Source organism: Tripterygium wilfordii, chromosome 12, assembly GCF_013401445.1.
Source record: "Tripterygium wilfordii isolate XIE 37 chromosome 12, ASM1340144v1, whole genome shotgun sequence".
Taxonomy (NCBI): Eukaryota; Viridiplantae; Streptophyta; class Magnoliopsida; order Celastrales; family Celastraceae; genus Tripterygium; species Tripterygium wilfordii.
The window spans coordinates 9,589,187-9,660,930 of record NC_052243.1 but is presented as its reverse complement, the minus strand read 5'-3'; the positions used below and the strand labels follow the sequence as shown (position 1 = coordinate 9,660,930).

At 38.3% G+C, this 71,744-nt stretch overlaps 6 protein-coding genes and 1 long non-coding RNA gene across 9 annotated transcripts; 4 read left to right on the top strand and 3 right to left on the bottom strand.

The window, feature by feature from the left end:
* Positions 1 to 1,917: 1,917 nt before the first annotated feature.
* LOC120010540 lies at positions 1,918 to 2,928 on the top strand. Its single transcript, XM_038861326.1, has 2 exons — positions 1,918 to 2,659; positions 2,738 to 2,928. Exons 1-2 carry the CDS (start codon positions 1,918 to 1,920, stop codon positions 2,926 to 2,928), a joined length of 933 nt encoding a protein of 310 aa, XP_038717254.1.
* A 12,243-nt stretch (positions 2,929 to 15,171) lies between these two features.
* LOC120011598 lies at positions 15,172 to 16,402 on the top strand. The gene is made up of 2 exons (XM_038862756.1): positions 15,172 to 16,013; positions 16,085 to 16,402. Exons 1-2 carry the CDS (start codon positions 15,471 to 15,473, stop codon positions 16,400 to 16,402), a joined length of 861 nt encoding a protein of 286 aa, XP_038718684.1. The 5' UTR covers positions 15,172 to 15,470.
* LOC120011597 lies at positions 16,250 to 21,015 on the bottom strand. Of its 3 annotated transcripts, XR_005471052.1 has the most exons (8): positions 20,780 to 21,015; positions 19,637 to 19,965; positions 18,752 to 18,946; positions 17,861 to 17,950; positions 17,641 to 17,699; positions 17,066 to 17,216; positions 16,815 to 16,985; positions 16,250 to 16,388 (listed from the first exon to the last, which is right to left on the bottom strand). XR_005471052.1 is itself a non-coding variant. In XM_038862753.1 (7 exons), exons 2-7 carry the CDS (start codon positions 19,943 to 19,945, stop codon positions 16,884 to 16,886), a joined length of 906 nt encoding a protein of 301 aa, XP_038718681.1. In that variant the 5' UTR covers positions 19,946 to 19,965; positions 20,780 to 21,015; the 3' UTR covers positions 16,507 to 16,883. The 3 variants fall into 3 exon arrangements, 2 of the variants coding, with proteins under 2 accessions (XP_038718681.1, XP_038718683.1); XM_038862753.1 differs by lacking the exon at positions 16,250 to 16,388 and having other exon boundaries at positions 16,507 to 16,985; XM_038862755.1 differs by lacking the exons at positions 16,250 to 16,388; positions 16,815 to 16,985 and having other exon boundaries at positions 17,074 to 17,695.
* Positions 21,016 to 39,747: 18,732 nt separating this feature from the next.
* On the top strand, positions 39,748 to 42,717 carry LOC120010635 (protein SIEVE ELEMENT OCCLUSION B). The gene is made up of 7 exons (XM_038861427.1): positions 39,748 to 40,007; positions 40,107 to 40,211; positions 40,317 to 40,765; positions 40,870 to 40,979; positions 41,054 to 41,196; positions 41,349 to 41,840; positions 41,916 to 42,717. Exons 1-7 carry the CDS (start codon positions 39,801 to 39,803, stop codon positions 42,546 to 42,548), a joined length of 2,139 nt encoding a protein of 712 aa, XP_038717355.1. The 5' UTR covers positions 39,748 to 39,800; the 3' UTR covers positions 42,549 to 42,717.
* Positions 42,718 to 44,997: 2,280 nt separating this feature from the next.
* On the top strand, positions 44,998 to 50,058 carry LOC120011426. Its single transcript, XR_005471022.1, has 2 exons — positions 44,998 to 45,572; positions 49,840 to 50,058. It is a non-coding gene; the product is annotated as an uncharacterized LOC120011426 (long non-coding RNA).
* Positions 50,059 to 53,817: 3,759 nt separating this feature from the next.
* On the bottom strand, positions 53,818 to 55,561 carry LOC120010539. Its single transcript, XM_038861325.1, has 2 exons — positions 54,442 to 55,561; positions 53,818 to 54,146 (listed from the first exon to the last, which is right to left on the bottom strand). Exons 1-2 carry the CDS (start codon positions 55,559 to 55,561, stop codon positions 54,109 to 54,111), a joined length of 1,158 nt encoding a protein of 385 aa, XP_038717253.1. The 3' UTR covers positions 53,818 to 54,108.
* Positions 55,562 to 55,813: 252 nt separating this feature from the next.
* Positions 55,814 to 57,515, bottom strand: LOC120010538. Its single transcript, XM_038861324.1, has 3 exons — positions 56,529 to 57,515; positions 56,331 to 56,459; positions 55,814 to 55,930 (listed from the first exon to the last, which is right to left on the bottom strand). Exons 1-3 carry the CDS (start codon positions 57,489 to 57,491, stop codon positions 55,814 to 55,816), a joined length of 1,209 nt encoding a protein of 402 aa, XP_038717252.1. The 5' UTR covers positions 57,492 to 57,515.
* Between the last annotated feature and the right edge of the window lie 14,229 nt (positions 57,516 to 71,744).

Sequence of the window (71,744 nt, the reverse complement as noted above, 5' to 3'; positions counted from 1 at the left end):
GTAATTTTGATAGTTGTTCGAGTAATTTTTAATATCTGTTCGAGTATTTTTGGAGATCTGTTCGATTATTTTTGGAGATCTGTTCGAGTATTTTCCGATATATGTTCGAGTATTTTTTACTTCATATAATAATAAAGGAAATATTTGATAAAAATTGACATGAAATGAAATAAACTCTAACGTGCCCATGTACGGATTACATCTTTTATGGCATTCATTGTAGTTCCAACATGGGCTGCAAGGTCCAAAAGGGACTCTTGTAGTCGATAAACATTTTGGCAGCGAGAGTGTCCCCATGCATTGTCACGAATGCTGATCAATGCATCCCTCGCTGAATGGAGCACGTCCATGTAGGACTGGTTACGTTCATATTCGTTTTGAAGGTTCCTTTCGGCTTCCTTCAGTAGTTCTTTCAACCCTTCAATGGAGTTATGAGCGTTTTCTCTATATAACTCCTCAGATACAGTGAATATCTCGACGATAGAGTCTTCAGGCTCCTCGTTGTTTGTTGACTCCTGGATCCTTGTCTTCTTTGAAGAAGACGGGTCTTCAGTCTTTGCTCTCTTCGGAGGAATGGGGTTTTCCTCCTCATTTATTGCTCTCTTTGTAGGAGTTGGATGAGAAGAACTCATTTTAGTTCGAGATGGGTGATCTTTGATCTTTGAAGAGGATAAAGGATGACCTTAATGTTTCTTCCTATCTCCTATTTAAAGATGAACTCATTTGAATGTTTCTTCGAGTATTATGTGATATATGTTCGAGTTTTTATTGAAATCTGTTCGAGTTTTTAATGATATCTGTTCGAGTATTATGTGATATATGTTCGAGTTTTTACTGATATCAGTTCGAGTATTATGTGATATATGTTCGAGTTGGTACTGATATATGTTCGAGTATTTGTTTATATATATTCTAGTATTCGTGTAATTGTAAATATTACAACAGATATTAACTGAATCAATGGAGCTGGGACAATGAGTTGTATACAAGATTACGGGAATTGATCGAACTTTGAATGAGTTGGTCATGAAATTTGTATATAACACACATTTCCATATGGAACAGTTGGTTGTTAGCAATGATGAGGACTTGCAATTCTTCATACGGCAGAACGATGATGCACGACGACCTGACGCTTCACAGAAATCGGGCACCTCACTATGTATAAAATTCAGACCAAAAGAGTATCAACAATTTCATTCACAAGATGCAAGTTATGTTCCTGAAACTCAAACTTTTGTTGGACGTGCCAAAAATCGGATTGATGATTTTCCTAGTTTAAGCCAATTCGAAGAAGATTTTGATGATGTTATAGATGGCCAGGGTCGAGAAGATAATATTAATGATGAGTACGATAATGACATTCCATTATATGGTGTCGATGCAGGTGATGAAATACACCCACACACTTCTAATTATGTTGTTGATGATGTTGATACAGTTAATCATCCCAATGCGCAGACGGGTGAGAATATTCAAGTTGGGCAATATAGTGGAAGCAATACTATTGACCTCAACAGCGAATCATCTGATACATTTGACGTGGGGGTGATTTTTACAAACAAGAAAGAGTTACATAAGCATATATCCCTCTATGCTATTAAGAAGAACTTTCAATTCAGGGTGGCGAGGTCGACGAAGTCATTGGTTGTGGTCATGTGTGTTGCAAGTGGATGCCAGTGGCATATGAGAGGGATAAAGTTAAAAGAAACTGAACTTTTTCTTGTGAAAAAAATTCAATGATACTCACACATATTCATTGGAATTTGTGAATAATGGGCATAAGCAAGCATTAGCAAGGGTGATTGGTGATTGCATCAGGGCCATATATGAAGGTGTTAGGCGTGTTTACAGACCGAAGGACATAATGTAGGATATTAGAAGAGAATATGGAGTTAATATTACCTATGATAAGGCATGGGGGCTAGAGAATGTGCTCTTGATTCTCTTCGTGGTTCACCGGAGGAATCATTTGCTTACTTACCTCATTATTGTGCTGTATTGGAGATTAATAACCATGGTACAATTACTCATATTGAGTCTGATGATGAAAATCGATTCAAGTATTTTTTCATGGCTATTGGTGCAAGTTTACGTGGATTTCAGAGTTCAATGCGCCTTGTTATCGTCGTTGATGGCACCCATTTGAAGGGTAAGTATTTGGGTACACTTTTTGTCGCAACTGCTTTGGACGAAAATGAGCAAATTTATCCGGTTGCTTTTGGGATTGGTGATTATGAGAATAATGCATCTTGGCAATGGTTTTTTAAAAAATTACGGGATGCCATTGCAGTCGAAGACTTCTTACGGTTATGTATACTTTCAAACAGAAATCCTAGCATTGATAGGGCAGTTTCACTTGTATTGTCTGGTTCATTTCATGGTGCATGTATCATCCATATCCAACGGAACATGAAGGTGAAAGGGTTCAATGAATCTATCATCCCTATATATCTTAAAGCTGCTAAGGTATATCGAACATCTGAGTTCAAGCATTTGATGAATCAGTTACGTAATGTCGACGGAGGTAGACCTTATGCTTATTTAGTTGAAACTGGTTTCCATAGGTGGTCTAGAGCACTGTCTTCTGGTAAGAGATATAGTATCATGACAACGAACATTGCAGAGTGCTTGAATGCTATACTACGAGATGCTCGAAGTTTGTCGATTACAATGCTAGTTGAGCAATTGCGTGCCAAACTGCAGGAATGATTCAGTGATCGTCGTAATAACGCAGCATCTGTCACGTCTTACCTATGTTGCGAGTGTGACAAGGAAGTTCGAAAGAGAAGCTATAGGTCACAGCGACTAAATGTTCAACCGATAAGCCATAGTGAGTACTATGTACGAGATGGTGATCAAGATGGACAGGTCGATCTACAAAACAAGACCGGTTCATGTCGGGTGTCTAACATAATCCTGCTCTAGCTCAGCCTTTGTTGGCATTAGAGCATCATGAACCTCAATCTGTTGGCATTAAAAACAAAGTGATGAGTGAAATTGGAACACCAAAATACCAATACTCGAACATAAAATCAAGAATGCGAACATAAAATTCCAAATAATCGAACTATATTAGTACAAATACCCGAACACTAAAATACAAATACTCGAACATTAAACTGTAAATACTCGAACATTTTACTACAAATACTCGAACCGATTTACTACAAATACTCGAACATGTTACTACAAATACTCGAACCCTAAATACAAATACTCGAACATAAAACTTAAACTACTCGAACTAATTAAATACAAATACTCGAACATCAGAATATAAACACTCGAACATAAAACTACAAATACTCGTATAGACATGAACATAAATCAACAACAATTTACTGGAACAACAAAAAATATTAAACGTTTAAACTTCACTAACCTTTATCAGTTCAAATACGTCTGACACAATGTCATCTGAATTAGGGGTTTGATTCCCTGAGTACTTGAGTATTCTGGGCTGTGTTTCACCACATTTGGTGGCATACCTCTGGGTTATAATGGGTACAATTTCATACGCCCAAATCTGCAAATAATCAAACAAAATGCTAAACTATTATTACAATAAATAATAAAGGGAACACAAATAGAATGATATATTTTTTTTACCTGGAGTACTATTGGCATTCCATAAAGGTTGTATGTCTCCTTTGCCTTACCCTTACTCAAGTATTTTTCAACCCTTCCAACCATGGCAGATACAAGAGAGCTAGCAGTACGTTGGTAGCAAATGCTGCCCCATGGATATTGGTTGAAGGCATCCAAATCAACCACAAGTTGGAGTCACTGAAGATTAATGGCATTTCTTCTTGATCGATACTTTTTATTGCAAGAAATACTTGCAACTCAATACCGACAGGTTTATCCGACTCGCAAGTGTACGTGCCGTCTGACAGTAAAATAGTGAATGGGGTCGAATCCACGAGGACTGTATTAATTACTAACTATAACTACTAACAATAGTGTAGAATAAATATCAGGTGCTTCTAATATTAACTAACTAAATAAAGTTGAACTAAATACCAATAGATGAAAACTAGCTTGGGTTTGGCTTGCCAACTACCTCCACCTGTGCACACAAACTAATACGCAATCACAATTTAAAAGTTTAACAATGTCAATTGAAAGGCCTTGGTCCAGCTGTAGTCAATTAAATTTCCCTAAACAATGATCCTGACTTTGGTCCAGTTGCAAGATCTTTTCTTATCAAAGGAGTCTTGGTTGGTCTATCCTAAGAGTTTCCTAAGACAAGCATAACCACTAGGAAATCGACAGTTGCACAATCTAGGATAATGGTTTATTACCCAATCAATTATGTTCTATGTTCCCAAAACTTGGATCTTACGCAAGTTCTTGTTACTTCGTCAAACACCGGGTCATGGTTAGCCGAATATGTTTAACTAACAATTCCTAGAATTATGATGTTGATTAGGCATGCATAACAATAGGAAATAAGCAATCAATCCAGAGAACAAAGAATTAAACTTAGTCTGATTGTCAATCAAATCTGTGCACAAGGTTTATGGTAGAAGAATTACCAAACCCTAGCTAGAAAAGAGTTTAGCTACACATAATCATAATAAAAACCATAAAAATACTCATTAACAATGTTCAAATCAATGGGAGAATTGAGATTTGCCGAAGCTTGATGTGCCTCCTCTCCTCCTTCTTGCCGTCACTCTTTGTCCAAATTAGGTTTCTGTTTTCACCCACTACATCGTGTATTATCCCCAGCACATGAGCCCCTTTATATAGCTTTAAAACCCTAAGTTGGCCCAGCTTTATTTGCCACATAAGCAACTTAAACGTGCAGACTAATTCCCGCGTTCTGCGGCCGTAATAGGTTGCAAAACAGGTTAGAAATTCTGTCCAATGCCAGCTTTACCCTCCAGTAGTACTTGTTCATAAAAATACCAATATGGGCAGTATTTTGCACTAAACAACATAGAAAAATAATAACTTTAAGCCTAGAAAAATAGTTGTATTTTACACCTAACAAAATCCCCCAAACTTCAACCTTGCTTGTCCTCAAGCAAGCAATCAAGAAAAAGTTTAAACTATTTAAGCATCATTTGAAAAACTTCAATCAAGAATTGGCAGTACAAGTACTTTCTCATTATTTCAATGCAACGTTGATGTCTGGTAGAGAATTGCACAACCTAAAATCTGCTCACAACTACTCCAGTTTACACACTTATTTTCACACACCCTCACAAAGGTACACACATAATATATAAAAGAAAATTTTCACTCAAGTGTATAAGGGTAGTGTTTACTCTCTTATGAACTCATAACTTGCAGCCACATGCTTGCATGTCTACCAACCTTACTTCACACTAAAATTCTCATTCAATGAATCAAAAGGACTTTATTGGGGGCAAGAAATTTGGCTAAGGAAGGCTCAAAGATGCACAAAATAAATATAAATTGGATTCAAACTAAAGTCATCATAATCCAAGCACAAGTAAGTTCAACGTAACAAGGATAAGCTTCAAGGAATAGCATAGGCTAGATAAAGGTACGGTTCAAACAAAACATGTGATGATCATGCCATATACCATAGAGCCTCAAAAATAGGCATCCATCATAAGACTAATCCTAACTCCATCTAACCAACCAACATAATAGAATAACAAGAGCTTCCACTCCTCCAAACTAACAAGTCAGAGTATCACCAAAACTAGTCAGATCATCAACATATCAACCAAATAAAATCAGGGCAAGGAGGTCTCGTCACGAATCAAATCAAATATCTCCCTCTGTTGAGCCTCAAATCTCTGCTTCTTACACGCGCGCTCCTTGTCCCTCCGTCAACCTCTGGTAACCATAGATAGATCTTGAATCACGAGCAAACCTTATTAGAATTTTTTTCTTGAGAGACTTCAGCTTCTCTCTTTCTTTTCTCTTCTCTTTTTTTTTTTTAACTGGATGCTTCAGATTTGAGTCGCCAATTTTTGTGTGAGCTTCAGGTAGCACTTAGGTCACAATCAGGTTATAAATTCCCAAGAACTCTATTATACACATCTTTTAATATTCAAAACTGTCTTCTTTCAAACACGACACTTAAACTCCTCCTCATCTTATCAATCACCTTCCAAACGATAGCCTCATGATGGAATTCTATTTTTATGACTTATGAAACATGCATAACACATCACAAAGATGAGAAAGTTTATCACAAAAGATCAATAGTCAGTCAAAGGAATGGGAACAAAGGCAAGGTTCAAGGGAGGCCAAAATTTTCAAAGAATGCCTTCATCACTTTCAAAGAATAAAAACATAGCATTTACTTCAGATGGTCTAATGCAAGTTCTAGCTATACAAAGTCATGAAATTCATAGCACACAAAATTTCTACAGGCTCCTCACAAGCTACTTGATGTTGCAAATAATATGTAAACTAAGCAGACATTCATTGCAAAAGATTATGCAAATAATCACACCATCAGTCTCAAAAGCACTTCATAACAATTAAGCACAAGTATGCCAATTCTCTTCTCAAAACAATTTCAAAAACAATTTCAAAATTTTTCAACAAAAGCAAATTCCCTCTCCCCCAAACTTGAAATCGACATTGTCCTCAATGTTTAAAAAGAAAGAACAAAATGAAAATTTGTGATGACGAAAATAAATAACAAAATTAAGTGAGGGAAAAGGAAGAGAGACTTAGCTGATTTAAGTTGTCAAAATGGTGCTCCTCCTCCACATGGGTTACCTCCCATGAAGTGCTAAATTTATTGTCTTCAGTCGGACATAGTATTGGACTCTGTCAGAGATCAATAGAGTGGAGGAATATCACTTCATCCACGGGAACTTGTACATTCTCCCAATAAGGCTTCATGATGGCCATTAACCTTGAATGTTTGATCAGAATCTTGGTGTTTTAACTCTAATGCGCCATGAGGAAACACATCTTGTATCACATATGGCCCATGCCACTTGGATTTGAGCTTGCCCGAAAAAAGTTTCAACCGAGAGTTGTACACCAGCACCTTCTGCCCAACAGAAAATTTTTTTCGCACAAGCTTCTTGTCATAGTACCTCTTGGCTCGCTCCTTATATAACTTTGCATTCTCATAGGCTTCATGCCTCAATTCTTCAAGCTTGTTTAGTTGCAAGCGACGCCTATCTCCAGCTTTGACAACTTCTTTCATATGCAGATTCAATCGCCTATGTGCCTCTCAGTGGGCTTTGCATCATTCTCCAATAAAATCTGGTGCATACACCTAGTTGGGCTAATCCCCTTTATGTCAGCGAGGGTCCACCTAAGAGCTGTCTTATGTTTCCTCAAAATTCAGATAAACTTTTCTTCCTCCCCCAAACTTAGATTGGCAGCTACTATCACCGGTACAGTGTTGTTATCACCCAAGTAAATGTACTTCAAGTGACTAGGTAACTGCTTCAGCTCCAAATTAGGTGCTTTAACTGTTGAGGGAACAAGAGATGTATTAGTAGGCATCAATTGCTCAAAAGGAGGAGTAGTCTTACCACCATATGACAGGTTCAATTGGAATGCATGGATAGCCTTATCTATTTGGTCATCATTCTCCAAAACTCCTTCAGAAATTGTGTTCTCCTTCAAACCATACACCACCACTACTGCAACTGGATCAATACTGGTAGCCTGAAACACCCCACTCGCAAAATCATGTGTAGTATCAACATTAAAACAATCACTATGATCATTATGAGATTTAAGAGCGTCAAACACACGAAATTCCAGTTCTTTGTCATTCACCTGCATAGTTACAGTCCCCTTTTTCACACTAATATTCATGTCAGCAGTAACCATAAAAGGTCGTCCAAGAATGATAGGTAAAGATGAGGATCTAGGACTATCCTCCATATCCAACACAACAAAATCGGCAGGCAAGATCAAGTCATTTACAGTCACCAAAACATCCTCTAAAATTCGCTTAGGTCTTTTGACACTACGGTCAGCTAGTTGCAGAGTTATAGAAGTCTCTTGGAGTTCTCCCAACCGAAGTTTTTCATAGACAGAGTAAGGTAACAAATTAATGCGTGCTCCTAAGTCTAATAGTGCCTTTTCAAAAAATTGATTTCCCACTTTACATGGTATGGTAAAACTACGAGGATCTTTAAGTTTTGGTGGGAGTTTATTTAACAACACAGCACTGACCTCTTCTTTCAAAGCAATTTTTTCATGAGCAGCAAATTTTCTCTTTTGAGTACAACATTCTTTAAGAAATTTAGCGTAAGATGGAATTTGTTTAATAGCATCAAGCAATGGAATATTAATTTCAACCTTACGCAAATTCTCAAAAATATCAACTACCTTAGAATCAATTTTCTTTTTGGCAAACCTTTGCAGGAAAGGTGGAGGATCTCTTTTCCATTCCTGTGTCTCCACTGGTGAAGCTTTGCGGCCTATTTGTACCCTGTTTGTAGCTTTACTACAATTTGTAGACTCTGTTTGCAGCTGCTCTGTTTTGTTGATTTGCTTGCCACTTCGGAGAGTTGTTACAGCTTTCAATTGCTCTGGTTGCCCAACTGGGTTATTCAAAGGATGTGAAGGTAATTCTCCCTTCTTCCTCTCACTCATCTCCTTAGCCATTTGTCCCACTTGAGTCTCCAATTTTTGAATGACTTGAGTTGTTTGTTGCATGAATTGCATCATTGTGGTCTCCAAGTCACTCCTCTTTGCTGATTGCTGTGCAGGAGCTGCTGTTTCAGCTGAATTTTGTTCATTCCTCCATGAGAAATTTGGATGATTACGCCATGAATAAGCTTGATTTCTCATGTTGAAATTTTCTTGCCCCAAGTAATTGGCTTGCTCTTGGTCCGTCATAGAAGTCAATGGACAGGCTTCAGTCACATGGTCATTATTTGAACAAATAATACACACAGTAACTGGCTTTGTTGGCACCGAAGCTTTCATATTCATTCCCTTCATGGCTTCAACAATCATGTCAATTTTTCGATTGATATTTCCCATCTCAGCTTGTACCATAGTGTCAGCACTTACTTCGTAAATGTCTTGCTTCCTTGTTGAGCTTCTACCCCTTGTAGAAAATTGTTGAGAATCTTCACTCAATTCTTCGAATAGCTCCATCGCTTCCTCACTACTTTTTCGCATCAACACTCCATTACAAGCTGAATCAACCTTCATCCTATTAATCTCATTCAAACCTTCGTAGAAGTGCAGCACAACATCATCCTTATGCAGATTATGAGTTGGGCAACGAGTCAAGCAGCTTTTGAAATCTTTCCAAGCCTCATAGAATAAATCGCCATCTTTTTGCTGAAAATTTTGAATTTCTCGCACCAGCTGCTTGGTTCTATGAGCTGAAAAAGCCATCTGCTCCCATGTGCCAATGGTACCTACTTCAATAGAATTATACTACATCTTGGCTCCTCCTCTAAGAGTGAATGAGAAGAGTACCAATTTCAGATTATCAGTAGATATCCCTGTCATGTGTTGAGTTCGACAAAGATCGATAAAATCCTTCAGGTGTTGATGTGGATTTTCATCAAACCGCCCCTCATAATGTGGTACAGAATTCAGCAATTGGGGTGATAGGCTGACATTAGCTGCTCCCGTAGGTTGATATGTAATACATGATGGCTGGGCAATGTTCTGCGGGATGTATCTGTTCATCATGGGTATCCATGCATTACCCTCTGCATTCCCAGCGCCACCAGTAACTTGAATCTCTCGATTAGGTGGATTTTCAGGCATGTTGTTTCTTTGTCTTAATGCTCTAGCTGTTCTCTCAATCTCTGGGTCAAATTCTTCTAATGTTTGATGTTGAGAATGAGTGTTGACCATGCAATTTAAAAGACAATTCTGGACCTGCACAAGAAAATTATTTATTATTTTTTTTAAGTAAGTTTCAGTAGGCAAAATAAACTAAATAAATACACACTATTGTCGTAAGAAACAACCGATAATAAACTTAACTGTCCCCGGTAACAGCGCCAAAAACTTGATCGACACTTTTTATTGCAAGAAATACTTGCAACTCAATACCGACAGGTTTATCCCACTCGCAAGTGTACGTGCCATCTGACAGTAAAATAGTGAATGGGGTCGAATCCACAAGGACTGTATTAATTACCAACTATAACTACTAACAATAGTGTAGAATAAATATAAGGTGCTTCTAATATTAACTAACTAAATAAAGTTGAACTAAATATTAATAGATGAAAACTAGCTTGGGTTTGGCTTGCCAACTACCTCCACCTGTGCACACAAATTAATACGCAAGCACACAATTTAAAAGTTTAACAATGTCAATTGAAAGGCCTTGGTCCAGCTGCAGTCAATTAGATTTCCCTAAACAACGATCCTGACTTTGGTCCAGTTGCAAGATCTTTTCTTATCAAAGGAGTCTTGGTTGGTCTATCCTAAGAGTTTCCTAAGACAAGCATAAGTACTAGGAAATCGACAATTGCACAATCTAGGATAATGGTCTATTACCCAATCAATTATGTTCTATGTTCCCAAAACTTGGATCTTACGCAAGTTCTTGTTACTTCGTCAAACACCGGGTCATGGTCAGCCGAATATGTTTAACTAACAATTCCTAGAATTATGATGTTGATCAGGCATACATAACAATAGGAAATAAGCAATCAATCCAGAGAACAAAGAATTAAACTTAGTCTGATTGTCAATCAAATCTGTGCACAAGGTTTATGGTAGAATAATTACCAAACCCTAGCTAGAAAAGAGCTTAGCTACACATAATCATAATAAAAACCATAATGATACTCATTAACAATGTTCAAATCAATGGGAGAATTGAGATTTGCCGAAGCTTGATGTGCCTCCTCTCCTCCTTCTTGCCGTCACTCTTTGTCCAAATTAGGTTTCTGTTTTCACCCACTGCAGCATGTATTCTCCCCAGCACATGAGCCCCTTTATATAGCTTTAAAACCCTAAGTTGGCCCAGCTTTATTTGCCACGTAAGCAACTTAAATGTTCAGACTAATTCCCACGTTCTGCGGCCGCAATAAGTTGCAAAACAAGTTACAAATTCTGTCCAATGCCAGCTTTACCCTCCAGTAGTACCTGTTCATAAAAATACCAATATGGGCAGTATTTTGCACTAAACAACATAGAAAAATAATAACTTTAAGCCTAGAAAAATAGGTGTGTTTTACACTTAACACTTCTCTCCCTAGGCATCAATACAGACTCAACAAAATACACCAATGCTAACTTTAAAGCATCATGAGCATTATCACATTCATCGAATGCCTCCTCCAGCTCAGCTCTGCTTACATTGGTTGCCTTCCCCTTACCCTTGCCCTTTCCATATTTTTCTTCAAAATACAGGGATTTTAGCCTATTAATAGATGTATCAACCAGACTTCACACATCGGGCACAGATTCTATAAATAATAGTCCGGTGATAATCGCAAAATCTTCAATACCAAATGTGCACTTCTTTCCACCAATATTGAAATGCAATCTTTCTCACAATTTGACGTAGTAGAAGCTGGTGTATCAGTTGTGAAGAACAACTGATGTCATGTACATCCCGCATCATCCCAAAGCATGATTGCCTAAAAACCTCAAGTTGCTCCTCATTCAACTCCATTTTAATTGAAATGGTAACAACTGATATGTTTGAAAATGTGGTTACCCGGGCAGGAAATGTTGCTCCTCACTTATTAGATAGTCTGCATGAGACAATTAATTAAAACAAAAAATTAATAATACTCGAACATGCAAACATATTTACTCGAGCATACAAACTCAAATACTCGAACAGGCAAACATATTTACTCGAACAGTCAAACTCAAATACTCAAACAGGCAACCATATTTATTCGAACGGGCACCCATATTGTCACAATATAGGATTATAGGTCTCTCAACTGCCAAGACTACCTCTAATTTCATAAAGAATTTCCTCAGGCAAATTGCCTCCTTTGTGGCTTCTAAAACTGCCACATATTCGACTTCCATGGTGGAGTTTGCGATGCATGTTTGCTTCATACTCCTCCAACTTATGGCTGCACCACCAAGTGTAAACACATAACCAGACATGGACCTTCTAGAGTCCTTGTCCGCTTGGAAATCCGAATCAGTACAACCCACTAGGATGATCTCATCACTATAGTATAGAAGCAAATAATATTTCGTTCTCTGAAGATACTTAATATATGTTTAACTGTTGTCTAGTGATGCATTTCAAGGTTAGGTTAATATTTACGGACCAAGCCTACTGCATAGCAAATATCAGGCCAAGTACATGAGAATGTCAACTTCCAAAGCAAATGGCACCTTATTCATTTCACGCTTCTCATATTTTGTCTTAGAACAGTCATCTTACGAAAGTGGCACTCCATGTCTGAAAGGCAAGAGGCCTTTCTTGGAGTCATGCATTGCGTACTTGATTAGAATCTTCTCTATGTAAGTAGCTTGAGAAAAAGCCAATGTTCTAGTTCCACGATCTCGCATAAGCTTGATGCCTAGAACATAGCTAGCTTCTCTTAGGTCTTTCATATTAAACTGATTAGATAGTCAGATCTTGACTTTGACAAAGTTTCTATATCGTTTTGGATGAGCAACATGTCATCCACATAGAAAATTAAGAACATAATATTCCTGCCATCCTATCTCTTGTATACACATGATTCATAAGGATTCTGATTAACCTCGTAGGATTTACTCGCCTAATTGAATTGTACGTTCCAAGATCTAGATGCCTAAAATCAGTATAATGGTGGGGATTGGGTGAAATCCAGCAAAATGTTGTCTTAGTCATTTGTTTCATTACATCATGTTTATATTCATATCTTCTAAAATGCATGCATGAGTCATGAACAACCACCTGAAATATGTTATGATGGTGAGGGTTGAAATGACTCATTCTCATATTGTCATTTTTTCATGCTTCACATCGTATTTCAAGTAGTCTTTTAAGTCAAAACATGGTACACGAGTTGCCTAATTATCATTGGAACTTATACATGAAAGTGGTGACCGTTATACTCGTGTAAATTCTCTTCTCCAATAAACACGTAGTGTTTCATGGGTAAATTTCTACTTGTGTCCCCTATTATCTCCTTACCAAATAGGCAGCGTTCACGGGTAAATTTCTACTCATGTCATATATTCTCTTTTCACCAAATAGGTGGTGTTTCATAGATAAATTCATACTTGTGTCCCCCATTCAGCTCCTCACAAGATAAACAGCGAGTAAATTCCTACTCGTGTACCATATTCTCTCCTCACTAAATAGGCAATGTTTCACAAGTAAATTCCTACACTTGTCCCCTATTCTATTCCTTACAAAATAGGTAGCATTTCATGGGTAAATTCCTCCTAGTGTCCTATTCTCTCCTCGATAGTGTTTCACGGATGAACTGCTACTCGTGTCACCTATTCGCTTCCTCACAAAATAGGAAGAAACGTGTTTCACGAGTAAATTTCTTCTCGTGTCCTATATTCTCTCCTCGTCAAATAGATAGTGTTTCACTGGGTAAATTTCTACTCATGTCCCCTATTCTTGTCCTCACCAAATAGGTAGTGTTTCATGAGGTAAAATTTTTACTCGTGTCCCCTATTGTTTTCCTCACCAAACAGGCAGTGTTTAACGGGTAGATTCCTACCCATGTGCCCTATTCTCATTGATTCAAAATAACAATCCTCTGAATAAATTCATACTCGTGTCTGTCTCATTTTATTTTTTGTACATTTATTTAGAGTTGCATTAATTCCCATTGAACGACATCATGCTCAACACTCGAAAGTGCAACACTCGAAAGGGAAAGTATATCCTTCAACATAAGATTATACAAACCTAGAGTGGAATATTCAAAGCAAGGCACATTCCAACTCTCCTTTTAATTACAGTTTTGACCTTAATAATAGTATACACACAATAATGTGTTTTTATTAACTGATAAATAGAACATTAAATCCCTTGATCTTTAGATGTCAACTGGCTTCTTTCGACAAAAGTCGTGGGTTGCCTAATGCATTTTTCACGCATAATCAAACCCCCAAACTCACATGAATCTCTGGATCACATAGACCATACCTTAACCTTAGACGTCGAATCGTTTCTATAAACTTCGATTGGTGGTGACTTCAAATATTTATGGGTGAGCTGTACGGCAGCGTGAACAGAATCAAGCAGCGTGGGGGTGTGTTAGCATGGTTAGCCAGCCTTGAGCATATTTTCCTCCACAAAACTTGGGTGGGCCAAAATCTTAAGTTCAAACCTTGGCATTAAAAACAAGTATGTGAACTCATTGCTTTCCCTTGTCTTTTGGAAGTCAAAATTAGGGCTTGCAGTATTTTATTTTCTTTGTTTCCCTATATACCCTTGATCTGCATGGCATGCACCAAGGCATACTGGTGGACCATGCATGTCAAGGGATCTATGACACCGACAAAGGACAACATAACCACTGCAGAGTCTCTCTTTTTGTCTTTTTGAGTGTGTCTTAAGAATCTCATTGCACGTTTGGACAACAAACCATGATTGTAATAAAATAAACAAAAAATAAAAATAAAAATAAAACATGATTGTTTCTTGTCTTTTTTGGGAAGAACCGATCCAAATAAAATCGACTTTTTGAGAGAGTCATCATAGGCATCCGTTATTGACTTTTGTCTTCTCCACCCCAAAATTTGACACTAATAAGAACACCAAGAATCCAAGATTATTGTCGGCAAGGATTGGGCACGTCCGGGGCACGTCCGGGGCACGTCTTACTTAAAAGTAGGAGCGGTAAAAATTCGGCTATGGGTTGGTTTTAAGTAGGACAATAACAAGTGTTTATAAAATATTTATATGTTCGGACCCTAATTTGGATTGAATTTCAGATGTATTTAATTGACCAAACTTAGTTTGATGGTTTAAATCCGAACAACTAAATCGAACAATAACCTAATCCAGGTTAGGGTCTGAAATCCGAACAAGTAAACCAGGTAAAATTTCTGTGTTTGCACCCTAACCCTGTTTTAAACTAGACAAAAATTGTATTTGGACCCAGATTTCAAACATATAACTTATGTTCAAACTTAGTTTAATTCAAGTCGACCAAATTTGATCATCCGAACTAAACATAATTTTGTCGCCCACACTTAAAAGTTCATCTCACGAGTTACATTGGTTACTATATTTTTATGAATATATTTATTTTTTTTAAAAAAATACACGATTATATCACAATGTTAAAATTCGTCTATCTCTTATTTTTTCAAGATTTTAAAAAAATATTTTGAGACCCACCTTCAATTGAAGAATAAAGAGTAGGCTTACACAACAGGCCTTTCTATTCCTCATTTGGGCTCACAAGGCAGTGACTTTTTTAAAGCCTTTCAATAGGCCCATCCAATTCCAAGACCAGTATCCCCCATGTATAACATTGTGGGTCCTCAAAGAGCTCAATACCACTGAAATTTTATCACTCAACTCTTAGTCTTCTGCATCATTTTCTTTTCTAAATGCAGAGAGCCTAACTAACTACACAGCAACTATGCATATGCTTCCCATTCATAAGCCATGGCACCCATCAGCGGCAACTCAACCAGAAGCCTCCACTTCTCTATTCTCCAGGACCAAAAACTTACCCGCAAAAGTTGTCACAAACTCTCTAAATCCTCAAAACAAGAGTGAACTATCCTCTGCAGGCAACATCAAACGTCTGGTTTTAACACAGGAAGGTAGAACCAAGCTTAACAAATACAAGGACCTCGAATTCTACGCCTACCCACGCTTTGTGACCCATGTTGATGAAAAGTTCATCTCTACTTTGACTCATCTGTATAGGGAAAGATTGAGACCTGGCTCAGAGATTCTCGATCTAATGAGCTCATGGGTTAGTCATCTACCTGCAGAAGTAGTGTACAAAAGGGTGGTAGGGCATGGTCTTAATGCACAAGAGCTTGCCAAGAATCGTAGGCTGGATTACTTTTTTGTGAAGGATCTTAACCAGGACCAAAAGCTTGAAATGGAGAGTAGCAGTTTTGATGCAGTTCTATGCACAGTTAGTGTGCAGTATCTTCAACAGCCTGAGAAGGTTGAACTCTATTACACCTCTAATCTTACATAGAACATGGTCTCGGAATTGACTAATTGTTAATGTAACAGGTATTCGCAGAGGTGCTTAGAGTGCTAAGGCCCGGAGGTGTGTTCATTGTGAGCTTCAGCAATCGTATGTTCTATGAGAAAGCAATCAGCGCATGGAGAGATGGAAGTGCTTACAGTAGGGTACAATTGGTGGTGCAGTATTTCCAGTCAGTCGAGGGTTTCACCCAACCGGAAGTCATTCGAAAGATTCCGGCTGCTGATAGTGCTGAGGACAAGTCGCCATTCAGCTGGATAAGGAGGTTGCTAGGATCGCTATCGGGATCAGACCCTTTCTATGCCATTATTGCATACAAGAACTTCAAACCTGTATATGAATGATCACACTAGTAAGATCAGTCTTACATTTCAGAAGAAGTGATTTCAGCAACATTCTAGGTCTACCTGCAGGTGAAAAATAAAGACTCAACAAGAAATTTGTCAGATGCAAAAGAATTCCGGACTCAAGAATTTATCAACATGTTGAACTAAAATTTTGGGGTAAGGATATCCACGCATATACAGTGTTCGCCTATACTTGGGGTAACATTATGGTTGGATTTGCTGGGGAATCACCAAGTGATGGGTTCAAATGGTCAGTACTTGTGCATTTATACTCAACTGCAATTATGGTCCAATCAGAAAGAATTGGGTCTTGCTAACTCTAGGAGTAGAGGCTTGAAAAGATCCTTCTGTCAACCCTCCCAAAAAATATTGATCAAGCCATAATAAAATGCACAAAGTGCTCGCTTACAGCTGCAAAACTTATAGCCATGTCTCCAGTACAGTGGAATTTGAGCATGATTTTCCTATTGACTATCTGCTAAGAATGACCCTGCAACGTTGAGATAGAGCTAGCTGAGAGCCTTTTAGCTTTCTCAACTGCTTCAACATAGTAATACAATCGCCAGAGCGTTATAATATCCTGAAAAACATTATTTAAAAAACAATTAGAAGTTATAATTCCATAATCCACAAATCATATCTTGCTGTAATTTGATTTACCTCATTTTCCAAATTGACAGAGATTTCATCACAATACTGTTTTTCTGATGGCCTACTCTGTTGAATAATCTCAGCAACACGGTTGAGATTTTGTGGCGGTAGCTTTTGGATAAGTTTGCAAAGCTGCTGCTTCTCATTTAGGGACATAGGTCTGTGTAATAGTTGTGGTGAGAAAACAACAAAGGTGCTACAACATGAAATTTCATAATTGTATACAGAAATAAGATCATTTCATACATCTATAACAAAATAAGAGTATTGATCCATATCTACAGCCTCCGTTTCCATAGAATTCTATTTATATATTTTTTAAAACAGCTAACAATTTTTTGAAATTTGAAAGCAAGAAAACAAAAGAATAATTTGAGTGTCTGATTCTTATTTACGATTTTTGAAAATGTAACTTGAAACAGAGAACTCTTAGCATATCTGGGACACAAATGTGACAGTTTCAGTGCTTTCAAAAAAAAATTTCTGATGACAGGTCTTTGCTATTGGAAAATTTGTAGATAAGTCGATCATCTTCCCCAAGTTTTTCCACTCTTTGAAAAACAAAGAAGTTAGAGAGACCAAACCTGCATTTTGATACCACTGTCTGAAGAAGTTTCTCAAGCTGCTGCTCCATGTGCCCTAGCTAAAAAGAAATGTTAAGACTTTAATTTTTGCTCCTCAAAAAGAAAACGTCAGACCTTAGTTTTACAGTAGATATTTTACTAAAATCTCTAAGTGCAGTGCAATTTTGTGATTTCAAGTAACAGGCTCATGGAGATTAAAAGGAAAATTTCAGAAAATCACCGTTGCAGATAATTCATCGGAATGCTTCTTTATTGTCTCCTCAACCAGCAAACTGTCATTCTTCAGAAGAAACTGCAAATCATCATCACCCTAGAGAGAGTGGAAAAATTAGCCTAAAAACATTGATAAGCGTATAATATTGCTGCAATCCACTCCATAAAAAGAAAAAAAACAAGAAAATAATGCATACTTTCACAACCCCAAAAAGTTACTTTGTTCAAGCTTCACACATAATGCTTATTTTTAAGCTTTCACTCATAATTATATCTTCAGCATGTCGCCTTTACTTGACAAAGTTTGACTTCCAAAAGACAAAAATAGATTGACCTTGTATTTTTTTCCAGAAAAAAGAAAAAGAAAAAAAGAAACTCCTGCTTATAAACCTCCTGTGGTACAGACAGGGTCAGCTAAAGAGCAAGATCTACACCACCTTACCCCAGCATAGTGGAGAAATTGTTTCCAGGAATCATGACCTCCAGGTTGCCAAGAAGCAACTTTAACACTTGGCTCAGGTTTCGCCCTTACCTTCCAAAATCAACATGCAAGAAAAATTATGCATTTAATGCTGTAATGCATATGTTTGTAATAGGGGGAGGAGTTTTGGTCTTCTTATCCAATTCCCTCATAGTTACCAGGATCTCGGTGCACTCTGGATCATGGTACGTCTATGGTACGGGGTACGCCACTTGATTAATTGGTACATTGGGGGTATTATTAATTGGTACAGCTATGGATCTTGGTTGCAATTTAATGTATCAATAAGAAATATCATAATGTAACATATTAAACATAAAATAATGCTCACTATTGTTTTATGTTTCCAACATGTCAAAATATGGTAGTGGGCATTCACTCCAAGAACAACGATATTGTAGAAAAGTAGTATGTTACCTCTCCAAAAGATTCACAATTGTTTGGACTATCATGAGTAAAGATCGCGGTTTCTGAGGAAGAGGACAACTTGGGTCTCTTACGAGGAACTCGGTCTTCACCACCATCAGAAACTGGACCTGCATTACTTGACATACACTTTTTGGTTCGGATCTGTGACTGTAACTGGCACATAGATATGACAGGTTCTAGTACCTACAGTAACATTAAGATCATTGGATTAGAGTAAAGACAAATATCAAAGAATCATAAAGGAGATAAGACCAACTGTAATTCTACATTTACTTATCAACGAAACAAGAAGAAAAGGCTCAACCTTTTGAGGTTTAAAAAAAGTAAATGAAGAAAGAAAAGTGGAAAATTCCTGCATGCAAAATGAAAGACTGCATGTTCTAGTTCTGTCTTGATACCCAAGAAACTGTCCTTATCCAAACACTTAACAAGGTAGTTCTCTGTAGATACAATTGTTTCTCTTATCTGTCTTGGAAACAACCATCAGGCATTACAACATAGGAAATCAGTCCATTTAGTACTTGACTCAAAATTTTTTTAAAAAAAAAAAATGAAAATTTTTCCAACCAATCAATGAATAGTCCCTAAACAAAGAAAGTAACATAACCCTTTTATCCTCCTTACAAATTTTCAATGATCTTCAATTTGAATGGCATTTACTAAAAGCCAAATAATAATTGTACTTTGTTTTAATGGAAAATTATTTATTAGAGCACAGAAAAAAGAGTAACAACGAGGCAAAACTAAAAGCCCCGAAAATATAGTAACAAAGACCAGAGCACTTGCAAATAATAATTTACTTAACTCTAAATGTGAAACCATGCGCATTGCAAGCATATCAGATACCAGATAGCACTATATTTCTATGTGTACCTGATCAACTTCTGAAGTCAGCAACTTCAAAGCCTCATTCAGCAATAGCTTCAATCTTTCATTTTTGGAATCTGAGAGCCTAGGCAGTATGCAATGACTAAAAGAAGAACCAGAGACATTAACTGTATTCTTATCTCTGATGCCCGCACATTTTTTTTCAGATAAACAAGAGCTTGGAGAAGATGAAAGCAGGGTATCCTCATCTTGCGAGATCAACTGTTCTACTTCGTGCAAAAAGTAACCGAAGTAATCTGGTCCTACTTTATTGCGTTCTTCTGAAGCCGCCAAACCCCTTAAAGCGTCCGACATAACGAGAAATGCCAGTGCCACTGCACATAACAACCATAGTTGAGAGGCAGAGAACTAACACAACATATAAGTTGGGGGAAAACTTGTCACTGGCCAGGGTAAGGCCTGTGGATTGTAACAACCGTCTGCTTCCTTAGAGAAAATGTCACATATGCTGAAAGTAACAGATTCAAAAAGCTAGAACCGTCTGCTTCCTTAGAGAAAATGTCACATATGTTGAAAGCAACAGATTAAAAAAGCTAGAAGATAGCTTCTTTAAAACTCTGCCACTTCGATATTTATACATGACAGATATTTTCCTTGCTTCATAAGGAAATGCATGCCCCATAATATTTTCAGTACTCTATGATCTTTCAAATTGAGCTAGAAACACTATAAACTTGTCTTGGCTCTCAAACTAACATAATATATGACTCATTTAAAGGCTAAATATGTAAAAATACAACAATCATTCCAGACAGAAGACGAAGTGTGTGAGATTACAACCTATCATAACATATAAAACATTCCAAACAACCGAATTCACAAACTAGATGCCATTTCAACATGACATTAAACTGGATATCTAGTACAGAAGTTGACATTCTAGACTTTACAGATGCTTTTACTAAGTTCATAATTGTATAATACAAGTGTATGTTTCTTTTTCTTCTTTCCTTCAGAATAATATCAGAGTTCTAATAATCCTTCAACAGCGACAGAAATACAAGCAAATTTCCGTATCGAGCGTATCCACGATAATCGGCAATATATGCATATCCCACTTTTGAATCTTTCAGTTGCTGAGAAATTAAGACAACGAAAGACCCGAATTGTTGAAGAAATACAACATACCTTATCTAAATCGATTAAAGGTTAACCGAAACTCAGAAAAGAAACCTAGATTTCGAGAAATCTGGAACTGTGACTTCGGGTTTTCTTGGTACTGACGGTGAGCAGGAAGAAGAGGGCATATCATGAAAAAGAAAACAGCAAGTGTTTGACTAGGGCTTGACTTGCCTTGATGAAGAACAGGAGTGAAATTGCGGGAAGAACACAGAGATGGAAGGTCGAATACGATGGACAGTCGACGTCACTTGACCTAAACATTGTCCATATAAACGACGTCACTTAATGACACATGGGGGCATGGAGTCCATCAATGACCATTCTCATCCACTCACTCATGGACACGTAACAAGGGTAAAGAGGTTTTATACTAACGACACTTGTAATGATAAATTGTTATTAGACCAACAAAGATGTTATTTTTGTTAATGTAACTGTATTGAAAAATGTGTTTTGTTGATGTGGTTGTATTGAGATACATGTTTTGCTGATGTGGCTGTATTGAGATTGGGTGTTTTGGTGTAGTTTTGTGGGGGACAACATAGAGACATGGAATGTTGTTGGCCTCTATGTTGGGTGGGAAGGGATAATGGATAGAAATTTGTGTTTTACTAATGTGATTGTATTGATAGACGTGTTTGACTTATTTTTTGTGTAATAGAGGTGGGACCTGGCCAACATTTTTGTTGGCCCAGCAAATAAGACATCATTGCAGTTGCTCTAACCATTCGTTCGTTTTGTAGGGATTTTGATTTTATGTGAGCGAATCAATTGCTGGAAATCATGATTATCTAAAGAAGCTTTGTTTGAAAGACTAAAATTTGGGGATTTATTGTTGAAGCTAGTTTATTCTATTTAAAAGCAGATTGTTAGTCAATAGTCGAGATTTTAGCTAGATAAGCTTATAAGAGACTCAAAAGATTTTGGCGTTTGTAGCCACATGCTCCTAAATTATCTAAGACACATCTTTAGCAATTGCATGATGAATAGAGTCCAAACCTGACATCCTCCTGCACTTTGAGAGTCAAGTCACATTCCCACATACATTAGCCAGAAGTAGCCAAGAATGACAATAGTCCATCTCTTTCCATTAACAACAAGCAGGAAGCCTACATTCCAGGGAAGTGAGATGAGCTACATGGGATGAGCTACATGTTCCTAGTGCTCCAACAGTCTCCATGAAAAAGACCACAATTTGGTTCCGTAACCATGATCCACACAACTTGAAGATATGTTGATTGCGGGAAAGTTTGGTCAAGTACCTCAAGCATCAAGCAAGCAGATAGTTTCCCATAATCTACCATGACATGACATGGCAAGATCATACTTGAAAACCACAAGGTGGTGACCACCATAAACACCAAGAAGACTACAAGAAGAAGAAGAAGTAAGATTTGCAAGCACCCCTACATCAAACACATACTCTGTGCCTCTAAATTTTATCATTTACATTAGCATGACTCCGGTCAACTAGTTTAGCCCAGTTATTTTCTTTTCAAGCCTCTGCAACTATCATGTTTGTTTTAGCTTGTAAAGCACTTCTTTCATATATTATAGGATGTATTCCAAATGAAAATCCTAAAGCATTCCAGCGAAGTGTTATTTTCATTTTGTTTAATAAAAGAACTCTCATTCCAGTGTTAGTCTTCTATCTCTTACTTTTCTAACTTGACACTAGGTAAATTTTAAGTTCTTTTCAAGAAGGCAACCCATGAACCAGTAGTTTTGTATTCTTAAGCTACACACAGCTTGTTTGGTGATATGTCAGATTGATGCGCAAATCCCATATCAAATTTTTTTTGGACTGACAGCAAGTACACTAGAATCGAAAGATCTCCTATCTAGCATAGAAGACGACAAACATACTGTGGAGTTACTAAAAAGACAGTAGATTTTGTCAATTGATCATCAATTTCCAAATAGACTCATGCCCATGCGGAGTTCTAGGTAACCTTGTCACAAAATCCATCATAATGTGATCGCACTTTCATTAAACTAAATGAAGTGGTTGGAGTGGCTCAATCGGTCTCTTATGCTTCACATTTATTTGTAGATAAGTAAGACACGAACTTTGCCAAATCCACCGTCATCCCACTGCACCAAAATTTTTAGCGTGAGTCTTGGTACATTTTATTCCCACCAGGAGAAAAACAAACCTAGAGTAGTAAGTCTCGATCAAAAATGTCATCGTGAAACCTATCCTCCTTGAGGACCACTAATCTACCCTTGTGCCTAACACCACCATCAGTACCCCGTATCGAACCCTTACAAGGTGTGATACATGATCATCATTCGTCTGAGCATCTAAAACCCTTTACATAAGCTGAGGTCTAGAAACTAGGCTGCACAATTGCATTTTGCATCCAACTTGTGTAAGTTGCAATTTGAATTCGTCAACAATTTTACAAGAGACAACTCTCGAACTACCATGTTTGCCACTTGGCTTTTCATGTTCAAGGCATCGGCCACAATGTTGGCCTTGCTTGATTGGTGTTGTAGCGTGAAGCCGTAATACCGAAAATACTCTACCCACTTACGTTGTCACTAGTTCAACTTTTTTTGCATAAAGATTTATTTGAGGCTCTTATGATCAGAGAACATCTCAAATATCTCTTCATACAAATTGCTTCAGTGTAATGACAATTGCGGCTAACTCTAAATTATTGTCCCCTGCATTTTTTCCCTGTAAATTGCCCTTTGGCACCTATCATTCTTTAGCCCAAAGATCTCTATTTTGTCCCCACGCTGTCTAGTACTTCACTGTCTTTTTTGCTTGGCATCACTGGCCATGAGGGTTAATTCCCTCCCAAAATTTGGAGGGAAACTTTTTTTCCTCTTCAAGAATAGAAAGTGATTGGACCTCATTTTCTATGGATTGCACCTAGATCAAGCAAGTAATGGACAGGACATAGACAATGGGCCTGACGTCGTCAAGAAGCTTGGGCTTGATGGATTAGTTCAATCAGGGGATCATCAAAGGGCATTATCATCTTTCTTAGCCTTATTCAAATATTCTCCTCTCTAGGATTGCGGAGAAGGCAAAAAGGCATCTTCTCAATTTTCCAAATGTCCAGGTTTTGATGATGACCCTTCGTTTAGCTTAATATGGATTAACGCCAATTGATCTATAAAAGGAGAAGGTTCTAGTCTGTTTACCTAAATCGCTCAAAACACCCGGACGAGAAGAGAAGTTGGGAGACGAGAGAGACCGTTTATTTTTTTGCAGAGGATTTCATCAGAGAGATTGACTTTGGCCATGTAGTGTTGTTAGAGACTTTACTCGTTCCCATATGTTAATCTAGTCCTTCTAATTCCCTACCTAAATGGCAATCCAGTACTTCTAACCTAACAGTGAAGTCTAGACCTTATGGTGGAGCCTGATGCCACTATCTCTCCCCTCAAATTTTCTCTTTCAATTCGAGGGGGAATTAGACTCCGGAGAGAGGGCCTGAAGGACCCCCCAGATGGCCATTATGTTAGGAGTCCGTGTTTGTCGATTTTTTTTAGATGCCACATTTATCCAGCCCAGAAAGGCAAAAACTTAACTTGTGTTGTCAAGGAATTTCATACAATAAATTTTGCATAAGGTACATTTGTAATCTTATTTTGAATTTTTTGTAATTTTTAATCAATGAAATTTTTCTTGTCTCTGTTCCACATTACTCATATGAGTATGAGTTTTTAAGCTGCTAGTTTTGCAATCGGGGGTAAGGGCTTACTTGTACAAGATGCCTCGTACGACTTAAAAATTTCTGAACAAACACCCTCAAGAATACCACTCCTGCTCAGATGGCTAATGCTCGGGCCGAACCAAAATGGGATTCTACAACTACGAGTACAACATTGTAGAACAATGATCGCCAATTGCACAACAATAAATACCATCCTAAGAAGGACTCAAATGGCTTAAAACTTTCGGTAATCCAACCAACATAACTAGAGTACAAAAGATCTCGTTCGTCAACATTGCAGCAGAACAACAAAAGGGCTTGAGTCTATAGCGATTGAGTCATGACATCATTCAAATAATAACATACATTTAACAATCTTAGATAAATGACAAGGAAAAGTAGATTGGTTACACTGCAATGTCACGCCTCCGATAGTTAATCATCCATATTCTCTTGACCTCGAGAGAAAAGAAGAAAGGATGAGTGAATGCTCAGTAGCGTACGAATACAAGAAGAAACAATACTAGATTCGAACCCTACAAGATAATTATAATCTATGATATTCCACAACATAATAATACATGAGATACAACAACAACATAAGTGAATTAAGTAAATGCATGTGATAACATATAAATAAATAAATATATATATATTAAACAACTAGGATCAATTGAGCCACATCGAATAATTGTATGGGTGTACACACAAGGTCCAATCACGCACAATGATTCATTTAAGGAAAGTGTACTCCCAAACAATTAGAATATCCAGACACCTAATCGGTGGTGGGTTATACACCCCACCCCGAATAACACCACACAATAATCCTCAATTGTCCCAACCTAAGTAGCACGGACACTCTTTTTTGTGCCGAGTGTCAATGTCGGACACAGATACTCTTCGACACGTGTAAAATACATTTGGGATACATGATTTAGAGTATTCGATTATTTTTTTTTTTTATATTAATGGACACATAACTAACACACTATGACACGTTTTGGACACTCTATTTTAACTCTTTCTTTTTTTAATAATATCCCTTATATTATAATAAGAGTCCAAATAGAGAACAAGTTGCAGCATCTTACTTCAACAGAGAATGACAAAGGTTTCAATAGAGACGACTTCGATTTCAGATCAACAAATTTTTTGATTATCTGATTTTTTAAACATAGCTAAATAGAGACCAAATAAACATGACCAAACAGAGACCAAAACCTACCTGCCCTTCTCGTCTATTTTAGATTGATCGATAGAGACAGATGGTTATGCCTCCAACCTCGGCAGGTGTGTAGACATGAGAGAATGAAAGCTGTTGGGGATGAAAAGTCGTTACTGTCATGTTTTCATGGAGCAACTTCTTCCAATTGCATTTAGGGCATTGTTGGAGCCCATTTGGGCTGCATTATTGAGTTGAGTCACTTTTGTAGAGATATATGTTCAACTACATTGCGCGAGGATCAATTGATCGTCATGGAGACAAATATTCCTGTGATCCTTTGTAAATTGGAGTGTATATTTCCCCCATCTTTCTTTGATTCTATGGAACATCTCCTGATACATTTACCATTTGAAGCAATGATAGCTGGGCCTATACAATACAGATGGATGTATCCTTTTGAAAGGTATTTTTATTTATATTATATGATTTGTCATGTTATTATGTATATGTCACTTGAATTAATTTTGTGTTCGATTGACTTTTGTTATAGGCTCCTTCACTTCCTCAAAAAGAAGGTTAACAATAAATCTCGTGTAGAAGGATGTATTTGTGAAGCATATATCGTCGAAGAGACATAAACATTTGCTTTGTATTATTTTGAACCACATGTGAACACTCGACGAACTAGAGTACCTCGAAATGATAACGATGGTACTTTCAACACGAAATTCCCTACCATTTCAATTTTCAATCAACCTGGTCGTCTTGTTGGTGAGGCTAGTAGGCGTTACCTCACTAATAAAGAATATGATGCAGTAACATTATACGTGTTTTTGAATTGTGATATTGTCCAGCCGTTTATAAAGTAAGCTACTACTAAATTATATTGGAATTATAAAGTGATGTTAATTTAAGCGAATGATTGATGTGAATTTTATATATGTTTTGCAGCCTGTTTATAGGTTTCGTGCGAGCATCAGCCCCTACATTATCAGACGACTAAATTGACTATGAAATTGAGAAAAGTTTTGCATCATAGTTTATACAGTATGTAAGTATCTATCATTTGTCGTTACAAGACACTATTTTATTTCGCTGGACTAATATATTATAAATTAACTTATCCCTTTTATGTTTAAGGTTTATGACCCACAAAACATGATTACCGATAAACTCATACGAGACGTGTCTAAAGGACCATTAAAGAGGGTTGAGCTATGGAATACATATTATGTCAATAGATACAAATTTGAAACTGATGCCAGAAGTGAAGGCAAGTCAACTACCAATAGCGATGTATGCATACGGGGAACTGATTATGGACAGTCAGAATATGACTACTACGGAAAACTGAAAGAGATTGTTCAATTGGATTTCCTTGGGCTACCAAAAAAAATTGTTTTCGAGGTACGCGAATACATAAGCAGTATGGGATTGTCGATGTGAAATGTAGAGGGATGTACAAAAAGTTTGATCCATTTATAATTGCACACAAGCGGAGCAAGTATACTTTGCTCCTTATCCAGAAGGGATACGTGATCGACAAGATTGGTGAGCTGTGATTAAGACGAAAGTGAGGCACACAATTACTACACAATTGAAGCAAATGGATGATGCCATTCAAGACGATGAAGTCATAATTTCTCAAGTTAGAGGAGATATTGATCAAATAGAGTCTCTTGTCGACAATGAAGCTGAACCTGATGAAGTGGATTCCGATTCTCTAATGCAAATGATTGAGGAAAAGACTGATGATGATGATGAAGAAGAAGAATCAGAATTTGATGATTCTAAGAGAGAGGAAGAGCTAGAAGATGATTAACAATGTGTTTATTTATTTGATGAATATTAGACTTTTATTAATTGTATGAACTCCCCGTCAATTTTAAGATGGTTTAAATGAATGATTGCGTATATAAGATATATTGTATATATATTATAATTATTTAATATATATCAAATAATTTTAATATTACCCGCTCAAACAATATCAGTTTTGAAATTTGAAAGTAAGAGTGTAAATACCCGCAATATTACCCACACAAATTTTCAATACCCAAATTGCAAAACCCTTATTCATTCCGTCTCTCGCACTGAAGACGATCTCGCACTCGTCTCTCGCACTCGTATCTTTGCCACTGGTATATCTCTCGTCTCTGGTATGTGCTCTCTATTTGTATGAACAACACACTCATGTTCACCACCACTGTACGTGCTCGCGTCTCTCGCACTCCTATATTGCACTGTTATTTCTTCAAGTTTTCATTAATTTACTCTTCAATTTTTCATTAATTTACCTGGGTCAATTAAAATTGTGGATGTGTGCTTGTTTTTCCTGGTTGGTATTGTATAGATTAGGTCTGATTGGTCCAACACTCGCATCATGTCCACTTTTAGGTCTGATTGTAGACGTTTGTGATGCTTTTTGTTATATGTTTGTGTACAAATGATTCTTGTTTAAACTCTTTTCTATTTTAGGGCACTTTTAGGGAGGGCTACCTCAGTTGCCCCTTACATATTTATCTCACTTGATTCAATTCCTACAGTGTTAAAGCTATAATTAATAGGTATAAGAAGGCACGATTAGATACCTCCAATAGTGGGTCTGTTTCAAAACTTATGCTCAGGTACACTTTCATTCATCATCTCATGAAACATAATTGTTTTCCTTATTGCACCTCAAATAGAATTAAGATGGTTGATCTATTCTCACATAGGCACAAAGTACAAGTCTTAATTCCTCATCCATTTCTACATTATCCAACTAATTGTTGGGGTTAATACATTATATGCCCTAATGAAAATGAATTACTAGTAACTGCTAACGTGCTTCTGCTTATTATCCTTAACTTGATTCTGCTTATATTATTCTTTTTTTCCCCACCTTCAAATCAAGTTCCTTGACCCTTCTTTTGCACTTGCCCTCTCTCTCTCTCACCTACATACGTTGATTTGCCCAAGACAATAAAGAGTTAATATTACAGAAGGATCATTTGCATAGAGCCATTCTCTCCTTCAAAGTGAGTTATACTATATTGTTTAGCGAATTTGATTAATTTGAATAGCTATTTTCAACTGTTGTTTTTTTACATTGATTTCAAGATTACTGGTTCATTGTTTTGATTTGAAATTCATTAAAGCAAAACAAAGGTATTTGTTCTTCTTTTTCTTCTCATATGAATTTTTCTTGGGAAAGCGCTAAGACATTACTGAGACTTGTTTTCTTCATCTACCTATATTTTTGATTATATATGGAAGAACTATATATATATATATGTTCCTGAAACACCTTTTGTGAATATATGATTATGCTACTTTTTCGTGAATATACTGTTGTGAATCCTAGTTGCCTTTAAGATATAGTGTAATTTGCATAACTAAACTATTGTTTAGCTTTCATTACTAGAAGATGGCTAGAGATCAGTCGACTGACCGTGATCATACTACATCTGATCGAGGTCGTGTCTCTCGCCGTGGCAGACCCATCATAAGGAATGTGGCATATTCACACCCTAGTGTCATAGCCTCCTCTCCCTCCTCAATGAATTCTATTGAACCAACCAGTCAATATCATCTTACTTTATCATCTCCTAGTCACTTCACTGCTGATATGTTGACAGGGGTTTCACCTCCACCTATCCCTCCTATCCCATATGCACCCAGCACGCTGGGCCCACCACTGGACACATAGGGTGCTAGTGGCTCTTCTTCCCAGAATATTGGGGTTGTGCCTCCTCAAAATAGCCTTATCTTGATACGACCTGCTTTGATTGCTCTGTACGTACATTTTTCATTACTCTTATTTTAGTATACATTTATTACAAAAGCATTTATGTCACTAATATGTTCTCATTTGTTAATTCATAGTTTTGATCCTTTTGATGTTACTCGGAAGATAAACGAGATCATAAAGACCAAGTATGAACAAGCCATGACACAATGGAGTGATTTTACTCCCGAGGAAAAAGAATGTTACTTAAGGAGTTCAAGGTAAGTATAAAATATAAATTGAAAGTGTTCTCCTTTAATGAATTTTTTCACCAATGCTCCACAATGTTAACTTTTACTTATCTTGCAGAGCAAATTTATATGGGACCCTTCTCCTCATGAAGTTGCAATAAAGAAACTGTGGAATAAGAAGAGTGGAGAATTATTTCGGGGCATGATGCATAGGGCATGAGAAAACCCCACCAAAGCTGTCTGGATCCCCACTACAGTCTTTTTTGAACTTCAATGTATTTGCAATGAACTAGAGTACAAGAAGAAAAGGGAAGAGGGGAAGAAAAATCGAGCATATGAGGATAGCTGTTCTCACACTGGTGGCTCTATTTCTCACACGGAGTATCGTAAGAGAATGGTAAATTTTGAGTAAATTTAACAATGTCAATTTTTATCTTGTTTAAAAATTAAATATCATATGTCTTTTGTAATTTTAATTGTAGAAGGTGGAACTTGGCCGGGATCCCAGTAAGCAGAGGTGTTTGTTAGCACTCATCGAAAAAAAGAGTACGCAACAGTTAGTCAATGGACGAGCAACAACTACAATTGTAAGTATTTAAATTTATATTTGAATTAAGGTAAAAGTTGATAACAATCAAAAATCATATAATGCATATAAGACATAATAGTTATGACTCTGTTAAATATAAGAAACTATATTCTTATATGATTACTCTGTTAAATATACTATGAAATATATTGGTTGTGGCAGGTAAAAGTTGATAAGAATTCAAGAGAAAGTTTGTTGATATATTTATGTTAGCTTAGTTCAAAAGTTTGTTGATGTATTTTTTCTCTTTTTTTCCTTCAATATATTGTGTTGTTGCTTGTTTTATTCTTACCAGTATTCATGAGCATTAGTATCTTCTTTTGCAGGAAAAATTTAACAAGCTAAAGGACGACATTCTGACACAGCGATCAGTCTCCTCCACCAATGAGTCACCTTTTGAGCCGTTGGACGAGGATCCTTTATTCCTTACGGCGACTGGTGGGAAGAATAAGAAAAATCACTTCTACGGGCTTGGATCTGAGGCAAGCTTTATGCCTAGTTCTTCATCTTGCTCTAGTGGACATTCTATATTGTATACTCAGGCGGAGTTGGAGCAAGAGTTAGAGGAGCGCATCGCTCGGATGAACTTTGAGTTATTGGACGAGGTCGGTGACTTGCGGCAATAGATGTAGGATCAAGAGCGGATGGTGTAGCAATTATTTTCTCAAATGCATATGCGATCCCCCAGAAACAACCCTGAAGATGATCATGCTTGACATAGACATATTTCTGATGAAGATTAGATGGTACTAGTGTCATTCTTGCGCTTTGCGGCGGAGAGGTGGGTAGATGCATTTTAGGGATGTTGTCGCGGGAGTTGCAATTGGGGAGGTGTTTTGGGGAATCATACATCGTAGGATGCGGGACGTATTTGATTGACGCAAGTTGCTAAATAGAGAACGGAGATACTTGAAAGACATCAACAACTCGCTTATCGAGTGTGCATGTAAAACTAATGAAGATGAATACGGATGAAAATTTTACTGGGCTGTTGTTTAACCAAGGAACCAAAGTTTTGGTGGGCCTGAACCCATTTTAATTGTTGGGGCAATGGGCCTGTGGGTTTTTTTCCCTACCAAAGAACTCGATTATGGAGGAAAAAGTTAGTGGGGTGTTGTTTTACAAAGAAAATAAAGTTTTGATTGACCTGAACTCAGTTTTAGTGTTGAGGTAATGGGCTGACATCAGTTTTTTTTTTTAATTGTGTTTTTGCTTATGTTGGCAGTTCTGTTTTTATATCCGTCTTTTTTCGACAGGTTAGGTACTGTATTAACTGATGTTCGGGGTAGAGAAGGGATTTCATTTCTTGGAAGGTTTTTTGTGGTTCTTGACTCATTGAGTATTATACTATTGTTTTGAATTGTATTTATTTACTTGTCAAAAAGCAGGTCATTCCTGTTGCAGAGTCAAAATGGGGTTGCAATGCTGCAATCCCTTGCACAACTAAGAGTTATTGCCATGTCAACATCTATCTCAAAATTTTAAGGAATTTGATAAAGGGAATAATCTATCAAAACGAAGACATTGTAAGAATAGTTTGCAGCTTAAAAAAGCATGACACTGGGTTAAAAACTTACACTTAACCCGAGTAGCTTCACTTATAAATTTGTCAAGTACTTAATAGAAACTTGGATTCTCTATGTTTTTATAAAAAAAAAGCACCATTACCAAACATCCCAGTGAAAAACCAATATCATTTTTACTACTATAATAAGAAAGCATATGAATTTGATTTCTAAGCTCAATTTATGTTCATCGTCCTCCCCGTTTAATTCATTCAAATAAAACCAACAATACATGAATTTAGTGATAGACTCGTGCATGTTTGAGGTGACCATTCCACGCACATGGACATGGAAGAAAACAAAAAAAAAAAGAAAAGAAAAAAGTACTTTTTTTTGTCTACATATGCTGAACTTGGCAAAGGCTACTTAGCTGGAAAATGAAGAGCTGAGGACACAACGACCACATTTGGCCATCCACAACATCACTTTTTGCCCAAACAACATCCATTCTCCTGGCCAAATGTAATATATGTATATATATTAGAAAAGATTTACCTAAGCACCTATATAATAACACCAAAGAATTACAAAGAAGTTACGCTTCAACACCACATAAAGTATAAGCAAACAACTTGCACCTTTGAAAATAACACAAAACGAATTAAATACATGGACCAAAAAACAGAAACTGATAACAGGAAAATATCTGCTTAAACAAAAAACACTGACAAAGTTTACAAACAATCGAACTTGTAAACTTAAAAACCCCCCATTATAAATCAATTGCTAAGAGAGAAAGAGAAAACAAAGGAAGAACCTTTAACATTTGCAGCATCATCAAACTTCCCATCATAATTTGATGGAAAACTAAAATTTGACCTTATAATTGGACCTACAGATTTGAATAGCACCATTAATAAAATGAGGGAAAGGGATGGATAAACAATAAGTCAGTCGTCACCTTGATAGATCTCCTCCAAACAACATTATTAACCTAGCCAGCGGATCTAGGAATTAATTTAGTGAATCTCCACTAACTGTCAGAGCCTAACTTAGCTTTCTTTCCCTTCTTCAACTTAGTGGAGTGATCATCCTTCTCTTTTGTTGATGCTGCATAAAAATAATTCATCTAATCATATTGCATTAAAAATATATGAAACTTCACAGAAAAATGGTGGCTTGAATCATATTAAGATGCTAAGAGAAGTATACCAAGACATTTTAAACCACTAATACCGTTTCACTTCTCCCACCCTCAATCCCACCCCTACCCCGAATATGTAGTAGAAACTGAAGTCATTTAAATCATAACACTCTTTGGTCCAGATTGCATAGTTGTATCGAATGCACCAGAGCATCCAATCACCATGTCGTGGAATCCAAAACCATCTAAAAAAATTTCAGTTCCTGTTTGGTTCCTGAGAAAATATGAGTTCATGCCATAGAGTGTAAAGTTTTGATAACATCTGTTAAATTTTTTACACAATTTTTCTTTTCCAATTAAGCGAAGTATGTTCTCATGGGCCTTCATCTTCCTAATGAGCTTTCAATAATCAACGTAAAGAGAAAAGAGTGGAAAGAAGTGATGAACAAAGCAAAAAGAAATCACTTTAAAGCTGTAAGGAGGCATGAGAGAACAAATATAAAGTGGCATAAACTGCTATAACAAAAGACACGAAACAAAACTTACTTAGAAGATATGAAACACCGCAAAATAACTTACTGAAAAGATGCGAAACAACGACAGAAGCAACGAAGTTTTCACCCATAGAAACCACCTAATCAGAAACATAACTTAAATTTTATAAAATTTAAAGGTCATAATGACCTACATCTACCTTAGTAGGTTCCACCAAATCAGAAAGAAATTAAACATCAAAATAAAAATTAACTAACCAACAACATAAGCAACATCATGTAGTCCCCTGCTAATCATTGCAAGCACCCAAGCCATGAAACTAACCTGAGAAACACTAACAGATCGGTTGAACAAATCTTAACAGACCAAAGCAAGTTCAGACAAACATTGTTAATAAGAGTTTATTAAAAAACTGAATTATGTATAGTATATACACTGTTTAGAAACTGCTATTAATTTCAAACCAAAGTATGTACAGAGTTCACCATACTTTTGCATCAAGTAAGTATGTAGATTGTAGAGGAAGAGTTAGGTTACAATGGTGCAGCCCAATGATAGCAAAAACAACACGATTGGAAGCAAAGCAGAAATATATACCAGTAAGCATGGGAAGATTATAGGTCTATGCAGCAGTAAGAAATGTATGCACATGAAGACATACATGGAAAGAAAAGGCAATTGTAAGCTTATAATCAAGGGTAAGGGTAACATAGTGTTGTGCCTGACCATTTCTAGTTTTGAGCCCTACAAAATTTTGCTTCCTCTTCTCCAAAGATGCTAATAATACCCAAACCGAGAGAAAATGAGAAAGCCTAGAAGAAACACAAAATTAAAATAACTAATATAAAGCTAAAGAGAATATCAATACCTCAATCTGTTGTCCAATAAATATTTGTCCAGGACAATTGCCAAGGCCGGTCAAGCCATGGTCCATGAACTCAAAAACCATGTAGATGCTCCCAATGTACTTATTACCATCTGAAACAACTCGGGGAATTGAGTTAAATTTATAAATTATGGGATAACCATATGAAAAGTTAATTACACCGTATTTTATGAAAAGGCTATACTCACTTGGCTTTCCTTGATCATCGTTCTCACAACCTAGAAGGCAGAATCATAATATCAGATAAGTGAAAGCCAATATTATATTAAGATTTATAATATCTACAGAGATGTGGAAAAAGATAAAAGTACCCTAAGAAGCGACGATCTGTAAACATTAATCAACTTGAGGAAGAGGAGTAAGAAAGACAAACTAACTAACATGTAGCAACCAAAGAAGCTGAGAATGAGGCAGAGCCAGGTAAAGCAGTCAAGCATGGATGGCAGAAGAAATAAATCAAATAACAGATTTTGCCAAAAGTTGTTGCCATCACAGTTGGGCAGATGCTTTTTATTTGTTTTTTCATTCAACAATCTAAATGAACATCACAACATTACATGACACATCTCCTAACAAAATAATGAACAATGAAATTTGCAAGTAATAATCAACCAGAAGCTAAAACAAAGCAAGGGAAAAGAAACAAAGTTCGAAAATCATACAAACAAAAAAAAACCCAGAAGTGGGTCATCACCTTATTGCTCTGCAAAATGGTGATGTCCTCAGATTCTTCGACACCTTAGCCATATTGCGGGAGTGGGTGACCTCGTTGCGCACAAAAGAGCCAAATGGAGATGAGAGAGGAAGGGAGATTAACCGGAAAAAGGGTAGGAAAATGTTGATAATGGGCGAGCCTTATTGGAAGATCTAATGCAGCATGCAAAGAAATAAAAAAAGACGAAGAACAGCAAAGCACAAATAAATGAACCCTCACACGTAATAAATACGAAGAACAACAGAGCACAATCACCCCTAACCTAGAAAATGTAATTGCAAGACACAACAGCAAGTGAAAATTAAACAAATCCAGTATCTGGATGTCTTCACCTTTTGCTCACGCCAATAACCCATCAATCGTTGCTTGGAGGAAGAAGAGCATTGAGAGAGACCCAACATTAAAAAATGAAAGACGAATTTCAACAACTTCAAAAAGAAGTGAAACAACAGCGATCAACCCAGAAGAAAACATTAGCTGAGAATGAAGTAAAACTACGAGCTGAAGAAAAAATAAATAGTTACTTATATCACCTCAATAGCAGGAGGAAACATGACTTGAGACGAATCACTCCAACAACGTTTAAATTTGTGGTAAACAACAAAGAAGTATGCAGAGAAGAGCCCAACATCAAAAGAAGAAACATGAATTTCTGCAACTCACTGCGCACAGAACAACCTGAGGTAATCAACAAAAGGAGTCAAACAATGAGTAACGGAAAAGAAACAACAACCGCGGAGCCAACATTCAAAGCTCAACAAGAGAAGAGAGACGAAATGAAGACATATACCTTAGTTGAGAGCCATGAACTGAGGGAAAGAACAGCAATTGAATGATAATCCAAGGAACGAAGGAAGGAAGAAATATCGAACTGACAATTGTGAGCTGATCGCTTATAGACGAATGTAAGAGAGATGTATGAACCACAGATGTCATCTAAATGAATGGGATCTTCGTCCCGCACGACGTCGTTTTTGGCAACGAATTCACATGATAAAGAGCAAAAACGACTCGGGCTTCGACGAAACATACATGCTCAATGCGAAACGGTGCCGCATGCAAAAAAAAATGGAGATACGACAAACAGACGCATAGATAAGACAAAGAGACGCGTGACGCTTTGATCGAGAGGGCACAACAAAAGAGAAAAGGAGAAAAACTCAGATAGAACCACACGCGCGATTACACCACACAAAACAAAAAAAAAAGACAGAGAAAATGCCATTTTGTCTGTCCACTTGCACGACAAAACGAACACCAATCGAGAGAGTATGAAAAGGAGGGGCAACTCACTGCAAAATCACTTCAAATCTTTGGGCTTTATATATTGTTTTTTGTCTGTCCACTTGCACGACAAAACGAACACCAATCGAGAGAGTATGAAAAGGAGGGGCAACTCACTGCAAAATCACTTCAAATCTTTGGGCTTTATATATTGTAATTGATTTCATAAAAATACTGAACCACTTATGTATAATATTAATTTTTATTACATGTTATTTCTTGCATATTTTGACGATATATTTTTAATGAAATTATTAAATTGATAATTATTATTGAACTATAATAATATCAAATTTTAAAAATCATTATTATAAAACATAAAATGAACAATAATATAAATAATAAATTTTTGTATAAATAAAATATATTTATTTAAATAAATAAAATTTTAAAAAATAAAAATTTTGCGACGGAAATCTCGTTGCAAAAGTTGTGGCAAATTTGCTCCACAAAAAATTAGATTTTAAAAAATAATATATTTTGCGACGGAATATGCAGTCGCAAAATGCGTGGCAAATTAGCAACGAAGTATTCCATCGTAAATATTCAAAATTTTATTTTTTATTCATTAATTAGCGATGGAATATTCCATTGCAAATGCCGTTACAAAATAATTCCGTCGCTAAAAGTTCATCGCTAATTGCCGTCGCAAAAAATCTGTCGCAATTTTCCGTTACTAATTTTTGCTACGATTGTTTTTGTAATGGAAAAAATTCCATCGCAAAAAGTATTAGCGACAGAATTTTGATGTTTTGCGATGGCTTTTTTCTTGTAGTGGGACACTTAACTAGTGATGGATTGTATACCCCACCCCCAAACAATGTGATACAACCAATAATTGTCCACAAAACATGGCTCATTATAAGCCACAATTACAATATAGTTCAAAATATTTATAAATGATATAATTTGTTCATCATCATAAGAACTTACTTTATCAACAATAATACGACTAGGTTGTACCCCAAAATGATTTACAATACGGTTTAGGAAAACCAACTACAATTAAATCATGTAATAATTTAATACTTGGAAAAATCATTAAATATTTTGTTTAAATCTCATTTGAGATAAATACTTTTGAAATACATTTAAGCAAAAAATTTCATCTTGTGTTCCAACAGACTTGAGATCCTCCAAGGAGTAGCACCTTGTCCAGGCCGAAGCTCCGACATCAATCCCGAACCCCTCATCCATTGAACTCCATAAGGATGTCAAATATGCAAAAATATCGGTTTTGAATGAATTTAAAATTTCCTTTTCTAATGCAGTAAAAGAATTTGATGCAAATAAAATCCTTTATGTAAAATTCTTTGTTACGAAAATTCATTTGTAAAATACATATAATGAGTACAGGAGGGTCTAGAGCCACAACAATATGTCCATGGAGGAAGACAAGAAATAATGGAATTCAACAATTAACCATGGACGACCATCCAACACAAGGCTTTATCAACAAGCCAACAATTGTAGGAATAAAAGAATTTAAGAATTTATGACATTCTTACAATGATTCAACACAATCATACAAAGGTTCTCAAAGAAGGGATGGGTTTCCATGTCTCTTTGTGCACAAACTAAAATCCAACACCGAAATTAATTATTTTTTTTGGTAAGCCACTATCCAATAAGCCAACCTATTGAAAAAAAAAAAATACTATAGCTTAATTAACCAAGCCTAGAACAATTTTAACAAATACCAAAATTTTTGTATAAACCCTAAAATTCTATTCTAACAATTATAAATAAATTCATATCTAGTGGGGTAATGGTTCTTACCCAAGTGTAGAGACCTTTGAAGAAGTATCAAGTGGATAAAAATAAACGATTTTTAGTGTCAAATCCTCTTTTGTTGCAAACCCAAGCAAGACCAAGGAAAGAGGTTCAAATCTCTTGATTTAGTAAATAAGGGGAAGCAACCTAAGTTTAGGTTAAACTTGGTGATGGGTGGTGGCTAGACGGCTGGCCGAAGTGGCTGGCTGGAGAAGAGAAACCAAGAGAAAAGGAGAATGACAGGAGAGACCTGTTCGTGTGCTCGCTTTTTATTTTTTTTTGAAAATACCATATATAAGAGCTTAAAGTTTCGGGTTCTGCAACATCATTGGAATTTCAACTTAACTCAGCAATTTTCGAGGGGCATATCTCTCTTATTTCAAGTCTATTTTATCGTGTAATATACCGTTGAAAAACCCTAATTACATAATTTTATAGTATGTAATTTAATCATGAAAGCACAACATAACCAAAAAAATATTAACCCTCAAAATTCCGGGTTTTGACATGCTTTAAAATTTTCAGATTTTAGCAAAACTTGCATACCCTATTTTCTTTCATTCTAACACATTGTATTCAATCTAAAACATAGATATTGACCAAAATACATCTATCATAGGCTTTGATCCCATCAATGTTGGATCATATGGTCATACTCAACGTGCATAAAAACAAAATTCCATGCAACTTTCCTAAAATCTCATGTATCATGGTCTAAAATACATCACAACGAACATCATTCAACATACCTTTGAATCACAAATTAAATGCAACCGTTGTTGTGCGAGAGAGAGTTTTTTAGGAGATATTAATCTTTGTTATTTTCGTTCTTGGTGTAAAAGGCATTCACAAGTGCATGTGAAATGGGGTTGTAACTTCCATTATTGGGGAGTTGCAACTCCTCTTGGCCTTTTCCTCAACTAGATGTGAAATATTGGTGTGCAGTAGCACAAACTATATACTTTGTTTCGTTTTTGGCTTTGTTGTTGAGATTTCCCAATTTACCGGATATTAATAAAAGAAAAGAATCAGAACTTTCTTTCTTATTGCTTTTTCTTTAATCTTGTTTTTCAAGTAGGAAAAAAATGGAATAAATCAATTAAGGAAGCAAAGGATAGCATCAATTTGATTGGTTCTTACACAAAAAAAAAAGGACTACTGATACTCCATTTGATTGGTTCTGACACAAAAACATATCAAAAACAAATCCTTTCTTTATCTTTCTAATGTTAATGTACAGTACAGACATGACAAACTATACTTTGTTCCTTCTTTTTCTTTTTGTTGTTAAGATTCCCAGTTTACATGATAATATGGAAGCAAGGAATCAAAATTTATTTCTTCATTTCAAGTGAAGAAAGTTCTTAGTTTCGACACCTTTTTGTTTCGACGGCCATGATCACTTGAATTTGGTGATACTGTATATTCTATTTGGGTAGTGTATTATGATTGAATGATGTATTAGATATAGAGACAGGATCCAAAGATATAATAACCAATGCAAGATTCAATTTTCATCACTTGTAATGATAGAGAAGGCATCAAGCTTGCAGTCTTATTCTGCAGATACTTAAACCAAACTTTGCTCAATCTAGTCCACAATTATTTTATTGTATTTTCCTCAACTTCTGTAGTCAAATGATTAGGAGGTGGCTTCAACTAGACATATAAAGGTTTGATTTAAGACAGAAGCAAGGAAGTCGATTCAGATGGCCTTTATTCCATTTTTAGGTACTACAAATGTGAGACCTAAATTTGCAACCATGAAGCAAAAGCAACATTAATCTTCCTTGTGCCTTCTTACAGCCAGAGTTTTGATTCTGTGTATAGCTTCATTATGGCTCTTTGGTCAAACCCAGGTGGTAGCCAGCAGCAGCTTCTCAGGAGCGACCGAGGTATGCTAACATCCGATGATAATGTGATGATGAAGCAAATTGTGGCAACTCATGTTCCTGATGGCAGAGACGTTAATGTCAAACCTCTTCTCCAACTCGTCGAGGACATCCTCAATCGTGCCACTCTAGATGTTGACACCACCATTATGGTACTAATTAGGAGATCTCCTAATTCATACATCTCAAATTCATCACATAATTATGATTTGGTTCTTCTGACTTTAATGCAACATATGATTGTGATGTAGGGAACTAAATCACAAGTCGAAAGCATGGAGGACAAGACCCATCAAGCCAATTTCAATGCCATGATTGACGCGCTGGCGTATACTATCGACAGAATTTCCAGTGAGGTTGGTACTACGTGCAGGATCTGTGACATTAGACAAACAAAAATAATTTCCAATCTTTGCAATCGTTCGATTAACATTCTGAAAATTGATTCGGAATTTTTTCAGATTGCCTATAAGGCTTTAGGTGGTTCTGATGCTCATGCAACTACTTACTCACTATTCAACATGCTCTCAAGCTTTTCATGGGATGCTAAGTTGGTGCTCACCCTAGCAGCTTTTGCTCTCAACTATGGAGAATTCTGGCTTCTTGCTCAAATTTACTCATCCAATCAACTTGCCAAATCAATGGCAATTTTAAAGCATTTGTCTAGCATCTTAGAACATGCTGGTTCATTGAAGCCACGCTTTGAAGCCCTCAATAATCTAATAAAGATTATGGTGGATGTTACAAGGTGTGTGATCGAGTTCAAGGAGCTCCCACACATGTACATTACGCCGGATGTACCAGCATTGTCCACTGCAATGGCTCTTATCCCAACTGCTGTCTATTGGACAATAAGGAGTGTTGTTGCTTGTGCAAGCCAGATCAGCAGCCTCACTGCCATGGGCCATGAGTATGAATTTCCTATGAGAAACTTGCTTTGATTTCAATAATTATATATATGTTGATCTCTCTTGAAGTAAGATTAGATTCCTTAATTGTGGTTAATGATTTCAGGTTTACCGTATCAACTCAAGAGGCATGGGAACTGTCCACCTTGGCTCACAAACTGAACAACATACATGAGCATCTTAAGAAGCAACTTTCCATTTGCTATCAACACATAGGTCAGTAAAGTATTTTAATTATATGGTAGGATATGATTGCTCATGAATGATTAAATAAATGTTGTTCAATGCAGACGAAAAGAGGAATGTGGAATCCTTTCAAATGCTTGTGAATCTGTTTGATATGATCCACATTGACAACATGAAAGTGCTCAAAGCCCTCATATATGCCAAGGATGATAAACTACCACTTATTGATGGCTCAACTAAAAGAAGGGTCTGTTCATGTTCTTGTATTATATTGTCTATAAAACCATAAATATATATATATATATGTATATATGTTGTTTAATCAGCATTTCTCATTTTTCTATCTGGTACTAATGCTATGCAAGGCATGAATTTTTGAGAATTTTCCATGGAGTGCAGGTTGGCCTGGACGTTCTAAGGAGAAAGAATGTTCTATTGCTGATATCAGGACTAGACATATCCCAGGATGAGCTTTCGATTCTAGAACAGATTTACAATGAGTCTAGGCACCACGCGGCTAGGTTGGATAGTCAGTATGAGGTTGTGTGGATCCCAGTTGTTGAACGAGACATCTCCTGGGACGATTCATCGGAAAGGAAATTCGGGACCCTGCATTCAACAATGCAATGGTACATAGTGCAGCACCCTTTATTAATCGAGCCGTCGGTGATCAGGTTTATCAAGGAGATTTGGCACTTCAGGAACAAGCCTATCCTCGTTGTGCTTGACCCCCAAGGGAGAGTGGCCAGCCCCAATGCACTCCACATGATGTGGATTTGGGGCAGCAATGCCTTCCCCTTCACCAGCCCAAGAGAAGAAGCTCTCTGGAAGGAAGAGACATGGAGGCTTGAGCTTCTTGTGGATGGCATTGACCCAATAATACTTAACTGGGTAAGTCTACATCTCTATCAGTACCTTGTTCTATCAGCTAAAGTTTTAATCATAAATTATGGTTTTTGATTTCAGATTAAGGAGGGAAAATACATAATCTTGTATGGAGGAGATGACATTGAATGGGTGAGGAAGTTTACGAATAATGCTCGAACTGTTGCGCTGGCAGAGCGCATACCTTTGGAGATGGTCTATGTTGGGAAGAGCAGCAAAAGGGAGCAAGTCAAGCGAGTCATATCAACGATCACAGCGGAGAAGCTGAGCTACTGCTGGCAAGACATGACCATGATATGGTTCTTCTGGACAAGGCTAGAGAGCATGCTGTTCTCCAAGATTCAATTAGGCAAGGCTGATGACAATGACCCAATGATGCGAGAAATCAAGAAGCTTCTTAGCTATGACAAAGAGGGTGGATGGGCTGTGCTTGCTAAGGGGCCTAATGTGTTGGTCAATGGCCATAGCACAACATTTTTGCCTACACTTGTGGAGTATGAGTCATGGAAGGTGAACGTGGCTCTCCGAGGCTTCGATTCCGCTTTTAAGGATCACCTTTCTAAGATCCATGCTGTCGCTAACCCTTGCTGCAAGTTTGAGTTCCCGAGCTCCGCCGGAAAGAACCCGGAGAACATGAGGTGCCCCGAGTGTCACAGCGTGATGGAGAAGTACCTCACTTTCGTCTGTTGCCATGGTGGAGGTGTTCCAAGATAAGCTACCCTTTTAAGATACTATTTCATTTCTATATCTACCTGTTCTTCTTACTCTTTTTCATGGTTCATGCGATCTATGTAATAAATCGAGTGTACCATTTGATGCCAGAGGACTCTTATGAAGTTAACTGGCATTTGATTTCATAAATAAAATTTTTTCTCTATTTCAACAACCAAATCCAATAAACCGGAATAGTCTGGTCGTTTCGGTGTTTCAAGTACGGTTTGCTAACCATTCATAATTTGTGAGCGCACGCCCAATATAGGGAAAGCTACTGCTCTGCGTGGATTTGTTCTTCGCCTTGAATTCAATGGCGTCGACGCTGCCAAAGCTCTTCAGAAGAACTGTGGACGCAAGGTTGATTGCTTCTCTACTCGATTCACAATCTCCAAAGCTCATTCCACCTCTAACTATACGCCCCCAAATCTGTCTCGTGTTATGCAACCAAATGTAACTCGACCAAACAATACCTCGTCAGAATTCGAGATCGACGGTCTCTAAGCTGCAACAAACAACCACCGTCTGAATTCTTCTTCGATATTCTTCTGGTGTAGTTTCTACACTGATTTAGGACTTCTCTTCCTAGGCCTAATAAGGCATGAGCCAATCAACCAACCCATCTCACAAGACCAGACCCAAGCAAATATGGTGTCATAAGGTTCGTAACAATACCTCCCTCTCAAAAACACCTTGTCCACAAGGTGTTGAAGTCCGCCAATATAGCCTTTGTATCCTCCAGGATCAAATGGAAGTACATTAGTCATTCTAACTTGATCATTATAAATAATTTGAACCTGCATCTCCATAAGATCAACTTGATACAAATGCTTGTGAGCAACAATCTGCAAGACTTTAGCTGCACCATCACGAAGTATAGATATTTTAAACGTGTAGTAGTGGAACATCCTGCTTCTATTATCCACACCTTTAATCACCTTGAACACAACTTCAAGGTCATTTGCCAATATAGTCTTGTAAATAGAAACATAGGTTGTCATGCCAATCTCATTTAACTTCTTGAGTTTGTGGGTGATATTTTGCAGAAGTATAAATTGGAAAAACTTGAGCTGCCAGCTGTCATTCATCACAAGAAGTAAGACTACAAAGGCTCTGACAACGCAAATCCAGTGTAGATGTCTATTCAAGTGGCAAACACACTTTAACAAAGCAGCTATGAACAAGGTTTCATCACCAAATTCTTTTAAGGCACCACATGACACTGCACTTGAAGATAAAAACTGCATATTTGTTTTTGCTAGACAGGGTATCACAAGGTTTGGTCTCAAACCAGCTATTCCTCCACCTCTTTGACTTCCGTTATCCAACCATGCAACTAACCACTCAATATTTGCTGCCCAACCCAGCATTTCACAGCCAGAAGAATCAAAATAAAGATCACTTCCTTGCATTTTTACCAATTCTAACATCTCTGCAGCTGATGGAGAAAACAATCCTAAACAAATTCCTCCATTCAACTCACCAAAAACACCTCTTTCTTGGTCTTCGTATAATAGCACACACATATGACCAAATAACACCTCCTTTAACACAACAATTACATACTTACATACTAAAATTATAGACTTACTCATCTTAGGACCACCAGGGTCATAAACCCCTCCATTCACAAGCTTCAATTGAATTTGCTCTGCACAAAACCCCCTACTTGCAAGGGCATCTACCAGAGAGGTCCAAGAACACATTTTTCTTTGAACCATTTTCACAAACAACTTGTATGCACCACCAAAATAACCCATGTTTTGTTTTAAAATTCAGCAATCCATCAAGCAACTCTATACCATTCCCTTGTTGTCTAGACTTCACACCCAAAGGCAATTGCAAATCAAGAATGTCTATTACCTGTCGCCTCTTGCCCTGCACTGGACAATCTGTCACTGCATCAGCAATGCTCTCGACCGCAATTGGCCGCTCAACATCGACCTCGGTGACTGAGTTGCCCATTCTGAAATTCATTAACCCTTTATCTTCATCTGGTAGCACCAGTTCTTCCACCATTAACCCTTCATCTTCATTCGGTACCACCGATCCTTCTACCATTAACCCATCATCTTCAATTATAGATGCAAAGATTGGCTTGCACTCAAAACAACGACATATGGCTTCTTTGAATAGTGCCCAGTCATTCAAGATATCGCACGGTGACAATGATTTTTTTTCCAACACCTTGAACCATTCTAAGGCTTCACCCTCGAAGACTCGTCGTGCCGCAAATGGTCTTTCATTCCAGGGCACGCGTTGTTCTTCAAAGAATAATTTAGCAATGCAAAGCCAGGCCAGGGGATCTGGTCCATTGAATTCATGCAACTCCCACTGAACTTGAGAGGTGGAATTCGATCGTAGACAAGCATAATGATTTGGAAATAAGGTGCTAAAAGCGAAATATGTTATAGATCTATGCTAGAATCGTCTTCCACTTATACCAATTGTTACGCAACCAAATGTAAGTCGACCAAACAATACCTTGTCGGATTCGAGATCGACGGTCTCCAAGCTGCAACAAGCAACCACATTATGAATTCTTCTTCGATATCCCTCTGGTGTAGTTTCTACACTGATTTAGGACTTCTCTTCCTAGGCCTAATAAGGCATGAACCAAACAACCAGCCCATCTCACAAGATCAGGCCCAAGCAAATATAGTGTCATAAGGTTTGTAACATCTCGAGACCCAAACTAGCAATCGTGACACAAGTAATGGCACACCCTTCTTGGGGAACAAAAGCAGATGACTTGACCCATTTGCAGTCTTCGTTGCCCAAGTTTTCCATTTGGGTTTTATGCAAATACGATTTTGTCAAATGGATTTATCGAGTCCGAGGAAAATGAAGATGTTTCCAATGATTCGAGGGGGATGATGTGGGCTGATAGTGTGAAGGAGAAGAGGAAGAAGAAGATGAATAAGCACAAATACCAGGAGGTGAGGAAGCAGATTCGAAAGCAGACCTAGGTTCCTTCAAGAGCTCACGCCATCATATAAGGGCTTTTGCTTCTGCACTTTGGCTAAGGTAATAATTTCATTCTGATATCATCCATTACTGGATATGATTTTTTACTGCATAGACTGGTACTGTAGAAATTATTTTCAACGAATTTACAGTTCCAAGTTATGTAGCAACAAGTAGTAACTATCATATCATATATGAAGTTCTGATTTTGTTTGATATTATTGTGAAGTTAAATTTGAAGGTTGAGTCAGGCAATGCAGTGTGCTGTGATATCTAGTTGCATTATGGGATGCTAATAGTAAATTGGCAAGGTTAATGGTTAATATTACGATTTCCTTTATTCCAATATTTTTTGAGATTTTTCATGGCCGCATACATGATGTGCTGGTATTGTAGTATGCAGTACGCAAATTCTTAGTTGCTATGAAGAGGCTTGCATTATTTAGTAGTGGTGCATTTACAATTAGTAATGCTGGTCATAGAGAGACTTCTCCTGGAGTTCCTGTGGTTTTTCTAAGTTTTTGGAAATAGAGGTGGGTCAGCACTGGCCACAGGGGCCTTGTATAGTTCCTGATTCGTGGGATTTCCTTCATCCTTCAACTTTTCTTCCCAATATCAATTTAGCGACTCCTCTAGGTTATTTGTCTTCTCTCTTATTCTCTATATCTCTCTCTCTCCTCATGGCCCTTGAAACTGTAATCTGGAGGTTGAGATGCATTCAACAGTGCCACCAAACTGGGGAGCTCATAGGAGCTGTTTTCTGTCATTTGGATTGATTTAGGATTTGGTTGTTGCAATTTTGGTAATTAACATAAACATGATGCAGGTTGTAGTATTCATAATTATGTTTTTGTTCATAATATAGTCGTGCCAAACAAGTACAAGTGATTTTGATTTTGACATGGGATAAACAACTACGCTATCAAGTTTGTCTTATGAGTGATTATTTATTAGTGATAGTTAGACAAATCTAAAAGACAAGCATTAGGAGTCAAAACCTTTCAGAAGTCCGAGCGTTGTTTCTTCAAGGTAGACACTCAAACTGTCCGTAACCATTTTTTGTCAATAATTGATCTTTGTTGGTCTTGTAATTGAATGCTGAGTTACGAAGATCATTCCTTTTTTTTCCTTTCTAATTGTTATTTGGTCTGAGAGGGCAAAAATAGGACATTATTTGGACAATAACAATAATCTATTTGCTAGCTATAACAGTGTAGGGTAGCTTGTGCTTACATGCTTTGGAACCTTGTCGTAGAATAGGGACACTGACAACACAAAATTGAGATCATTATTGAATAGATATTTCTACTTTAGATTTGCCATCTCCATACTTGTGTAAACATGTGTCAAACTGCATGGTGATATAAAAAGATTGTCTTTGGCCCATGTTAAATCTAGAATCATTGTCCGGATTGTTTTCAAAATAATCAAATGTTATGATAGGTGTGAAGTTGAGTCTCTGTTTGTGCTTAGGCTCTTTGGAGCTTTGTTGGATCAGTGCTCTGTATGTTGCTAGCTAGACTAAGAAGTGGGAAAGGTCTAATGGCGTATATTTGGCATGAAAATGGACTCGTGTAAATGCTCCAAGCTCACCAATTCTGGCAGCATAACTCCAATGACAGAAGGGTAGTTTGAGATGCTATCTTTTTTTCCACTCAATACTCCTCTCACTACGCATTCTGTCATGCAGCAACATCGAGTCCATTAGACATGGCCACTATACCCTCAACTGCTAAACGTGGGCACACTTATGATAATCTCTTATCGATTCTAGTAATTTTGGTTTCTCTCTTGTGATAATCTCTTCTTGATTCTAGGGTACTATTTCGTTGGTTGGTTTCTTTCCTCCTTGAATTTTGTTTTGATGGTTAAGTTATTTCTTCCTTTCTGGGTTTCTATGGATTTGCAGATTGACAACTAATTTGATTATCATGTATTCGTGTTTCCTTTGGAGGTATTTCTTCAACATTGGTATGAACCTTAGCTTTTATTTGTTTTTCTTAGTTTTGATTCATGGTTTGATCGAGCTTTATGTGAGAAAATATCGATCAGTTTAACTATCTGATTATAAGGATTGTAGAAAATATCAAACCTTTTACAAAGATCCATTACAACAACTTCTTGTTTGTTTTTTTAGTTCAATTATAACATAATGATTTATGCTCTGATAGGCTTCCTACTACTGGAACGTGTGATTGACCTATGAAGGGAACTTGGATCCCGTTTTGTTGCAGAATGCTTATGTAACCAATTTTGTTTGAGTGAATAAAATAGTGTTGGTTTGCTTCGAGGGAAACCATAACCTCCAGCTCCAAGACTTAATGTCAACTGAAATACTTGCCCTTTATTGAGTTCATACTGGATTATATACAAACAAGGAGTTTGAGAGTAATTGCCTTATACATGGCCACTATACCCTCAACTGCTAAACGTGGGCACACTTACATATTTATACTATATATTATTATGGGTGAGGCAAACCTGTCCTCAATTGCTAGCTAGGCGAGTTGGGCATCTAACTATACTCGCGTGTTTGGGGCGAAAGGCCTATGTACATCTATGTCTTCCTCTGTTTATGTTGCCCACATGTCTTCAAATCTATCCTCTTGCCAACACAAGCATAAGAACAAACTGAGGGCTATTATCAGGCTTTTGTGTATTTAACTTTGTAGGGTGTCTCATTTGGGACAGTTGTATACAGCGTATCATGCATTTGTTCAAAACAAAAGAAACTTTTCATCTTTGTTTGTCTCCATCTTCACTCTGTTTGTTTTGTTCAAGGGTAAGCCTTTTCATTTCTTTTCTATTGGCGTGAGCGCCAAAAGGAATACCGATGGGAAAGCCTTCTTCTAAGAAGATACCATCCAAGATTAATTCCTTCTCAGTTATCTTTTATTCTTCGTACTCGGTATCTGAAATTTATGTTTGGGAATTTGAAACCTTCTAATATCTTTATTTTGTTTTTTATTTTGTATGTTTTGAAAGACCAACCATTTTACTTGATTGCTGACAAAAAATTTTCTACATATGTTTTATGTGCATGTGTCGTCTCTGCATATCTTACAGGTGCACTAAAATTTCATTTTTTAGGTCCTCGAATTTTCTTTTGTTCTGTTGGTTATCTCAATCGGTGGGCTCTTTTACTTCTTTTCATTGGTGTTGGTGTATCTACAATGTCATCCCACAGTGATGGTTGATGTCTTCCCATCTAATATGGAAATCTCAGTATTTTTTTAATTGTTCGATGTGCCTTACAGTTAGATTGATGTCAATAGAAACAGAGAGAGAGAGAGAGAGGAAACGTGTTTCACAAGTGCAGTTGTTTTTGTTTTCTTTTCAAATTCAGAGTGAGTGAATTGGTAAAATACTACATAATTTACTTCTCATTAAAGTTGCAGAGTTGAATGAAATGGGTAATTGTAATATTTCATCGCTTGAGAATTGTAATTGTTTCAGTTTCTGTGGATGGTTTTTGTTGTCAGTAAAAGAGGAGTAAACAAGTGATAGATCATTATGCACAATACTTGAAAAGCTTCAGTCAAGATTTAGAGAGCTTGAATTATACCCAGACAACTAATAAACACAGGTAGTCATCTTTTGAGAGAAAGAAAGAGGAAAATAAGTTGAGGAAACGATGAGTAAGAGAGACATAAAAGTTATAGGAAGGGAGAGAAGGAGCGGGAGACCAAGAGAGATTCGATTAAAATAGTGAACAGAGAAGAGTAAAAAAAGTGCAGGAAACAATAAAAAAAAACAAGAAAGCGATATGGAAGGTAAGTGGGAAATTTATACAGAGGGAAAAAAATACAAAGGAATAAAAGGGGAGGGGAGGGGAGGGGAGGGGAGGGGGAAAGAAATCAGGGATAGGAGGGCAGCTTGGGTGAGATATTCAATTAAAAAAAGAAAAGGAAAGAGAGGAAACAAGCAACAAGAGAAGTTTAGAAAAAAAATATTTAGAGACAAGAAAAGAAAAAAGAAGATAATATATTTTTTAAGGAAAAGACAAGGAATGAGTGGAAAATAAAAGGCATCTGATGAAGAAAATAGTATTTTTTTTCATTTATATGCAATATGTTCTGGTTATTGTGTTGGTTGCGTCCCTTTGTTGTCTAGCATATGCAATTGTCATGTGTAGTATTTTAAGCAATATTGATGCTATTCTCTTGCTGAATTTGCTGTTTTAATGTGTGTAGTATGCATAGATGGCTAAAGTACAACATTAAATCATTTTAACATCGTATCTTTAATATCTTGAACTTATGTAACCGTTTGGTTATCTATTTATTAGTTTATAATGACTGTTGGCAACGATGGATTGGAATTTCAGGAAGGAACCAAGGAAGCTCAGGTACCATAGCTGAATTGGAAGCAAGGAAGCTCAAGTGAGATGGAAGCTCTCTTTGTTTTTTCCTTGATGCATTGTGAGGTTAAATGTGGTAGTGTCAAGTGTGTCTGACCATGGTTTGCTTTTGTACCCTCTTGACTTGACTATATATGTATGGTTTCACTTGTAATCAAATCAACTATGTACACTTACGAAGGAAAATCAAGTGTTAATAGTGACTAACCTCAATGCATGATATTCTTCAATGTATTGAAGATGCAAATTCATATAATAACCAGTAATTAAAACAAAGGAAAATAATAACACAACCCAACCATGCCCCATGAACACAAACAATCCCTTACATGTATTGCAACACCACCAGTTGTAACACCACCAGACTTCTATTACAGCTTGACTGCTCCTTTACTGCAGTTACGGGCACGATTGTGCAGCAGTGTCCCTAACAACTCCTCCCGTCCCAAATGACCCTTGTCCCCAAGGGAAATAATGATAACATAGGTCCATGTCTCCCAAGTAGCCTCAACAGGACATAAACCTTGCCAATGTACCAGGACTTATGAACTACAATTCTTCTGTCGATGATCTAACACTGCTTGTGGCTGTGGTTGAGGCACACCACTCTATGGATAAAAAAAAGGAATGGTAGTTTGAATGACTTCCTATAGCCCCAATTTCTTTTTCAATAAAGAGACGTGAAAAACTGGGTGAATATGAGCTTCCCCTAGCAATTTTAACTTATAAGCAACAACACCTACTCATTGCACTATCTCATAAGGCCCATAAAAACGAGAAGATAACTTGACATTCCGATGAAGAAAGGCGGTTTTCTGCCGATACGGCTGTAGCCGGAGATAGACCCAGTCTCCAACAGCAAACTCCCGTTCTGCATGATGTTCATCGTATACCCTTTTCATGATAATTTGAGCTTCCAGGAGTCTTGATCTCAACTCCTCCAACACTTGGTCCCTGTCCTTCAGCTCTTGTTCTACTGCTGCCACTTTGGTAGTCCTTGGGACATAAGAAATGAGAGTGGGGGATGGCCTTCCATACACTACTTAAAAAGGGGTTGTCTTTGTAGCTGAATGTCAACTAGTATTATAACAGTACTCCACCAATGGCAACCATTGCACCCTGTTACAAAGGTAAAATTGTATATGTTGTGTAACAAATGAGCAATACATGAGTATATAGACAAGAGAATGAGGAGAAGACCATACTACCCTTCTATACTAAAAATATACAAAATACACATCTCTAACACCCCCCCTCAAACTCAAGGTGGGTCAAACACCGAGAGTTTGCCAATGAGAAGCTGATGACGAGAAACAGTGTGAGACTTCGTGAAGAAATCCGCCAATTGTGCAACAGAATAAGTGAAAGGCAAGGAGAGAACATCCGATAGAAACTGCTCACGAACAAAGTGACAATCAATCTCAATGTGTTTCGTCCTCTCGTGAAAGACAGGATTGCTGGCAATATGGATAGCACTCCTGTTGTCACAATGCATCGGTGTGGGTCCAGAAATATGGACACCCAAGTGACTAAGGAGACGACGTAGATGAACAATCTCCTTAGCCGTAGTGGCCATTGCACGATATTCCGCCTCCGTGCTAGAAAGAGAGACTACATTCTGTTTCTTGCTGCGCCAAGAGATGAGAGAGTCACCAAGAAACACACAGTAGCCTGTAATAGAGCGACGAGAAGTAGGATCACCTGCCCAATCAGCATCTGAGTATGCCTGAAGAGTGAGAGGCGAGGATGATGATAAGTACAAGGATCTAGTCATAGTCCCACTGAGATACCTAAGAATCCGAAGGAGAGCACCATAGTGAACTGAGCTGGGAGCAGACATAAACTGACTCACAATACTCACAGCATGAGCAATATCCGGACGAGTGATGCATAGGTACACAAGCTGACCAACAATCTGCCTGTAGCGAGTCGGATCAGGAAGAGGCTGACCATCAGTCGGACGGAGCTTCACATTAAGCTCAAGAGGAGTGTCAACACTGCGAGTATCTGAGAGAGCAGCCCGACTGAGGATGTCAGAGAGATACTTCTGTTGGGACAGCAGAATGCCATGATCAGAACGAGTAATCTCAATACCAAGAAAATACCTGAGAGAACCAAGATCTTTCATCCGAAACTGAGACTGAAGGTGTCGCTGAAGATACTGAATGGCAACGGTATCATCACCTGTAATGATCATATCATCCACATACAACAGCAGAATCGCCCGCCCCTGAGGGGATGACCGAACAAATAGAGAGTGATCCTGAGAACTCTCAGTAAATCCAGCCTGAGTCACCACCTGACGAAAACGCTCAAACCAAGCCCGAGGGGCTTGTTTGAGACCATAGATAGCCCGACGAAGGCGACAAACATGTTGAGGAGGAGTCCGAAGTCCAGGAGGGGGTTGCATGTAAACAATTTCTGAAAGATCACCATTGAGAAAGGCATTCTTCACATCCATCTGAAGAAGAGGCCATTGACTAACTGCCGCAACTGCCAATAAAGTGCGAACTGTAGTCATCTGAGCAACTGGAGCAAAGGTCTCATCATAATCAATACCATGCACCTGAGAAAAACCTCTAGCTACAAGACGCGCCTTATGGCGCTCAATGGACCCATCAGGTCGACGTTTGACCCGGTAAATCCATTTGCAGCCAATAGGCCTAACACCAACAGGAAGAGGAACCACATCCCAAGTCCGAGTCTCCCGAAAAGCCTCAAACTCCTCAGCCATAGCCTGCTGCCACTGAACGGACTGAGATGCCTCACTGTATGTACGAGGCTCAGACTCCGAATGAAGAGCAGTAAGAAAAGCAGTAAACTGTGGAGCATAAGTGGAAACAGAACTATAACCATACCTCTCCACAGGACGTCGCTCGCGCTGAGGATAGCGAGGTGCAGGAGGATCCGTACTAGCAAAGGATGGACAAGTGATCGAGGAGGATGTGGTAGTATCAGAACTAGAAGATGGGACATAGTCAAGATCACGGGTGTAGTGAAGAGGATAAGGAGTAATACCAGATGAAGGAGGAGGAGGAACAATATCAGTCGAGGACGATGATGAAGATGGAGATGGAGGATCAGGTACAGAGGGAACGTGATCAGGGCCAACAGAGGAAGAGGAAGATGGAGGATTAGGCTCAGTAGGAGTAGAATCCGAGGGAGTGGAAGAGATGGAAATATCTAGAATGGAGGTAGAGGAAACAGGAGGAGAGAGAGTAGAAATTTCAGGAGTGGGTAAAGGCGGAAGCGTAAGAAAGGTAAGATCCTGAGATGTCGAGAAGAAATAAGGAACATCCTCAAGAAAGGAGACATGACGAGAGATACGGACGCGCCGAGTCAAGGGATCGTAGCAACGATAACCCTTATGTTCAGCACTGATACCGAGGAGAACACATTTGACAGAAACATGAGACAATTTGGAACGCTCAGGAGGAGGTAATAGGACAAAACAAGTGCAGCCAAATGTGCGAAGACGAGAGTAGTCAGGTGGGGAGCTGAAGAGCCGTTCATGAGGAGAGATACGACCAGGGAGAACTGAAGAGGGAGTAATGTTGATAAGATTTACTGACGTGAGAACAGCCTCAGCCCAGTAAGAACGAGGCACAGAAGCCGAAAGTAGAAGTGCCCGAGTAGTCTCTAGAATGTGTCGATGCTTCCTTTCAGCAACACCATTCTGCTCATGTGTGTGAGGACATGAGTGTTGAAAAATGGTACCGTGAGAGGAGAGCAACGAGCGCATACTAGAAGACAAGTACTCAAGAGCACAATCAGAGCGAAGCGTCTTGATGCGACGATCGAACTGAGTGAAAATCATAGTGGTAAAGTGCTCATACACAGAGAGAATCTCAGAGCGATGTTGTAAGAGATAGACCCAAGTATAGCGAGTAAAGTCATCAATAAAGGAAACATAATAACGATAACCACAAATAGAAGGGAGAGGTGCAGGGCCCCAAATATCTGAATGTAATAGATCAAAAACACTAGAAGTTTGGGATACACTGGGGGAAAAGGGGAGTGCTGTAGCTTTAGCAAGCTTACAACCAAGACAAGGACTCAAAGCAGAAAAAGGACCACGACCGAGAGCTCCAGACAGGGAGAGACTCTTGAGTCGCGATTCAGAAATATGACCTAAACGTCTATGCCATATATCAGGAGTAGGAGAGGCAAGACCACAAAAAACTGGGACGCGAGGAGGGAATGTGGAGGGACTAGAGATGATAGAGGCCACCCACTCTACGACCACTGCCAATCACCCGGCTGGTAGACGGATCCTGCACACGACAAGAAGAGGGTGTGAATAAAACATCATATCCAAAATCACATATACCACCAACAGAAATAAGGTTCATGCTCAATTGAGGAGCATGAAGAACAGAGGGTAGAGAGAGATGGCCGGAGGGCTCTGAGGTAGTAGTAATAGAGCCAGACTGAGAAACTCTCAATGGAGAACCATCAGCAGTGTAAATAGAGGGAATAGGAGGTGCGGGACTACAATCAGTCAACAGTGAGGCATCAGAGGTCATATGATGAGAGGCCCCAGAGTCAAAATCCAAGTACTAGACATACCAGTGGCTGAGAAAGCAGAGGGTGCAGGAGTGCTACCAGGGCTAGAAGAAGTAGTCATCTGCTCAAGACGCTGCTGATACTGCTGGAACTGCTGAAATTGCTGAATATCAATCTGAGGCAAAGCAAGAGCAGGAGCAGGAGCAGGAGAAGGAAGTACATGAGTAACAGCCGCAACAGTGGAAGTGGAGGCACGGCGGCCGCGGCCACGAGGTCCAACACGACGCTCAGGGTGGAGCTTCCAACAGTCATCTATAGTATGACCTGGCCGCATGCAATGAGGGCAAGTAGGACGACCAGATGGAGGTGACGGAGCTGTGGAAACACCAGAGGGAGCTGCAGCAAGAACACCGGAGAAACTAGAGGGTGCAGGAGTAGACTTGACCCCACCTAGTAGGCGAAGACGAGTTTCCTCGGCGACTAACTCAGCAACTGCAGTCTCGAGGCTGGGAGGGGGGTCGCGATGTATAAGCTGACCAACCAGAGGACCAAACTCGGGGCGGAGAGCCATCAGAAACTCGTACATGTGACGCATATCCCAAAAAACCACATCAGCAGCAATATGACTGCCAGCAGGGAGAAAAACCTCCAACTCACGCCAAAAACCACGCATGTGGTGATAGAACTGCTGAATAGACCGATCATCCTGACGAGCAGTAGCAGCCTGAGTGAGAAGTGAATACTGACGAGCGCCACTGCGCTTAACAAAACGAGCGGTAAGAGATCTCCAAACAACATGGGCAGCTTGAGTAACTAGATCAGAACGGAGAGCCGGGTCGAGAGACTCAATCAGATAACTGGAGACCCGGTTAGTTCGAAGAGACCAAGCAGCTAAAACATCATCAGAACCATCAGCAGGTGGACCATCCGTGAGATAAGATAAGAGCCCTCGGCCAAACAAGACATTACGAACCGTGGCACTCCAAGTAGGCCAGTCGCCGGCTGAAGTGAGCCGAAAATCAGTCGAAGTGGGAAGAAAATCCCGAGGAAGGTCAAGGGTGGTCAAACCAACGGTTGTCGATGATGATGAGAGTGCCGTAGTAACAGCCGAGGTCGACAAAGACCGAGTGGCAGAGGAACCAGTCCCCGTCAAAGGTGGAAAATCAGCACCAAGAGTTGCCATCAATACAAATGCAATTTCAGAAATATGGAGGGCCAAACTGCAATGTCAGAAAGCTGGAGGGACCAAACTGCAATTTCAGAAATATGAAGGGCCAAACTGCAATGTCAGAAAGCTGGAGGGATCAAACTGCAATTTCAGAAATATGGAGGGCCAAACTGCAATGTCAGAAAGCTGGAGGGACCAAACTGCAATTTCAGAAATATGGAGGGCCAAACTGCAATGTCAGAAAGCTGGAGGGACCAAACTGCAATTTCAGAAATATGGAGGGCCAAACTGCAATATAAGAAGGTCAAAAAACAGATCTGGCTGGGTTGCGCGTTGAGTTGCAGAAGTTGTACTTGCTTTCCCAAAATAAGAAGGACCTTTCTCCTGGGACACACACGGCAGTTGTGCAGGAGAGAGATCACCGGAGAAGCAGTTGAGCAGAGTGAGCAGGAGAGAGAGAGCTCACCGGAGAAGTAGTGAGCAGGAGAGAGAGAGAGCTTGCCGGAGAAGCAGTGAGCAGGAGAGAGAGAGAGCTCGCCGGAGAGGGGGAGTGCCGGAAGGAAAGAGGCGGCACGAAAAAAAAATTTGAGAGGAAATAAACCTAGCTCGATACCATGTTACAAAGGTAAAATTGTATCGAGCTAGGTTTATTTCCTCTCAAAATACTCACAGCATGGTCTTCTCTTCATTCTCTTGTCTATATACTCATGTATTACTCATTTGTTACACAACATATACAATTTTACCTTTGTAACATGGTATCAGAGGTCATATGATGAGAGGCCCCAGAGTCAAAAATCCAAGTACTAGACATACCAGTGGCTGAGAAAGCAGAGGGTGCAGGAGTGCTACCAGGGCTAGAAGAAGTAGTCATCTGCTCAAGACGCTGCTGATACTGCTGGAACTGCTGGAACTGCTGAAATTGCTGAATATCAATCTGAGGCAAAGCAAGAGCAGGAGCAGGAGCAGGAGAAGGAAGTACATGAGTAACAGCCGCAACAGTGGAAGTGGAGGCACGGCGGCCGCGGCCACGAGGTCCAACACGACGCTCAGGGTGGAGCTTCCAACAGTCATCTATAGTATGACCTGGCCGCATGCAATGAGGGCAAGTAGGACGACCAGATGGAGGTGACGGAGCTGTGGAAACACCAGAGGGAGCTGCAGCAAGAACACCGGAGAAACTAGAGGGTGCAGGAGTAGACTTGACCCCACCTAGTAGGCGAAGACGAGTTTCCTCGGCGACTAACTCAGCAACTGCAGTCTCGAGGCTGGGAGGGGGGTCGCGATGTATAAGCTGACCAACCAGAGGACCAAACTCGGGGCGGAGAGCCATCAGAAACTCGTACATGTGACGCATATCCCAAAAAACCACATCAGCAGCAATATGACTGCCAGCAGGGAGAAAAACCTCCAACTCACGCCAAAAACCACGCATGTGGTGATAGAACTGCTGAATAGACCGATCATCCTGACGAGCAGTAGCAGCCTGAGTGAGAAGTGAATACTGGCGAGCGCCACTGCGCTCAACAAAACGAGCGGTAAGAGATCTCCAAACAACATGGGCAGCTTGAGTAACTAGATCAGGACGGAGAGCCGGGTCGAGAGACTCAATCAGATAACTGGAGACCCGGTTAGTTCGAAGAGTCCAAGCAGCTAAAACATCATCAGAACCATCAGCAGGTGGACCATCCGTGAGATAAGATAAGAGCCCTCGGCCAAACAAGGCATTACGAACCGTGGCACTCCAAGTAGGCCAGTCGCCGGCTGAAGTGAGCCGAAAATCAGTCGAAGTGGGAAGAAAATCCCGAGGAAGGTCAAGGGTGGTCAAACCAACGGTCGTCGATGATGATGAGAGTGCCGTAGTAACAGCCGAGGTCGACAAAGACCGAGTGGCAGAGGAACCAGTCCCCGTCAAAGGTGGAAAATCAGCACCAAGAGTTGCCATCAATACAAATGCAATTTCAGAAATATGGAGGGCCAAACTGCAATGTCAGAAAGCTGGAGGGATCAAACTGCAATTTCAGAAATATGAAGGGCCAAACTGCAATGTCAGAAAGCTGGAGGGATCAAACTGCAATTTCAGAAATATGGAGGGCCAAACTGCAATGTCAGAAAGCTGGAGGGACCAAACTGCAATTTCAGAAATATGGAGGGCCAAACTGCAATGTCAGAAAGCTGGAGGGACCAAACTGCAATTTCAGAAATATGGAGGGCCAAACTGCAATGTAAGAAGGTCAAAAAACAGATCTGGCTGGGTTGCGCGTTGAGTTGCAGAAGTTGTACTTGCTTTCCCAAAATAAGAAGGACCTTTCTCCTGGGACACACACGGCAGTTGTGCAGGAGAGAGATCACCGGAGAAGCAGTTGAGCAGAGTGAGCAGGAGAGAGAGAGCTCACCGGAGAAGTAGTGAGCAGGAGAGAGAGAGAGCTTGCCGAAGAAGCAGTGAGCAGGAGAGAGAGAGAGCTCGCCGGAGAGGGGGAGTGCCGGAAGGAAAGAGGCGGCACGAAAAAAAAATTTGAGAGGAAATAAACCTAGCTCGATACCATGTTACAAAGGTAAAATTGTATATGTTGTGTAACAAATGAGTAATACATGAGTATATAGACAAGAGAATGAAGAGAAGACCATACTACCCTTCTATACTAAAAATATACAAAATACACATCTCTAACACACCCAATGTTGTGGTTTGGAACTAGTGAAACAACGGAAATACATTTTCGTAGTCCAATTAACCACTTCAGTTTGTCCATCGGTTTGTGGATGATAGGACGAATTGAAGTTGAAGTTGTTACCATTAAGACGAAACAATTCCTTCCAAAAATTGCTAGTGAATGTAGGATCACGGTCACAAACTATAGACTCCGACATTTCATGCAACTTGAAAATATGCTCAAAGAATAATTGTGCGATACCTGAAGCTATGTATGGATGAGAAAGAGCAATCAGGTAAGCATACGTTAATAGTCGATCCACAACGACAAAGATTGTCGATTTCCCTTTGGAAGTAGGCATGCCGTCAATGAAATCCATTGGAATGTCATACCAAACATGAGTTGGGATAGAGAGAGGTTGAAGTAGTCTAGCGGGCTTGAGTATCTCTGCTTTGTGACGCTGACAAACATCACATTCCCGAATAAAATTCTTAAGCTGCTGTTGCATCTGCTTCCAATAGAAGACATTCGCCAAGACATGGAGAGTCTTATGAAAGCCTTCATGTGTTGTTGAGTGAAATTCATTGATTATAGTTGATGTCAAAGGAGAATCTTCCCGTAAGTATATCTTCTCTTTGAACAACAATAGCCCATTTTTATAGTCCCATGGACCCACACTCTCACCGATTCAGATTAATTCAATAAGTAGTTGAAGTTGCGGATGACTACAGTTCTCCTTCAATATAGGCTCTATCCAATTAGGCCTTGATAGAGTTCGGCTTGGGCTAACTCCACATAACCTCCACCTTTTCAGGATCAACAGATCTCCTTCACGAGAAATTATGTGACCAAGATAACATACCTGAATCTGTCTGAAAGCACATTTCTCCAATTTGGCAAGTAACTTATTAGCTTTGAGAATAGACAATACAGTAGACAAATGGTTGATGTGTTCTTGCCAAGTTTTTATATAAACCAAAATATCATAAAAAAATACCAAAGCGTACCTACGAATTTGTTTCTTGAAAATATTATTCATGAGTGTTTGAAATGTTGAAGGAGCATTAGTGAGTCCAAAGGGCATCACGATAAATTCGAAGTGCCCATGGTGGGTTCGAAAGGTTGTTTTCTGAATATCACCATCATGCATCCGAATCTGGTGATACCCCGATCGTAACTCAAATTTTGAAAACTTGTCAATGACAGGAATTGAAAACTTATCCTTTATCGTAATTTGATTCAATGCCCGATAATCCACGTACATTCGCCAAGATCCATCACCTTTTTTAACTAACAAGACAGGTGACGAATATGGGCTTTGGCTGGTCTGGATCACTCCATTATCAAGTAACTCCTCCATAATTTTTTCAATATCAGATTTTTTAAAATAAGGATAACGATATGGGCGTACACTAACTGGATTACTTCCTAGAACAAGCAGTATGTGATGGTTTAATTCCCGGTTCGACGGCAGACCCTTAGGCTCTTCAAACACAATTTTTAATGAGGCTAACAGCTCCTCCAATTGCTTTGTATATTGAGCTGGTAAGGCTGTGTCTATCGTGCCTCCTTTTACTGTTGCTACCACGTTAACATGGACCAACATTCTTGACTTCTTTCTAAATTCACAACTCATAGGTTAGCTTCCACTAGTTGATCTTCATATGTGATAAGGCCCCATAAAAACACTGTTTCATCCCCCAGATTAAACTCCATTAGCAGTCGTGAAAAATTCCAAAGTGACAAACAGTGGGTGTAATATTCAGTATATTTCATCTACCTCAATGTGAGGTTATATATATCGGGCTTGTTTGGGAATGATGTGAGGTGTGGTATGGTGCTGTGAGTTATAAAATTGTGGTGCTGTGAGGTGAGTTGGAACACAAAAAGTTGTTTGACACATTACTTTTAAAACTGTGGTGCGGTGCGGTGCGTTTGGCGTATCTAAATTACAGTTATATTAGATGACTAATAATATTAATATAAAATCACTTAAGGTTTACATTGTACATTAATCTAAAATAAAATAATTGACCTAATTTGATTACGTAGGACAATTCAACATATATTGTAAGCGTTTGGGAGTGCTGTAAGGTGTGGTGAGCTGTTGTGAGGTAAAAAGTTGTGGTGTTGTGAGGTAAAAAGCTGTGGTGTTGTGAGGTGAGTTGGAACGCAAAAGCTGTTTGGCGTGTCACAAAAAACTGTGGTGCTATGAGGTGTGTTGCAACACACTGCCAAACTCATACACCGTTTACAGGAGAAGGTCAAAGAGACCTAATTACAACACTTTCCTAATTAGAAAACTAATTACAGCAATTATAGGGATACTAATTACTAATTACAATATGGCTTGATTACTTTCCTAAATACAATTCAAGTCAATGACTATAACTCACGCCAACACTCCCCCTCAAGTTGGTGCATAGAGATCTAGCATACCCAACTTGTCAAGTGAGTTGAAAAAAACCACACTAGAGATTGCTTTTGTTAAGATATCAGCTAACTGATCTTCGGACTTCACGAAAGGAATATCTATAATCTGAGCTTCCAATTTTTCCTTGATAAAGTTCCTATCCACTTCAACATGCTTCGTACGATCATGTTGTACCGGATTATGAGCTATAGCAATAGCAGATTTATTATCACAGTATAACAACATAGCACCTTTCGGCTTATAGCCGAGATCCTTCATGACACCCTTAACCCATAGTAGTTCACATATCCCATGAGACATCGCCCTATACTCTGCTTCAGCACTAGATCGAGATACCACTTTCTGCTTCTTACTTCTCCAAGTAACAAGGTTACCACCAACAAAGGAAAAGTAGCCAGAGGTAGACCGCCTATTAGTTTTATCACCTGCCCAATCAGCATCTGTATACCCCTCAACATCTAAGTGTTTCCCTTTATTGAACATAATTCCTTTGCCAGGAGCACTCTTCAAATATCGTAAAATTCTATTGACAACATCCATATGTCTTTCACTAGGTGCATGCATGAATTGACTCACCACACTAACAGCATAAGCAATATCAGGGCAAGTATGAGATAAATAGATTAGCCTACCTACAAGACGTTGATTGTGATTTTGTTCAATCGGTGTATCAACAGGCTTACAATCAAGCATCCCCGTCTCAGCTACCAAATCTAAAACATATTTCCTTTGTGACAGGAATATTCCTTGACTTGATCCTTGATAACACATATTTATGCACATTTTACATCCCTTATTCCTATACTTTGCACTAGTTTCCTTTGTGAAATTGGTTGTTTTGATGTGTTTTGTGTAAGTTTTGAAGGAATACGTCCCTAATGGTGATTGAGAGCTAAAGAGGCAAAAATATGGTGAAATAAGAAAAGATGAATATGTTCACAATTTTGAAGCCAAGTCAGGTTCCTAAACAGATTCGTCAATTTCACGGAATAAACTGGACGTGCTCAGGAGGAATTGGACAACAAGTGATATACCGTTGGAAAGATCTAGAAGTCTAGTTTCCATAGAATTTTACGGTTCGTGATTTGGAGTTCCCTAGAGGAAGTTGCATCAGTTTTAGCATCAGTGGTTCAGTGCAGAAATTATATACGAAATTAGAAGATTTGATACCTCAAGTTACCATTCTTGGTACTCAAGACAAGGAACAAATCTTGGGAGATTACGGGGCACTCGAATCATGTGTTAGAAGTCAATGACAACTCTCTCAATCAATTAAGTTCAGTTTCCATAAGGAGAAGTGCATCGAAAGTCGAGTTCTGTATCAATTAGGAGAATCACTTCCTTATGGTAATTGGACTTAATTCCTATTTTGTCTCAAAAGTCTCAGTCGTGCCCTATTGTGAAACTATAAAAGGGATGTAAAAGTCATCAAAGAACAGACGGACGGAGGAAAGAACGAACGGAGGACGCAAAGAGAAGGTGAAATCGGCAGCAAGCAAGCGGAGATCTACTACTTGGTTGTCTCTTTCTCTTTTGTGTTTTAGTGTTCAAAACAGATGATGAGTGGCTAGTTTTCCTTCAGTTAAGGGGCTGGTTGAAGCCCAAACATGATTGTATTGATGCTTCGTTAATCTTTAATCTTATTTCTTGATATCGAATGAAAATCTTTTCACTATATTACTTGTTGATGAAATCTAAGATATGTTTCTTTGAGTGCACGCTTAGATGCATGTCTTAGAATTCTATTGCTAGGACAATATGATTGATCGCCCATATCTTCATAAAGTCTCAAGTAGCCAATGAATAAGATAGCTCATATTCATGTGAATCGATTTCTAGGTTATGTAAGATGCATGCCACATCTTGTGAATTTAGTGATGTTTGCTTTCTTTGTGCTTAATGATTCTTGAGTGTTGAATCTATGAACATGCCATTCTAGATTGCATCTTAAGAACTAAGTTAAGGAGTACATGCCATGCACTTGACATACTAATTAAGAGAAAGCAATAAGATAAAATCAACATGCCATTGTTTTATCTTAAACATCGTCATTCGTGAATCAAGAATTACAGTTGAAGATTGCAGCAGTACATGATTGTTAGTGGTGGATAGCTTTCCCTTGACTATTTCTCTTATAAGAATCAAAAACGTTTCCTACTTCTTATTGATTATTCTAAGTTAGTCGTGTAGCTCGAGTCACAATACTGTTTAGCTCGAATCACAATTAGATTTGACTTGCAATTACATTCCAATCCTCTGCGGGAGATACCCTTGCTTCTCACTGTACTCAACAACGTTTTTCTTAAGTTGCAAGGATTAAATTGAGTTATTTTTCAGCACCTATTTTGGTGTTCGAAAATAGCTGAACAATCCTACAACCTCTATGCCAAGGAAATACTTCAACTCTCCAAGCTCTTTCATCTCAAATTCACTTGAAAGATAATTTTTTAAATTTTCAATCTCAATATCATCATTGTCTGTCAATATCATATCATCCACATAAATGATTAAAGCAGTTACCTTATTATTCTTGTTCTTCAGAAACAATGTATGGTCTGAATTACTTTGCTTGTACCCAAACTTCCTCATTGAAGACGCAAATCTTCCAAACCAAGCTCGAGGAGACTGCTTTAATCCATATAATGCCTTTTTAAATTTGCACACCATTCCTACTTTCTCTGAAACACCCGGTGGAAGATCCATGTATACATCCTCCTCCAACTTTCCGTGTAAGAACGCATTCTTTACATCATATTGCAACAAGGGCTAATCAAGAATAGCAGCCACAGATAATAATATACGTACCATATTGATTTTTGCTACAGGGGCAAAAATCTCATTGTAATCCACTCCATGCCTTTGGGTGTAACCTTTGGCAACCAGTCTAGCTTTGTATCTTTCTACTAATCCATCTGCTTTATGTTTAACAGTGAAGACCAATCGACATCCAACTGCCCTCTTCCCTTGAGGTAGCTGAACTATATCCCATGTTTCATTCTTTTGTAATGCTCTCATCTCTTCTGCCATTGCTTCAGTCCATTTAGTGTCTACTAATGCCTCCTGCACCTGTCTTGGGATAAATACAGCAGATACTTGATAGAGAAATGACTCATATGACTTGGGTACTCTATGGGTTGACACATGGTCGCTAATGGGATACTTGCCTTTGGCATTTAGATCTATGGAATATTGTGGTTTGGGTATACCACAATTGATACGAGCAGGTAATTGATATTGGGGCATTTCAAGGTCATGTGCAGGTGCATGTTCGGGTAGCTCAAGATTATGCTCAGGTTCACGTTCAGGTAGCTCTGGGTCGGGTGTATGGTAGGTTATATGGTCTGGTACGTCAAGATTATGTGATGCATGTTCAGGTAATACTGGGTTCATTATATGGTCGGGTAAATCCTGATTGTGTGGCTCAAGTGTAGATGTTATTGGAAGGAGAAAGATTAGACAAAACATCATGAGTTTCAGTAAATACCTCATTTGGAGCCTCAGATGAGTGATGGTGCTGTGGAGAGAGAGGGGAGTTTACAGGTACATAATTGGTAGGTGGCTATGGATTTTCAGATCCCATAACAGTAAGCCAATCCAAACATGTATTCTCTTCTATACCATTACTCTCCCCCTGAAGAGAAGACGTAGGAGGATTAAAATAGGAGAGGTCCTCATGAAAGGTAACATCCATAGTAACATACATCTTCTTAGTAGGTGGATGATAGCAACGATACCCTTTTTGATAAGAGGCATACCCTACAAACACACACTTAACAGTACAAGGATCGAGTTTACTCCGGTGCTGAGAGTAAACATGGACAAATGCAACACAACCAAAAACCTTGGGAGGGAGATTAGGAACAGGTGGCATAGTGGGCATATTGGCAGTAAGGACTTGGAGGTGTCTGATATTGAAGGACACTTGAAGAACCCGATTGATCACATACATAGCAGTCATTAACGCATCACCCCACATATACTTAGGAACATTTTTTTTCAAATAAAAGGGCACGAGTAACTTCCAGAAGTTGGGGATTCCGTCGCTCGGCAACACCATTTTGCTGTGGCGTATAGGGACAAGTAGTCTGATGAATAACACCATGTGACTGAATAAATGCACGCAAACTATCATTCACATATTCACGTCCATTGTCCGAGCGTAGGACCTGAATAGTAGTGTTAAACTGAGTCTGAACCATGGCAAAAAATTGTTTAATAATACCAGTAACATCACTCTTGTTTTTAAGCAAATACACCCATGTAATACGAGAGCAATCATCAATGAAAGTAATAAACCACCGCATACCCCCGGAAGTAGGGTGTTGGGAAGGATCCCAGACTTCAGAGTGAATCAATGTAAATGGTCTTATTGCTTTAGAATCACTCTAGGGAAAAACAATACGATGGTTTTTAGCCAACACACAAGTTTCACAATGCTTAAATATATGACCAGTAGACTTAAATAAAGTACGAAAAAGATGTTCCAAATAACAAAACGACGGATGTCCCAATCGTTGGTGCCATAACCAAATCAACTTCTCATTCTCCAGCACAAGTTTACTAGCCCGATTTGCCACAATTTCTGAATTTGAGCTGCTGAAGTACCACAAATCTCCTCTCTTAAAACCACGCCCCGTCTCCACCTGAGTTTGAAGGTCTTGAAAAACACAATATTTTGGAAAAATTTGGCAAGAATAGGTAGTCATAAGTTTCGAAACAGATAGTAAATCATGTTCTAATGAGGGAACAAGAAGGACATTGGGGTAAGCTGAATAGTGCCAATGCCAGTGCAATTTTCTTCTTCCCATGTCTCACAGGCAGCAACGTTAGTTGAGATAGGAGCCTTTTTTGTGCCAGTTATAAGGCCAAGTTTTTTCTTGCTAACAATAGACATGCGAGCAGCACGAGCCCAAGAATCATAATTAGCTCTTCCAGTCAGCTTCTCAGGAGCAATCATAAAGTTATCAGACCTATCAGTAGCCGTGAGGATTTTAGTATTTAGGAATTGTAGAAAGAAGGCACGGCAGTCAACAAAGATAGTACAAGGCAGTTAAATAGGCAGCGGAATTTTAACAAGGTAGTCACAAGGGAGAAGATAAGAGAATACATTAGGGTTTAGAATCGTTTCTACTCCGATACCATGACAAACAGTGGGTGTAATATTCAGTATATTTCATCTACCTCAATGTGAGGTTATATATATCGTTTATAGGAGAAGGTCAAAGAGACCTAATTACAACACTTTCCTGATTAGAAAACTAATTACAGCAATTATAAGGATACTAATTACTAATTTCAATATGGCTTGATTACTTTCCTAAATACAATTCAAGTCAATGACTATAACTCACGCCAACACAAAGTTTTGGTCCCAAGGTTTTTAACCATTAAGCACCAAGAACCACATCATATCCGTGTACTGGAAGCAAGTAAAAATCCATAAGAAAATTAATACCATTATTGTCAGTTTATCTCTATTGGCGACCATGATGTCGAATTGCTCGGCTGAATCACCAAGCAATTGTAACCGACCAGCCACCCTCTCATCTCCTTAAGTTCGGTTGGTGAAAGTCGCTTAATTGCTGGTGTGGGTGACACATAATTTGGACTGCTTGTTACTGTCTTCCTGGTGTCCATTGACGTAGGATGCTTCACAGCCTGATGACGTGCCTTAAATAGTCTCGCCAGCCCAATTGTGCTAGAGAGAGTGGAAGGCCTAGAAGCCATGACGTCCACACGGATGCTATCCTTTAATCCACTCACAAAGCAACCCACCTGCTGAGTCGGGGTTAGTTTTTCACAGCGGCTCAACAATCTCTCGAACAGTCTCAATTTGCTTGAGCTTGGTTAGATCACCGAAGAAATCACTGTAGTGAGTAGGCCCAAATCTGGTATGCAATCCCTCTTTCATGGCTTCCTAAGTAACTAGTGTTTGCTCCTATTTCATCAACTGATAACACAGTTCAGCATTCCCCTCTAAATGATAAGTGGTTAGAATGCCACGTTCTACAAACAGTTTGTTGCAACTCAAAAAACTGCTCAGCTCGACATACCCAACTAATAGGATCATTTTTCCCACTACAGTGGGAAACTCCAACTTTGCCACCTTGTGAATCGTTGATGCTTGACTGCCACCCATCGTACCAATCCAATCACTATGTTGATTGTGCGAGCTCTCACCATGATCACGGGCCAAGCTACCCATGAATTGATCCAGCCTACTGCTCGATTTTATCCACACGACCCTCCAACGTAATTCATCTATAGCCTGCTCTGATACTAAGTTGATAGGTTTTTTACTATTGGTACGTGTGATTGGCCTGTGAAGAGAACTTGGATCCCATTTTGTTGCAGAATGCTTTTGTTTACCAATTTTGTTTGAGTGAATTAAATAGTGTTGGTTTGCTTCGAGGAAAACCAAAATCTCCAAGACTTAATGTCAATTAATAATACTTGCCCTTCATTGAATTCATACTGGATTATATACAAACAAGGAGTTTGAGAGTAGTTGCCTTATACATTGGAGAAAATGCGTGCAAGTCTAGAGGACAAGTCTTTTGACGAGTAGGAGTCTCTTCCAACATATCAATGCTCTGTAGACAATGAGTAACTGATAAGCCTGCCAAGGAGGAACTTGGAGGTTTTTGCTTGGACTCCATATGAGATGCTAGGCTTGGACCCGTAGATAGCATGCTACAAGCTCAATGTCAATCCCATTCTTCAGAAAAGCTGAAGATCAACACTCTTAACACTCGAAGTTGTCAACTACTTCACAGGCATCAACAAGGCGTGTTTGAAGGAACCCAAAAGATACATCAACAAGATTAGGGACATTCGCGAAAGAGATTCTGATCGGCAAACCATTGTATTTAAATGACAGGAGATTTGTGACAGAGAGAGAGAGATGGTTTTCAAATTGAGAAGATGTATTACCATCAAGTATTTCAAGCATATCGATTCACCAGAGACATTTAAATCGACAAGAGAATTGAGCCTTGTATAGTTGTATTAATGGTTCTTCAACTTATCAAGTACTTTATAACTAGCCACTTATGTTTACATACTTTAGATGGAGATTTCTGAGAGGTGTGAAATCTGGGAACCCAAAAGCAGTACCATTAACTGACTAGAAGGGGAGCAAAAACTTTACTCCTCCATATTCAAATCAAATCGAACTCGAGATTCGTCTAATGTAGGAGTAGGACCACCTTACATGCATCCACACGCGATTTACCCAATTCTCATATTTACGCCTTTCTAGGTAAAACGTTCGATTTTTCCATCGACGACCCTAGTTCTTGCTGCTTCTTTCATTCTCAAGGGACAGTAGGGATGGCTGCGGGTCGGGCACCATTCCCATTAGAAAATACCAAAATTGTTTTCATTTAAGGTATTGTATACCAAAACTGTTCCAAAATCATTTTAAAAACCATTTAAATTTCTAAAACCGAAATCATTCCATAACTGTTTACCACCGGATATCCGTTTACCATTTAACTTTTAATATTTTTTTATTTTTAATTAATGGTCGGATAATCGTTTTTAAACTTACAAATCCAAATTCTAACGCGCCCCAAACTCAAACGTGAAACCCAAATCATACATTAAAAAAATAATAAAATAACAAAATCAATAATTAATTATGATTCTATTTGATACTAGGTATGATTTATCTTGTAATGCTATATCATTTGGACAATTCAAATTAGTGTAATTTATAGTTTTATTAGTATGATTCTATATATGTATATGCTTTAATAGGCTTTATCATGTAATAATTTAGTACTTAATAGTATACATTTATATAGATGATGTATAATATTATTACTATAATTGACTTTTTATTAAACGATTCGAGTACTTTAAACCCACCAACAAAAATCAAACCCAACCCTAAACGATGACAAGTTTGAAAATCAAAACCAAAACTATTTTCAAATCCTATATGATCGAGTTTCGGGGTTTTAAACGAATTGGATACTCTACGGATAATGCATCAGTTTTTTGTCATCTCTAAGGGACAGAATTGACGCCAGAACTTCATCCAGCACTTGACTTATCTTCCTCTACATCATTCTTTCGCTCCGTTTTTGGTTGAGCACAGTTGTATTGATTTTTAACGTTAGTTTAAAAGTCGTGAAAAAAAATTGTAATAAATTGTGAGGTGTTTGATGAATTAAAGATATTACTTACTTCTATCATGTTGAATGAATTATATAGTATTTGGTAAATTAAGAAATAAATGACTTCACTTTTTAATATGATACCTATTAATAAGTTCAATATTTTTAAATATAAATAAATCTCAAATGGTCGTAGTTCAATTTAAATATTATACATTAATATTATCTTGTTGAATGAATTATATAGTATTTGGTAAATTAAGAAATTAATGACTTCACTTTTTAATATGATACCTATTAATAAGTTCAATATTTTTAAATATAAATAAAATCTCAAATGGTCGTTGTTCAATTTAAATATTATACATTAATATTATTTGGTGAAGCTTATAGCTGCCCCTAGTTTATATTGTGTAAAAGTATATTTTCTTTGTACTTTTTAGTTTTTTATAAATATTAAATTTAATTTATTATTACATTTAATGTTATGATATCAATTAGAAATCATTTATATAAATTAAATTAAAAGTATTATCTTGAACTTTATGATATTATATTTTATCATTTTCAAAATAATTATTTTATTAAATAAAACTATTACAAAAGTTGGGTCACGTTATAAACTTTACAATCATTCATAGGAGCCACGTAATATTTTTTTAAAAATAAAAAATGCAGCACCGCTGCTCATAAGTTCCATTTTCTGCCTGTTTGATAGAGTAGAAGACGTAGCGTTTTTGCTTAACGGAACGCTAACGTCCGATGTTCTGCCAAACGGCAGAGCGGTGGTAGCGGATCCGCTGCCAAAATCTTAGAGAGTTATTACACACTCTTCTCTCTCTTCTCTCTCTACACTCACCCGATGTCCATCTTTTTCAGCTCATTCGATCCAGTCAATCGACGATCTCCATCTTTGTAACAGCCCGACCCACTAAAGCCCAATCTCCCCACCAACCATCAAACTTGGCCCATACCAAGCCCAACCTGGCAGTTCCCAATCCCTTCCGGCCCATACCAGAAAAGATTGGACAATAGTTTAAGGTCTGCAGCGTGTTATATTCTGCACCCAAGACTCGTCCCTGGCCGATGTGGTATTTCATCCAGAATAGTAACCCCCACACCTCGCCTCACATGACGCAGAGCAGGGCATTACAGTCCACCCCCCTTAGGAGCCCACGTCCCCGTGGGTCACGCCAGACACGGGCACCGCGCCCCGGTTAGAAGTGAGGGACGAAACCCACATACCCACCAGGTCGGCTCCGATACCAACTGTAACAGCCCGACCCACTAAAGCCCAATCTCCCCACCAACCATCGAACTTGGCCCATACCAAGCCCAACCTGGCAGTTCCCAATCCCTTCCGGCCCATACCAGAAAAGATTGGACAATAGTTTAAGGTCTGCAGCGTGTTATATTCTGCACCCAAGACTCGTCCCTGGCCGATGTGGTATTTCATCCAGAATAGTAACCCCCACACCTCGCCTCACATGACGCAGAGCAGGGCATTACAATCTTCCCAAGCCTCAATCGAGCTTATTACCGAGTTCGGTTTCATATTTTGAAGAAAGTCTGGTCGATTTCCTCTTCACGAGTAAGGTAAGCTTCCCGATTATCTTTTCTTTGGTTGAATTCGATTTTTGTTTTTTGTAATCTTATACTGGATTTGATTGTAGCTATTATCCCATAATGGTTATCTCAGTAGGAAACTGCAATTGATTTCTAAAATTACTTCATCTGTGGTCATTTTGAGTTTATTAGGGTTATGCATGTACAAAAAGAAACTAGGCAAGAGATCTGCTCGTAAAGCCCGTGTTAGTAATTTGTTGTTCCATGTACATTGTAATTGAGAAACCCAGTTTTGATTGGTACATAAAACATTCTTTTCCTTGTTTTTAGATTTGTATTTTGCAACCACAGATGTGTTATGCAAGTATTGTTTACTTCGTAATTGATTGGTAATATATGTATTGCATGCTTGGTTATTGCTTTGGTAATAAGCATCTGTTATTTGTCGTTCAGCTCACTAGAAATGCCCATCTTTTGGTATTACAAACAGTTTATTAGAATGCATATTGATTGTCTATTTGCTTCCAGCTGGTTAAGGGCATTTCTAACACATATTTTTTGTTTTCGAAGAAGTAGTTGGATTGTTTATGACTATTATTTGGTTCATACGATTATGGAAGAGCTAATATAAGGATTAGTGGTGGATAATGATCAAACCATTTGTATTGTTTTGAGTTGTTTAAGCATAACTTTAATTGGTTAAATATGTATTTGCAGGAGCATAAATATTTTACTGCATAGCGAAATAGTTCTTCCTTCTCTGTAGAAAATTTTATTGCATTCTTTGTTCAAACCATCAAATTTTCAAGTTTATTTATATGTTAATGTCCTTTTCTTTTACACGTGCATATTGTTAATGTTTTGTGTTTATAGATGTCACGAAAAGGAAAACAAAAGGTTGGCTCAATTGAAGGCGGGGAGTATGATAAGATTAGATGGGATGACAAATCCACTACAGTCCTAGTTGAGTTGTGTTATGATTTAATGCAATCTGCTAGGAGGGTACCCGGTAGTCGGATCCCTAAGATAGAATGGGAGGATCTCATTGTAAAATTTAATGCAAAGACCAAATACAGTTGGCCAAAGACAGCTTTGAAAAACAGATGGGATGCCCTTAGAAAGGATTGGACATTATGGACGAAAATGATGGCTAAGGATACCGGTACTGGATGGAATGCTAAGTTGGGTACAGTTGATGCGTCAAATGAGTGGTGGGAGGAAAGAATTAAGGTAAACTTTTTGTTCACTAATATCTCTAAACTATTATTTCTTAATTGCTTTATGCTTCTTAGTTTAGGGAGATGTATTCGTGTACTGTGGTTGTCTATGATTGCCCTTTATTTTTTCAAATGTCATATGAAAATTGCCCTTCACTCAAGCTTCTGTTTCTTAAAAACCTAGCATTAATTTAATTGCATTCT

Bases quoted from the DNA above. Each gene is read 5' to 3' on its own strand.
- LOC120010540 (XM_038861326.1), top strand. From the start codon at position 1,918: ATGGGGGCTAGAGAATGTGCTCTTGATTCTCTTCGTGGTTCACCGGAG. The intron at 2,660-2,737 runs GTTTGTCGATTA...GTAATAACGCAG, and splicing joins TATACTACGAGATGCTCGAA to CATCTGTCACGTCTTACCTA.
- LOC120011598 (XM_038862756.1), top strand. From the start codon at position 15,471: ATGCATATGCTTCCCATTCATAAGCCATGGCACCCATCAGCGGCAACT. The intron at 16,014-16,084 runs GTTGAACTCTAT...TTAATGTAACAG, and splicing joins ATCTTCAACAGCCTGAGAAG to GTATTCGCAGAGGTGCTTAG.
- LOC120011597 (XM_038862753.1), bottom strand. From the start codon at position 19,945: ATGTCGGACGCTTTAAGGGGTTTGGCGGCTTCAGAAGAACGCAATAAA. The intron at 17,700-17,860 runs GTGATTTTCTGA...ATTTCTTTTTAG, and splicing joins CCGATGAATTATCTGCAACG to CTAGGGCACATGGAGCAGCA. The intron at 16,986-17,065 runs GTAAATCAAATT...AATGTTTTTCAG, and splicing joins CTGTCAATTTGGAAAATGAG to GATATTATAACGCTCTGGCG.
- LOC120010635 (XM_038861427.1), top strand. From the start codon at position 39,801: ATGGCTCTTTGGTCAAACCCAGGTGGTAGCCAGCAGCAGCTTCTCAGG. The intron at 40,766-40,869 runs GTATGAATTTCC...TAATGATTTCAG, and splicing joins CTCACTGCCATGGGCCATGA to GTTTACCGTATCAACTCAAG. The intron at 40,980-41,053 runs GTCAGTAAAGTA...TGTTCAATGCAG, and splicing joins CATTTGCTATCAACACATAG to ACGAAAAGAGGAATGTGGAA.
- LOC120010539 (XM_038861325.1), bottom strand. From the start codon at position 55,561: ATGGCAACTCTTGGTGCTGATTTTCCACCTTTGACGGGGACTGGTTCC. The intron at 54,147-54,441 runs GTATGTCTAGTA...TGTCGTGTGCAG, and splicing joins CTCTGCTTTCTCAGCCACTG to GATCCGTCTACCAGCCGGGT.
- LOC120010538 (XM_038861324.1), bottom strand. From the start codon at position 57,491: ATGGCAACTCTTGGTGCTGATTTTCCACCTTTGACGGGGACTGGTTCC. The intron at 56,460-56,528 runs GTACTTCCTTCT...CAATTTCAGCAG, and splicing joins CTGTTGCGGCTGTTACTCAT to TTCCAGCAGTTCCAGCAGTA. The intron at 55,931-56,330 runs GCCTCTCATCAT...TGTGTGTCCCAG, and splicing joins CTTGGATTTTTGACTCTGGG to GAGAAAGGTCCTTCTTATTT.